We start from the raw sequence: 72,089 nt of genomic DNA on the forward strand, positions 1-72,089 counted from the left end.
AGTTGATTGTCAAAACACAACAAAACACAAGTGAAGAACGTTTTAGTATTCAATATAAATCAAAACACAAAGGTTATTTCTGATTAGTTTTTCGAATTATTTCGTTTAAGCGTTGAGAACCTTTGGTGACCCCACAGTTTAAATGTCTATAATAATTCGCGAGCAGTGGGCGTTACAGACGAACGTTCACATAATCTTTCCCAGTCAATGGGAGATTTTAGCGCGTCATTAAATGCATGGTTGTACCTATACTGTTACGAATTTCTTTCTTATGTTCTAATTTCACACGATATTGTAATTGCATGTGACTTTTGTTTATTGTATAGGCGCCAGATTCATTGAATGACATTCGTGTCCGTTCAGCCATTCTGTGTTAACATGAATTATCATTGATATGGTCATAACTGTAAATAAACTGTCTACAAAACTTTGAAAAATGAATGCTTTTCTACCTCAGGAATAGATTACCTTACATGTAGCTGGATTTGGCAAACTTATTAGAAATGTTGGGTCCTAAAACCATTCAACTTCTTACTTTATTTGGCCTTTTAAATTTTTTTAATTCGGGCGTCACTGGCGAGTCTTTTGTAGACGAAACGCGCGTCTGGTGCAAATACAAAACTTCAATCCTGGTAAATATAATGAGTTTATTTGCCATATAACTGTCCACCATAAATATAATGTTTGTGTATTTCTTTCAATTTAAATGTATCTTATATAAAAAAAAATCATAAGTTAAAAATTGAAAAAATAAACATAAAAAAGGAACAAGTATTTCTGGTCAAACACAAACTTTGAAAAAATTCATCATTTCTACACGCTTCCTTCTTGGTATTTAAATGAAGACGGAAGTATTTCTTACCCAATAGACGATTCAGCATCTGTTTTAAAATCGGAAAAGCGATTTCATAAATGTGAGATATAAGTTTGATTACTTTATCTGTCGTCACAAGTGGCGATGTCCGACTTCGTACACATTTCCATGTAATCTGAGGACGACAGTTAGTGTTTATTAAAACCATAATGGAGTTAATTCACATTTTCCTACATTTAAGCGTTCATTTTCTTTCTATTCTGCTGGCTTCTGGTGAGTAAATAAGCAAAAATGATGACTATCGGACGTTACATGGATTTTTTCAAAGCTTTATTCTAAAATACGTTTTTATGCATAAATCATGACAATATAAAATGCATATATCGTATTGTAAGTAATATAACATGTATATGTATTTCAAGATTATTTCAGAGAACGATAGAGGAACAATGGCATTTTTCGTTCAATATTTATAGACTATTAATGCATATGTTTAGATCATCAAGGCTTAATGTAATGCAAGTATTATTGTTTTGCCAAAATAATTAAATGATCCGTGCAAGAGGACATGCAAATTAATAAGATTTAAAATTTAAATAAACCCGTTGCAAAACTGAAGCAATTTTCGTGCGTTTGCAGTAGAAATATATATCTCTTTATTCTCATAAACCAAAGTACAATGGTATAGAGACATATACAAATAAATTAACATAGTATAAATTTTAAATACAAATGTAAATTAAAAACCAATTTTTCAGAGTTGTAACAATTGAAGGTCTTTCCACCTCGATAATAAGAACGAAATTTAAAAAACGATGTTAGAAAATGTCACTCCGTTTTGATGTTATGTGGTAAATCAAACTGATATAAAAAAAATAAGATTAATAGGTTTATCCAGAAGACTTTATTGATTTATAATGAACCAGAAAGAATTTTTAGCAAAGGTCAAAATCTAGAACCTCAAATTTTGAGGTCATAGGTCAGTGATCTCAAATCAATAGACCCCAGGTCAATCACTTGTAAGGTTGTGGAGAAATACTGATTTCAAATACAAAAAGGGAGAACACTCCTATAAGGGTTAACCAAAATTTTTCGACTTAAAAAGGTTGTAGTTGCGCCTTTTTGTAAAAAGTTAGTTTGCACACACATCATATTATTTACTGTCACAGTTCTTTGGAATAACGAAAACAAGCAAAATTCTAAATCTATTACATGACCTTTACCTTTGACCTTGACCTCAATTTCCTTCAAATGGACCAATGACTTCATATCAAAGGACTGTAGGCCTCTACGACTTATAACGTATGAATTTATCCAACAAATCGCCTATCTTAAATTTTCAAAGGGAAATAACTCCCATTAGATGACTTTTGATCACTCTAGTCAAAATTAACCAAATCATTTTTAAGAGTAGACAAACAATTTGGTGAAAACAGTTTGCTAAAATATTTTACGGTTTTAGAGATATAGCGATAACAAGAAAAGGGAACGCGGGGAGATAACTCCTATAAAAAGAAGTGATCGGTCACACAGGGTGAGTTTTGAGAACCCCATTACTGTACAACATCATTGGCCAAAAATCCATTCGATATGTTGTAAGACAAAAAAGTATCTCAGACGGCAGAAGAAAAAAATAATAATAATCAGAAGAAAAACAAAAGGTCTTTTCACGAAAAGTGGAAAGACATAAATAGAGACATACAATGATTACCCAGGAGATTCTAGGCATTTAATAATAATTCTGATAAACTTGCACAGATTGTTTAGTTCAGACGGGTTGCTATTATTCTTTAGACCTTGAAATTTTAAAATATTTGGTCTGTTTATAAAATTATGCTTTAGTAGCAGTTGTCTACTATCGTCTATTGCCAAGCATTCTAAAATATAATGGAAAACGTCGCCAATGTCACTGGAATTGCACAAAGTTCAAATACGATTTTCTCTATGATGTTTTGCCATCTACCAATTTCGATAGGAATTTTTGTGTTCAACGTTCTAAATCTACAAAAAGAACCAATATTTTTGTCATCTAAATTATCAAAGTAGGTTTCGAAATTTATACTGTTTTTGAATAATTTATAATTTAGAGCTTTTGGAGAATTCTGTACATTAGCATACCATGTCTGTCTGAACTGGTCAGTTAATCTTAATTTAACAGTATCATACAACCAGTTTTTACTTATAAAATATTTAGAGTTCCATATATTTGATAGCCCACAATTATCAAGCACAGATTTTACATTCTTACACCAAGCTATATTTCCATTATAACTACCAGTAACAAGATTGTATAGAATAACAGGAAGTTTCTTATTACCCAAGTAACAATCTTTTCCCAATAAGTAATAGTACGTATTTTAATAAAAAATATCCAGTGGGAATCGGCCAAGTTCTCTATATATCACATAATCATGCGTGTATTTTTAAAGATTAAGCAGTAATTTACAAAATTTTAAATGAAGACGTTCTATAACAGAGGTGTTACTTATTCCACAGACTTCACACCCGTATAATAATATAGGCTTAACTACTTTGTCAAATAATTCTAGTTGACATTTAATATTCAAATTATGTAATCCCCCCTTTTTTAGAATATCGTACATAGCCCTTGTTGATTTATCAGCCTGTGCCTGTATTGCTTTTGTGAAACTTCCTTTTCTAGAAAATAATACACCAAGATATGTAAGTTCTTCAACAATAACTCACACAATATCAGCATATTTAAAACTAACATTTTGTAGTGGTCTACCGTTAGAAAATTTTTTTTTTTTTTTTAGGGACATTGACTTTTAATTTCCATGTATCACAACATTCTTTTAAAGCGTCTAATTGTTTTTGTAGATCTGCTTGTGTTTCTGACATAAGTACGGTGTCGTCTGCGTACAATACAACAAACATTTTTGAATAAATACTTAGTTCGTTCTCTATTTGATCTGATAAAGATTTCAAACCATTTGTATTTTGCATGAACCTAGTTTATCAGATGCAAAACGTGCTACACGTGATTTTAAAAGGACACAAAGTATACGTTTACATATTTACAACTCTCTTCAACTTTGATTGATCATTGCTAGATCCTTGAATTTGCAAAAAACTTTTATGCATGTACATAACGCGAATCTCGGCATAAAATTGAAAATTGAAATAAAATTGAAAAGGGAAATAGTCGATATAATTAGGAAACCAAAAAAAAAAAGAAAAGGTTTCAAGATGAATTGATTTCACAAATAAGAAACCGGTTAATCATTTTAAAAAACTAAAGCTGATCGTTTAAAAAAGGCGTCGAGATTAAGTAGAATGAGCTTCTCTGTATCATGTCGAGCATACAACATCCCTTGTAAATTGACGTACACAGATAAGGGTAACTTGTGAATATTTCTTCGGAAGCGCATATTGCTATTTTTTCGTCAACATCATATTTGTTGCTGGTATTCAAAATGTCTCATCTGCACGAATGCTTCCCTCAACTAGTTGTACAGTTTCATAACTCTCTTTTTTTTTTTCAGGTAAGCCAGATCCACCTAAAGATATCCGAATAGATGTGGTCGGTAATACAGCTAAAATCTCGTGGATAATTCCTTCTAACCAAGATGTAACTTGGTCTCGAGTTTATGTTTACGATTCACAAAACAAAAGAGATAAATTTAAAGACGTAAAATTTCCGAAATCTACATTTGATAAAGTCGATCTAAAGATGTGTATGGAATATAATGTCAGCATACTATATCTTAGCACACGCTGGCTAGGAAATTCTGATATTACCACAAAAACATTTTGGATGACTGGTGAGTTTATTTTCTCAAATTTTACATACTGTGAATTCGTTTTTATTCATGGTATAATATGTTTTGTGAGTTTCGTCGGTCACAGCAAACGAAAAAGTTAGGAGTTCAACGAAGAATTATCCCGGAAACGTGTATTTTGTGGGATATGTATTTCGAGTTATGTAGCGCAATTTTTGTAAAGTGTTGACCTGAAATAAAATGGTATCATAAAACGTGCTTCTGAAAGAAATCAAAAAGTATTTTGAATAAATGAATTATAAAATCTGTAGAATATCAGCGAGAATTAATTTTTTTTAATTGATTAAAATAGTTCTTGGGAAATTACTGAAAGTTGTTAATTCCCGTGTCATCATTTGGTTTACTAGTGATTACAAATCAATAGGATTAAAAACGATACGGGACATTGTCCGTAGGTAATGATAAAACTTTGACTTATAAAGGTAAGACGTTACGCACGTTATTGCGGCAATACGTAATAATTATACTCCGAGGGAAAGGTGTGTCTGGATAAGTCACCCCGTCGCCCGGAGGCCGTAGGTGTTTCTTATCCAGACACGCCATATCCCGATGTGTATAACTAACTTACACACACTTCTAAAGTCTATATTGTAATCATTGATTATTAAATGAAAGAAAAACCTGATAGCATATATTTTATTGACAATATCAAACCATGATTTATAAGATTTTTGTATTACATGAAACCCCACTAGTAACCTTTTTTGGTTATCTTCGTTCAAACTTTGACAAGTGAGTATATTTTACGAATGTCAAGGTTGTTTTGCATATTCCAATTAAATCCTCAAGGGTTAATACGGATCATCAGGTCAAAGTTGACCGTATCGCGTATTCATATTACAAACAAAAAAAAAACGTCATGCTCCTTGTATGCAGTTGTCAATATGGAAGGGTATGAGACGGGCGACATTTTTTGGCAAGCGTTGGATTTGGTCATGTTGGTAGAAGAGACTAAAGATAGAGGCAATATTATAACCCAAAGTACTTACCTGTATCATTTAAATAAAGGTAATCATAACCATATTTTTTATCTTACGGTTTTATAGTAAAAAAAGACCCCCTCTTCTAGAGAATAAATAAACATTCATATTCGGATCTACAAAGGAATAAGTGTGTCTGCAATAGTAACCCGACTACCAGGCACACTCAGCATACAAAGATATAGATTTAATATTTTGTAACTCTCTCTTTTGGGGAGAGGGCCGGGCTGATCCAGCTGGGAGTTCTCAACTAACCAGAAAGGGGGTGGGGTTCCAATCAGTATATTGATCTTTTAAAACGGTTCCAACCCGCGGAACCCAGCTAACACATAATATTTTCATATTATTATTGACTGGTTATATATATAGTTATCAAAGGTACCACGATTATAATTAAGTACGCCAGACGCGCGTTTCGTACACATAAGACTCATCAGTGACGATCATATCAAAATATTTATAAAGCCAAACAAGTACAAAGTTGAAGAGCATTGAGGATCCAAAATTCCAAAAAATTGTGCCAAATACGGCTAAGGTAATCTATGCCTGGAATAAGAAATCCTTAGTTTTTCGAAAAATTCAAACTTTTGTTAACGGGAAATTTATAAAAATGACCACATTATTGATATTCATGTCAACACCGAAGTGTTGACTACTGGGCTGGTGATACCCTCGGGGACGATACGTCCACCAGCAATGGCATCGACCCAGTGGTGTAAATAGTTATCAAAGGTACCACGATTATAATTAAGTACGCCAGACGCGCGTTTCGTACACATAAGACTCATCAGTGACGATCATATCAAAATATTTATAAAGCCAAACAAGTACAAAGTTGAAGAGCATTGAGGATCCAAAATTCCAAAAATTGTGCCAAATACGGCTAAGGTAATCTATGCCTGGAATAAGAAATCCTTAGTTTTTCGAAAAATTCAAACTTTTGTTAACGGGAAATTTATAAAAATGACCACATTATTGATATTCATGTCAACACCGAAGTGTTGACTACTGGGCTGGTGATACCCTCGGGGACGATACGTCCACCAGCAATGGCATCGACCCAGTGGTGTAAATAGTTATCAAAGGTACCAGGATTATAATTTAGTACGCCAGGCGCGCGTTTCGTCTACATAAGACTCATCAGTGACGATCATATCAAAATATTTAGAAAGCAAAACAAGTACAAAATTGAAGAGCATTGAGGTATGTTTGTCAAAAATATTTACAAATGAATATTTTTTAGACATTTTTTAACATCAGAAATTATGCATGAATGATATTTTAACAATAATATTTTATCCCAAAGTCGTCCCCGAGGGTATCACCAGCCCAGTAGTCAGCACTTCGGTGTTGACATGAATATCAATTATATGGTCATTTTTATAAGTTTCCTGTTTACAAAACTTTGATTTTTTCGAAAAACTAAGGGTTTTCTTACCCCAAGGAGTAGATTACCTTAGCCGTATTTGGCATAACTTTTTGGAATTTTGGGTACTCAATGCTCTTCCACTTTGTATTTGTTTGGCTTTTTAACTGTTTTGATCTGAGCGTCACTGATGAGTCTTATGTTGACGAAACGCGCGTCTGGCGTATTAAGTTATAATCCTGGTACCTTTGATAACTATTTGATTACTAATTTAAAAACATTTTTGTAAATATTTTTTAGTAAGAAATAAATAAATATTCTTTGCTGATGTTTTTAAATCAAGGCAACAGTAGTATACCGCTGTTCAAAACTCATAAATCCATGGACAAAAAACAAAATCGGGGTAACAAACTAAAACTGAGGGAAGCGCATTAAATATAAGAGAACAACGACACAACATTAAAATGTAACACACACATAAACGGACTAAGCTTTAGACAAAATCCTATGAGAATAACAAATATAACATTAAAACCAAATACATGAATTTGGGATAGATAAGTACCGTGACACGTCTTATAGGTTGCACTTTGTAAATACAGCTGTTTCTGACAACACGCCTCTTTTGGGGAGAAATAGAATATTCATAGAAAATTAATTTTGTTTACATACTGGTTCCCAGTTATGCTCTCTGTGTTCCATATCGCAGAGACAGAACTGGGGAATGTTACCAGTAAATAAACACGTGCATATTGTTTACATTGAAATCTGTGGTAACCTTTCATTCGAGGTAGGGGTAGTTAAGAAAATAAGTGTAAGTTTCAACTCTGAGAAGTTCGGGGCATATAAACGTTGAAAATATGCCGCACAGCCCTATATTTTGACCTTTGAAAAAAATTGTGGTGCAAATGAACTTTCAATTCTAGGATAAGATTTTTTTCAAAACTTCATAGTAAAAGTGGTACAGTTTTAGCCGTAAAAGGAGTTCCTATGGGAAATTGCATTGTCAATATTTACAGAAATGCAACCTATATAGGGTGAAAAAGGGGAACATTCAGGATTTAACCAAATTTGCTTTATTTCACAGATTTTAAAGAAATTAACTCAAATATGAAGTTTTATAAATATTTAATGAAGATTGATAGAATCCTGGGCCTTAGATATGATGACTCAGCATAAATTCACAGATTACAGTATGCATAGTTTACTTAAAGTCCTGGATACAAAATTAATTCATAACATTTGCATATTTGTAAGTTAAATTGTTAAAAAGTGCTTATATTTACTCTTCGCAGTCATTGAAACTCATAGATCCTTCCTGAATATTATTTATGGAGTATTTGTGTCCTTTCGATAACCCAAATTAAGCCGCAACACCTAATTCTTCTTTTTTGTCACCACGGCATAACAAATACAAGCTAGAAAAACAAAAATATCTCAAGAAAACTTACAATAGTGTGTATTATCCTGAATATGTACTAAATATTTCAAATTGCTAGAAACAGCATAATGAGTTAGGAAATTTGAGGCCCCAGGGGCAAAAAACATAGAAAATTGCCTACCCCCTGGGTCATAAAACAAATAATTTAACTTGTAAATGCTATGATTTTCTGATTTTTAAGTTCTTGATATAGAAACAATAACTATGTTTGGAAGTTATGCAAAATTCAGATGTTAGCAGTCATCTCTACAACATTTTAAGTGAATTTATATCTCAGACTGGTGTGGCGAAATCAGTCTAACACGGAATCCTTTTATATCTTTAATCCAATAACTAACAGTTATTTACAGTATGTACAGTTTGTAAAAGTTGATAAATACCACATTGGAATAATCCGTCTTTTCTTTCTAGTTCAACTGATATTACTTCTTTACTTCTATTACTACTATTTTAACAATGATAATTATCCATAAATACCCTTAACTTATATACTAAAATCATAAGAACATTCCAAATCTAGAACAAACTATAATTAACTAGAGAAATGATAAATAATCTATTTTTAGTAACAGGGTAAATTCCGGAATTTGCCAACACTTTCTTGAACATAAATATACACAAGTACTCTCACTATCCATCTAGAATATTCTAGTATGATTCATTTACTATAATTAAAATAAAAATGTAATTTCATATACACAATGTCAAAATAAACATGATAAAAGTCCAATGTCTTTATAATTGCGTACTTTCGCAACACTCCAGAGGCCAAAGAAAGTCTATCATGATTCCAACTGTTCTTGTATCTTCTTCATTGCTGTTCGGGCTGCTTGTCTTTGTGTTCTCTCTCGTGTAGTACTAGTATTGTCATTTATCAACTCAGTATCCTTTTCCGTATCTGGGTTTTTAAGTCCTCATCTAACTCTTCACATTCTATAGGATAAAGCATATTCAGAGCTCTGTTTAATCTCTTTTTATTAGGTAGCATAACTTTTCCAAATCTTATTTGACCATCTCGACTAACTACTAATTGACATATACGGCCAATTTTCCAACTTCCTCGTGGAAGGTTTTCCTTAATTAACACTATGTCACCAACCTTAGCTGGAGTTTTGCTCTGAATTCTTCCACTCCTTAGTTTGTTGGCAGTTCTTTCACGTAGACTAAGGAGATACTCATCTCTCCATGTTTTCCAAAACATATTTAGATGTTTCTGTCCTTTGTTCCATGTCAATATCAATTTTTTAGCACTACTGGTTTGCGGTAAATATTCTGGATCTGTAGAATCTTCTTCGTTATGATCTGGAAATCCTGTTTTAGCATTCAGAGTAAGAAAGTGTGCTGGTGTAAGAATAATATTGGAATTTATGTCATCTCCTATATAAACAAGTGGTCTAGAATTCACCACTGCTTCAGATTCAGCTAAGAGAGTTCTAAATTGTTCATTTGTTAGACATAACTTTCCAATTGTTTTCCGTAAACATCGTTTCACAATACCAATTAATCTTTCATAAAATCCACCCATCCAAGGTGCCAACTCAACAATGAATTGCCACTGAATTCCTTCATTTGCCATGTATGTTTGCACATCTGAATCGACTGTTACACCATTCCATGCTTCTAAGGTTTTGCTAGCTAACTTGAACTGGGATCCGTTATCTGAAATTATTTGTTTTGAGTTACCCCAGCGAGCAATGAACCTTCGAAAGCCTAGTAAGAATTCCTCTGCTGACATGTCTTGCATTAATTCCATATGTATGGCTCGAACCACTAGACATGTATATAAGCAAACCCATACTTTTTTGCTTCCAGTGTCTGATTTCACAAAAATTGGTCCAAAATAGTCTACTCCTATATATGTAAATGGGGCTGACTCGTTCACTCGTTTCTTTGGTAGTGGAGGCATTAATGGCATTTTATATGGTCCGCCTTCACACCGTTTGCAGATTGTACATCTTCTCAAAACTCTTTTTACTTCTGAACGTCCTTGTGGTATCCAATACGTTTGACGCATCGCTGATAAAGTTTGTGAGACACCAACATGAAAGTTTTTTCTGTGCATGCTTTCAATTAACAGTTCAGTAACTTTGTTTTTCTTTGGAAGTAATATTGGTGTTTTTGCCCCTTCTGACAGTTGAGCAGCTCCTAATCTACCAACACACCTGATCACATTTTCCTGGTCTAAAATGAGCCCTAACTGACTTACTAAGTTGTGTCTTTTATTTTCTTTAATTGCTATCATCACTTCACCAAAACATTGTTTTTGAACAGATTTTATCCACAATAACTTTGCGTGTTCTAGCTCTGCATCTGTTAGAGGACCAGATATCGTCTCTTTATTTAATTGTTTAACAAATCTCAATACCCAAGCTGATACTCTGATCAAGCGGATAAATGAGGAAAATCTGCTACAATCAATGTCTAACAGATACCCAACACTAGATTTCGAATTTTCAACACTGTTTGTTTCTCCGTCAGGACCCTCTCCAGCAAGCAATTTTGCTTCATGTAATACTTTAGATACCTTGTATTCTGATTCAATCGAATTTTGATTGTCAACACTTATATTGTGAGGATCCCAACTAGGCCACTCAGTTCTGTGTTTAGTTAACCAAGAGGGACCATGCCACCATTGGCTGTTTTTCTTTAACAGTGATACTGTTGTGCCTCTGCTTGCAATATCAGCTGGATTTTCCTTCGTATAGACGTACTGAAATTGAATGTCTTGTTGCTGCCTAATCTCCTTTATTCTATTATCAACAAATGTTGCTAGAGGTTTTTTCGATCCTATCCAGTGTAAAACACATTGAGAATCTGTCCACAAAATCGTCTCACAGATAGGAAGTTTTAATTGCTTCTTAACAAAGTCAATGCAACGGACACCAATGACAACTGCTAATAACTCAAGTCGTGGTAAAGTTATTTTCTTATTTGGTACCAAGCGTGTCTTGGAAAACAGTAAATCATTTTTACATAAGTTGTCTTCCCTGAGTTGATGTAGATAAACAGCAGAAGCATAGGCTTTGGTTGAAGCATCGCAAAAGCATAGTAATCTGAACGTAACTGTACCTGGTAGCCCAATAGCTTTAGGAATATGATATTCCTGAATTTCATTTAAATCAAAAGAGATTTCTTTCCATTGCTGAATATCTTCCTCTGTCAGTTGTTCATCCCATTCCATTTTCTTGTTCCACAACATTTGGAGGAAAAGCTTGGTTCTTAAAGTCACAGGTGTAAAAAATCTAAGTGGATCAAACACAGAAGCCACTCTCTGTAATACTTCTCTTTTGGTGATTGGAGACATGTTATCATTTGTTGCACTGTATACTGTTAATGTATCATTTCTTGCACTGTTCACTGTTAATGTATCATCTTTTATTGTCCAAGTTAATCCAAGAACCTTTAATTTTTCTCTATTCGCCTGATCTTCCTTGGGAATGCATTCTAAAAATTTCTGTGAATTTGATGCCCATTCTCTTAAGTTCATTGATTCCTCCCTGAATATTTGTTTTGCCTCTTTATATAATGTAACTGCATTCTCTGTCGAATCTACTCCAGTAATTACATTATCCACATAAATGTTTTCTCTAATATTTGCTGCTGTTGCATTTTTGTATGTGTCAAGGTGGTAGTCCAAAGTTGCTGCAAGTAGGAAAGGACTTGATATAACTCCAAATGGCACTCTGCAAAATCTGTAAACTTGTACATTGTTTTCTACAGTTGGATGATTAATGTTTCTTAGCCAAAAAAATCTAGTTGCATCTCTGTCATTTTTTGTAGTTCAATTTGGAGAAATGCCTTTTCAATATCAGCAACTACTGCAATTTTGTTCATTCGAAAACGCAACAAGAGTCCACATAAATCTTGTAACATTACAGGTCCTCTGTGCAGGCAATCATTCAAACTTTTATTCTCTTGTTTTGATTTGGCAGACGCATCATAAACTATCCTTACTTTAGTTGTAGGTTTGGATGGGTCAACTACTGCATGATGTGGTATGTAATGCTTGATTCCGGTATCCTTACTACATTGGTTTGACACCTTTTCTATGATGCCTTTTTTGCACTGGTCTTGAATAATCTCATCATACTTGTTTAATAGGTCAGCATTGTTCTTCATTTTCTGAAAAAGTGACTTAATCTTCCGTATGCAAGTTCCCTATTTTCAGGAAGTTCCGGTAATTTTTCTTTCCATGGCCAGGCTACTTGATATCTTCCATTTTCCATTTTGAGTGAGGTGACAAAGTTACTCAAAGTATTTTCGTCGTCTGATGTATATGGACAATCTTGTATTCCAATAGTTTCCAATTTCCAGAAATCTTCAATGGAAGGCTTGATTTGTAGACATGTGTCAATTGTAGAGTGAAGACAGCATTCTGTTATAGATAATAAGCCATTTACTGTCATGGTCATTTTGTTCTCTCTTTCTTCATCACTTAATTGTGACCTTCCTGTAAGGATCCATCCTAGCTTAGAGCCAAGTAGATAAAGCCCTTGTTGAATTTCTATTTTCTGTGGCAATATGATATCCAAATAATAATCATTTCCGATAAGAATCTCTATTGTTGAACTTTCTAAGCAACTGGGCAGTGTGTCAGCAAGTTGCAGAGTGTTACATAAGTATTTCACATTTTCACATACATCCATTTGTAAAGGTCTTCTTAGTATTGATCCTGTTATCTTAGGAACAACATTAGCATCAATAAGCATACAAACTCCATCTTTTAGTCTGATCTTTAATGACACCTTTTGCGTTCTTAATGTTTTTGGCTTATCTGCACCAAATGTTACAAGAGTTATCTCCTCCGTAGCTTTCTTCTTCAAGTTTAATCTCTTGGCCAAATTTTCTGTTATATATGTTCGCTGAGATCCGGAGTCCATTAATAGTCTTACTACTTCTGTTTCATTAACTTCTGTATTTGACACAGTTGTTTGAGCTGTCTGCATCAAAACTATATCTCCGGAGGACAACAAGCTGTTCTCTGGTACGTTCTCTTCACTTGAAGCTATTTCACACATTTCATCAGCTAGATGTGAAACTTCTTTCTGTTGAGAGGGAATTTTCTTTGGGCATAGACTTCTATGGTGACCCTTTTTCTGTTTGCAATGATAGCATACTTTTTCAAATTTACAGTCTCTAATAACATGTCCTGGTTTCAAGCATGTATAACAACTACCCTTGATTTTCTGCTTCCTGTCTTCAATTGTACTGAACTTTCTGCACTCATCACTCCAATGGTGTCCATCACAATATCGGCAAACCATTGAATTTCCACTGCCTAAGTTTTTTCCAAATGGCTTTATTGTCATCAGAGCTTCTGCAGATAAGTGTTTTCTTGGTTGAAAATTACTGCTGTTTGACTGGATTTTAGACTGCTGTTTTTCTTCAGAACTGGGACCAGTATGTGTTTCCTTAGACTGACTTTCTGCAGCTTCCCTAGCAGTTATGTAAGTATTGAAAAACTGTCTTAACTTCCCTACTGTCCATCTTTCATTGTTACCTTTCTGTATTTCAAGTTGAATAAGGACTTCCTTTGGTAGCTTAGATGTTATCATCGAGATGAATACATCTTGGGTTACATCTTGATGCATTGCGTCCAAACTACGTAAGTGTCGTTCCAAGTCATCATAAAGTCTACGTAAATGTGTAGTTTGATTTGAAGCTGACTGAAGGTTTATTAAATCTGAATAGTGCTTGTTGACAACAGATTGAACATTTCCAAATCTTTCCTTTAGTATTGAAATTGCTACATCGTAATTTTCATGGGAGAGCGTTAAGCCAGATATAGCAGAATTAGCTGTTCCAAAAAGTTTGCTTTTCAAGTAATTTAATTTCTCTATTTTTGTCAAGCTCTGATTTGTGTGCACTGCTGCTTCAAATGAATCCCAAAATTCTGTCCATTTTAACTTATCTCCATTGTACGAAACTAGGTCTAATTTAGGAAGTTTAACTGCACTTACTGTTGAAGGTTGACTTTTCCTCTGTAATTCTTGGAGTTGTAACTGTTGAAACTGTAATATCTGTTCTTGCATTTGTGTCTGTAATTGTAATAAATGCTCCACCTTGTGGTCCGTGGCCGATTCTGTTTTCGTAGTATCTGTAATTTTATCCTGAATTTCTTCCTCGAATATTTTTAATTCGTCTAAGCGCTGTGTTACACCGTCAAGCAATTTAAAATATATTTCACTTGCCTTTGTAAATTTTACAATTTCACCTTCTTTATCTTCTTTTTCCTCTAATATGAGTGAAATTTCTTTCATACTATCTTCAAGTTTTGCTGCAAAATCCTTTAATCGTCTCTCTGCTGATAAAACTTGCCTTAATTGTGTTGTCACACTTTCATCTTGAATCCCTTGTGCTATTATATCTCCACTTTTATCTAATTCTTTAGCTAACAAATTATTGTACCTTGTACAGAGTCCTTTCAAATATGAGACTGCCATCTTTTCTGTGGTTACTTCTTTTCCGTGTTCTTTATAAATTTCTTTTTCTGTAACTCCCGGGTTCCGGCACCATACAATGTGGCGAAATCAGTCTAACACGGAATCCTTTTATATCTTTAATCCAATAACTAACAGTTATTTACAGTATGTACAGTTTGTAAAAGTTGATAAATACCACATTGGAATAATCCGTCTTTTCTTTCTAGTTCAACTGATATTACTTCTTTACTTCTATTACTACTATTTTAACAATGATAATTATCCATAAAAACCCTTAACTTATATACTAAAATCATAAGAACATTCCAAATCTAGAACAAACTATAATTAACTAGAGAAATGATAAATAATCTATTTTTAGTAACAGGGTAAATTCCGGAATTTGCCAACACTTTCTTGAACATAAATATACACAAGTACTTTCACTATCCATCTAGAATGTTCTAGTATGATTCATTTACTATAATTAAAATAAAAATGTAATTTCATATACACAATGTCAAAATAAACATGATAAAAGTCCAATGTCTTTATAATTGCGTACTTTCGCAACAACTGGTATCTGCATACATACAACTATTGCAAATATGGCTTTGTTTGAACACTTCTAGTATATATAGTAGCTAAATTGTGTCAGATATATGGTTACAGATGATACTGTTGTGACAAGCATTCTAAATTGACCATTTGAGGCAGAAAATGTGTTCTTTAATTGACAAATAGGCATACAGTAAGATGTGGACTGGAGACAGAGGCTGGATTGGATACTTTATATAATCTTGAATGTTGTGATGATTGACTGCTAAACATTACATTTATAATATTCTGATATGCTTTCAATATGTTATCAAAACAGTTTTTAACAGGTTCTAGGCATTTTTTATCAGAAAATATGTAAATAGGGTAAGCTGGCAATAATTAAAGTCTTGTTTTCAAATTCTTTAAAAAATTGCAACAGGGAAGGGGGTATAAAATGTATAGTATAGAAAAACTTAGAGTATACACAGTGATTTCTTTAAGACTATAATTCTGATAAATGAGTCATAATGTGAGAAAAACTGATTTTAGAGAGTTTTCTATTTGAATAAATGTCTGTATAGGTTGCACTTTGTAAATACAGCTGTTTCTGACAACACGCCTCTTTTGGGGAGAAATAGAATATTCATAGAAAATTAATTTTGTTTACATACTGGTTCCCAGTTATGCTCTCTGTGTTCCATATCGCAGAGACAGAACTGGGGAATGTTACCAGTAAATAAACACGTGCATATTGTTTACATTGAAATCTGTGGTAACCTTTCATTCGAGGTAGGGGTAGTTAAGAAAATAAGTGTAAGTTTCAACTCTGAGAAGTTCGGGGCATATAAACGTTGAAAATATGCCGCACAGTCCTATATTTTGACCTTTGAAAAAAATTGTGGTGCAAATGAACTTTCAATTCTAGGATAAGATTTTTTTCAAAACTTCATAGTAAAAGTGGTACAGTTTTAGCCGTAAAAGGAGTTCCTATGGGAAATTGCATTGTCAATATTTACAGAAATGCAACCTATAGTAATGTGAATTCACACTCAAAAATAAGAGAAAACAAACGACACAACGGAAACACAACGTTAAAATGTAACACACACATAAACGAACTATAATATAACAATGACCATATTCCTGACTTGGTAAAGGACATTTTTAAAGGAAAAAATGGTGGGTTGAACCTGGTCTTGTGGCATGCCAAACCTCCCTCTGTTATGGCCATGTGAAATATAACATGAAAATGACAACAGAACATTACAGGACTACAATATAAATAAATAGGAGAACATAATTGACAAAGAAACACACGAATAATAGCTAACAAAAGGCAACAAGTTTAAAATTTTAATACGCCAGAAGTGCATTTTGTCCACACAAGACTTAAATACTAGTGACGCCCAGATACAAAAGTTTGAAAGCCGAAACAAGTACAAAGTTGAACAGCATCGAGGACCAACAGTTCAAAAAAGTTGTGCCAAAAACGACCAGGGTTTTCTGTTAGGTACCAGAACATCCCTATTATTTAGAATAATTTATACTTTTGCAAACAGTAAATTTTATAAAATGACTATACAAAAGATATATGAAAAAACTGAAGTATTAACTAATTACAGGAAACAACCGAAATACACTACATAACCCGACGAAATGCAGCACATCCGAATAAGTTTAAATCTCAACGCCAAGTAACGTCATATTTGAAATTGTAAAAAATGACAAAAAATTACGTCACATTAGAATTTGTAAAACAGATCATCAAAAAATGAAAAATGACGTCACATTTGAATGAATAAGATAGAATAAGGATTGATTTAAGATTATATTTGAACTAAATACTGATATTACATTTAATATCAATGCACATTTCAATACTTTTTAATAGCAAACTAAGGTAGCAATTAACTATATTATATGTCCGGTTTGTTTTGAATCTAACTTCAAACGTAAACCATCGTACAGATTACGTTGAACAAAATGAAATCTAATTAATGAAGGCGGTGATTAATTTTCTTTACACATGAATATAATAGAAAAGACGTGAACACATTTGACAAAATCCGATGAGAATTACAAATATAACATTAAACATTTAAACTAAATGCATGACTTTGGGATAGATAAGTACCGTAAAACGTCTTATAGTAATGCGAATTCACACTCAGCTAAACAGTCACAATCGGTAATAAGTCACGTTTGGTAATTAAAAGATTAGACGACGTAATGCCAAACCACAATCTACCATGTAGTAAAAATGTCCTTAGTTTGGTCAAAGACACATCGTATGGATCCACCAATTCGTGATGGTGTCCATAAAATTTACGGAGTGTCAATTTTAATCTTTCCTCCTCATAACTTTGTTGGAGCAGTTTCTGCGTAAGGAGCACACTCCTGTATATAAAGTCCGTATAGTGTGAACAAGCACGAGAATAACGTATCAATTGTGATATGTAAACACCATACGAAGGGGCAGAAGGTATGTTACTGCTGAGAAATAGGAAATTGATAATTGGGAAGTTGAAATCGTCCCGTTTATCATAGATTTTCGTGTGAAGTCGTCAATCTGCGGTAATATTGAGGAAAAGATCAAGGTTTGAAGCAGTCCTTCTAGACAAATTTATAAATGAGAACAATTGTGCATGTCCAGGAGAAATTCCTTTGAAATATTCAATCAATACTAGAACACACCCGTGAACTCGCCCGTGAAATCGCTGGTTCGTGACTGAATTAAAGTATATAACTATGTGCATGTAAGCCTTATTTTAGCCTGGATATTTAGTATTGATATCATTGTCATCTGATAAAGTCATGCTGATTATAAGATGCACAGTTTTCACTACTTTCAAAATCTTTCTGTTTGAAACCGTCGACCTGGAACTTATCAATTATTGGTAATATTAATTATTTGAAAAACATTAGGGCCTGGAATGGAGTAATTTTTTATCAACAGCATTGTCCAATTTTAGTTATAAATAAGGTTGAATTCTTTGTTTCTCTGTTTTGCGAGTTGGAAACTGTACCTATACGCCTTACTTAAGTCTAGATTTTTAGTATTCGTATTGTCATCTTTTAAAGTCATACTGATTAAAATACTACAATAGGAAACAATGTGACAATGATAAAATTTAGTAATGTCATCCATGTGATTATGACCCGTGTATATAGCAAATCCTAAATACACCGTTTGGTGGTGCGCCTGTCAGATGCGGAACGTACAGATAAGGTATAGGTAACATGTGAATATACTATTGGGATCGGTATCGGATTCGACCCGGAACTTGTTAATTATTGGCAATAGTAATTATGGGGAAAACAAAAGGGTCTGAAGTGGTGTAATTTTTAATCAACACCATTGTCCTATATTAGCTATACATAAAGTTGAATTCTTTAAATTGTCGTTTTTACCCCATGACGGCTGACAAATTGGACCTCATCATTTTAGTATTATAGATATGATGGACATTTGTATATTACATTTAATATATATATTTGTAAAATGTGTAAAAGAAATATATATAACACATTTTTGATTGATATCTGTGTAAAGCATAGTTTTGATGTATAATAAAATATCTTTCTGAAGTAACATCAATTTAATTTTCTTGTCAGTTTACCTGAATCCACAGACCAAAATGGGTTAACTTACGGAACTTTTTTAATTGAGGTCCAAAGTTAGGGAAGAGTGACCTTACCATCCCCATTCCGTCCTTAATAAAAAAAAATCCCACCGGAAAAGCTTGCTTGCCCACTAGGTACAACTGAGAGGCACTAGCCCAAGGTTACCTGGGCCTCAAGACCCAAGTGGTGTAAGTTACGGAACTTTTTTTTATTAAGGTCCAAAGTTTTGGGTAGGAAGAGCCTACCGTCCCCCTCCTGTTCTTCATAAGATTATTCCTACGGCAAAGCTTTTTTGCCCCCTAGGAAAAAATGATAGGCACTTGCCCAAGGTTGTCTGGGCTCAAAGACCCAGGTGGGTTAAGTTACAGAACTTTTATAATTGAGGTCCAAAGTTGGGGTAAGGTGACTCTACCATCCCCCTTCTTTGCTTCATACAATATCCCCTACGGCAAAGCTAGTTTGCCCCCTAGGTACAAATTATAGCCACTGGCTCAAGTTTACCTGAATCCACAGACCCAAATGGGTTAAGTTACGGAACTTTTTTAATTGAGGTCCAAAGTTAGGGAAGGGTGACCTTACCATCCCCATTCTGTCCTTAATATAATTTTTTTACCGGAAAAGCTTGCTTGCCCACTAGGTACAACTGAGAAGCACTTGCCCAAGATTACCTGGGCCTCAAGACCCAAGTGGATAAAGTTACGGAACTTTTTTAATTAAGGTCCAAAGTTTTGGGTAGGAAGACCCTACCATACCCCTCCTGTTCTTCATAAGATTATCCCTACGGCAAAGTTTATTTGCCCACTAGGTACAAATAATAGGCAGGTGCCCAAGGCTGCCTGCGGCCAAAGACACAGGTTGATTAAGTTACGGAACATTTTAAATTGAAATCAAAAGTTGGTGTAGGGTGACCCTACCATCCCCCTTTTTTCCTTCATAAAATTTTCCATACAGCAAAGCTTTTTGCCTAAAAGGTACAAATGATAGGCACTTGCCTAAGGTTGCCTGGACCCAAAGACCCAGGCGGGTAATGCTACGGAACATTTTTAATTGAGTTCAAAAGTTGGGGCACGGTGACCCTTATATTCTCTTTTTTTAAATCATAAAAAAACAACTGCAATACTTTTGTCCCCACTAGGAACAATTGAAAGGCACTTGCCTCAAGTTGCCTGGACCCAAAGACCCAGGTGGGTAAAGTAACAAACTATTTATAATTGAGGTCAAAAGTTGGGGCAGGGTGGCCCTTCCTTCCGCCTTTTTTTAATTCATAAAAAAAATCCCTACGGTAAAGCTTTTGCTCACAAGGTAGAAATAATAGGCACTTGCCCAAGGTTGCCTGGGCCCAAATACTTTTCTAATTGAGGTCCAAAGTTAGGGTAAGGTGACACTACCATCCCTCTCCTTTTCTTTGTAAAATTTTCCCTTCGGCAAAACTTATTTGTCCACTAGAAACAGATGATACGAACTTGCTCTAGGTTGCCTTGGCCCTAAGACCCAGGTGGGTAAAGTTACGGAACTTTTATAGTTGAGGTCCTAAATTTAAGTAGGGTGACCCTACCATCACCCTTCCCTCCTTCATAAAATTTCCCTTACGGCAAAGCTTTTTTGCTCCCTAGGTACAAGTCTGAGGCTCTTGACCAAGGTTGCCTTGGCCCAAAGACCTAAGTGGGTAAAATTACGGAACTTTTTAAATTGAGGTCCAAAGTTGGGGTAGGGTGACCCCACCACCCCCTTCTTTAATTCATAGCAAATTCCCTACGGAAAAGCTTTTGTCCACACTAGTGAAACTCGATAGGCAATTTCCTAAGGTTGCCTGGACCCAAAGACCCAGGTGGGTAAAGTTACGAACTTTTTTTCGGGGGGGGGGGGGTCTAAAGTTTGGGTCGGGTGACCCTTAAAGCTAAAAGCTCGCATACACCTTGTTTCCTAGCCTCGTACAAATACAGCTGATATTTAAAGACACTAAACAGTTATTGTCTATATATTTTCAACTGCAACCAATTTAAGAAAGCTTTAACATTGCAAGCAGTTCAATGTGAAATAAAATCTTTATACAGCACAGAAAAATTAATTGCTGTTAAAAATAAAAGAGAAGATATGTTTGACAAGAGCTGAAATGCTTTTGCCATCTATTCAGCGAATGATCAGCTATTATTTACATAATATATGTGTACATAAAATAGTAGAAATAGAATTGTCCTTAATGTATTTCCTCTTATATGAGAAAGAACTACATATTTCAAGTGTGCAAATAAATAACCAAAACAAACAAAACAATTTTTAATTTCTTTGAAATTCATCTGATTATTTATCTTTTAATAAATGTTATCTTATTTTTCTAATTTTTTTTATTATCTGAATTAAAAAATGTACAAAATTACTTAAAACATATTATATCTTTATACTTTACTACTAAAACAACACAATTGCAAATTATATATTTTTCGTAACCTGTGCATTTGTTATATAAGTTAATTATATGTTTGATAATCTTCCTGGTAAGCTTCTTTTTGATAATACTGACATGGTTAATAATTTTTTTTAGGTATGTATAATACTTACAAAATCTTACAGCTGTATAAATATTTTATTTGCTAATGTTATCAAGGCCGGGATAAGGTACCGGTACTTGATGTTTCCAACTAACAAATGTAAAGATTTCAATAAAATATGATAAATCGGAAAAAAAAACTGTCAGACGACTTCTTATAGGAGTTTGCCCTTAAATGACAAATTTTACCATTTTTTCATTTTTGCCTATTATCATGAAAACTGTACTGGATGCAGACGAACATTAAGTTGCAAAAATTATCATCAAGACAAGTTCTACAAATTAGTTTGATTGTCAAAATAGTCAGGCTACTGCTTATGAGAGTTTAATGATGGTTTTTACAAAATTTTGCGTTTTTGCCTTATTTCCTAAAATTTATAATAGAAAGGTAAACACTTAAATAGATAAAAATATTCAACAAGACAAGATCTACAATTAAGAAAATAAAGAGGAAATCGTCCGATCTTATAATAAGTCACATTTTGCTGATAAAGGTGGTAGGCTGTCATTCTTTATGGGATTGATTGCCCAGACCCTTAAATAAGGATTTTGTTACCATCATTTGTGTTTTGAGCAAAAACTAAAGAAGATAGAGAAAAAAAAACTGACTAAATAATCAGCATTACAAGATCAACAAAACAAGCTGACCGACACATGCTCTTTGGAGCCTATAGTTATTCGTGCAATCCTTTACTCTTATATACGTTTTGTTTTCATTATGTTATGACTACGAGTGTCGGCCTCTTTTCGATAGTGGGAGTACAGATACAACAATAAGAACAAATATTGGTGTGTCTGATTAACATACAATGCATTCATTTACATTTGATAATCATATGAGATTTAAGTTCACTTTTTACCCATTTCTCTTTTTGCAAGAGACATCTTATGGTTGTCTTAAATCTTATGATAACAGAATAGTCATCTCATTCTTTATTTGCTGCTTCAGCCATATTTATTTCGTTACACTTTTACTGGGTTCGGATTCGCATTGCGGGTGACTAATGCATGTACATTGTAAGAAGATGTTATTTCTTTGATATCAAATTAAATAAAAACTGGGTTTTGTCGCAATAGCTCATTTTAATCAATCAACTTGGCTACACAAAAAGGCAACGTAATGTGATGAAAATGAAAAACCCCTGTTACATGATTGTATATCTCGACAGCATATCAATATCAAAGGTGACCGATAATATAATGGTTAACTATTCCGGATTATAGCGTCTACATACAAAATATAAGATTTGATGGTAAACACATCACCAGCGTAAATATCCAACTTTATTCAAAATGATGATTATAGAAATAAATTTCATCATGGCTCTAGGTTTTATAATTTTTTGTAACATTAATGTTTAATAGGTAGGTTCCAGATGTTCCCAGATCCGCTGATAATGTTTATTTGAGATTTAATTATTTATATATTATATTTACAGATAAAACGTTTACTGCTGACATCAATCAAAATGTTACTTTATCATGGACGACCAGTTTAACCGAGTTTTTTAATGTCCATCCACCCTTCAATTCGACGATTATATACAACGTTCATATCGGCGGTACTATCATACTTAATTCTAAAGGCGGCAAATATATATTTGAAGACAAACCAAAGGATGTGAAAGCCATAAACATTACAGTTATCCATGTGAATAAAATTGATGCTGGGCTATACAGCGCAAAAGACGATTCAACTGGAAATGTGAACGGGTGCTGTTTGTTAATTGTAGCAAGTAAGATATTAACATTATCATATTCATTATATGATAAATTCCGTTCCTAAAAATGGGAAAACTTACTTCTCCGATATGGATAGATATCGGAAGATGTGGTATGAGTGCCAAATGAGACAACTATCCATCCAAGTAACAATTTATAAAAGTAAACAATTATAGGTCAAGGTTCGGCTTTCAACACGGAGCCTTCGTTCACAACGAACAGCAAGCTATAAAGGGCCCCAAAAATTACTAGACAAGTGTAAAACCATTCAAACGGAAACACCAACGGTCTAATCTATACAAAAAACGAGAAACACGTATAAATACATAAACAGACGACAACTACTGTACATCATATTCCTGACTTAGGACAGGTGCACACATTTGCAGCGGGATTAAACGTTTTAATGGTACCAAACCTTCTCCTTTTTCTGAAACAATAGTATAACATCACAACATACAAAAACACACTATAAAATATCAATTGGAAGGCTTAACTCAATCAAAAAACGCTAATTAACACACAATGAACGAATTTTGATCTCCGATATCTGAATGCAAATAAATAGTTAATAAAAATTATAAGGGTTAAATGATTAAGGTCAAAAATAAATCATCACTTTTGAAAAAACCTGCGTCATATCATACACAGGTAAATGAAAATAATTGTGTTGTTAAGTATACTTCTTCTACGTCTGTGTGTATTAAATCTTCCGTTTAGGAATACCAATACATTTCTTTAATATCAATAAAACTAATCTAACACTAGGTACATATGGGGTGAATATCAACAATAAAGCTATACAATTAGTGCTTGATAAAACTTCCTAGATTATGGATTTGGGGTTCACGTTTGAGGCAACTAATTGTTACCATCAAATGAATTTTATATGTTCTTTTAAATAAAATCAGTTTCCTCAATGAAAGTTTAATTAAGTTCTTTATAAATGATAACCGCCATAATGAGAATAACAATTTGAAAATTTCGTGCGTCTGAAGTGCTTTTCAAGTGGTACCTTTTTCAAAATCAGTTGAAAGCCAGGTGTATAGATACGTAAATATTTTGGAGCCATATGGCCAACGAAAACTAAAATTTATAGCTTAATTAATATAAGGTAAACTTTGCCTGGGGAGTAGCATTTGTTAATTTTTAATTTGACAATGATGAATTTTACACTGTCACAGTTTAAGATTAAAAATCATGACAGTACCACATTTCATTTTGTTTTATATATTCCATAAGTGTTAAATATCACATATCCTGTCCGTTTGTGTATTGATGATCCATTTAGGAACCTTTCTGAATAAATACAAAAACATGCAAAATATATGCAAATTAAATTCAGAACATGATAAAAATATTTGAAAACTATTTATTCAAGAAATTTAAGAAAAACTTGCATATCAAAAGTATACTACAGCTTGGTTTTTGCACCGAGATAGTAAATTTATATTATTGTTTTATCACTCTTTTGTTCTACTCTAAAAATAAAATGATTCCTTTAAGTAAAAGAATTTTATAGTTACTTGGAATCGATGAACTGAAATAATTAATTATAGAAATTAGAAACAACAGGGGAAAAAATAGTAAATGTATCATAACCAAGAATTTTGCATTAACCCTTATTTATAAATGCATAGTTTAAAGATGTTTTTTAATGCACACTTAAAAAACAATTTAAAACTAACATTCAAAGAAAAGCCATTAATCTAATATTTATTGATTATTATTTATATCTAAACTAAATAAATGTAGTATTTTCATTTAACTTCAGCATTTATTATCGTTCAACAGTATGAAGTTGATTTTTCTTTTTTAATGCTATTTGTCTTTTGATTTTGTTCATCTTCGTCGGTCTCATAGTTGAGTGTTGGTAGGGATTTGAATCAATTTATTATCGGGTCAAACAAATATATTACCATGGAAATCATAAATAAAAATCCCTTGAACAGCTGTCAGAAAAAAAAGAACGAATATTGCATAGCCTGTATAAATTCGTTTATGTTTCATGTTAAGTCTTCATATAAAAAGTTCTCTTGATTTGCACAGGTTGCTTATTTTGTTTACCACAGTGGAATTGAAAAGTCCCTCATATTTATAATGTATGTGATTTTATTGCATATGTATTTTCTTGTACTTAGACCCAATATGTATTTTGGTTAAATGGTGAAAGGAATTAGTTCACTGAATAAAATTAACAATATTATTTATTAAGCATGTTAACGGTTATTTGTAATATGTATGCAAAAAGCAAAAAAAAAAAAAGAGAGAAGAAAAAAAGGCCATTGCCATTTCATTAACTATCCATTATGAGAAAATGCATTAAAAGAAGACGTGCGAATTTTAAGTCCATGAATAATGAATAAGCATTTAAAGTTGCCAATTCTAAAAAAAAAATACAATTGATTTTAGAGTAATCTAACTCATTTCCGACCTATATACTATGCCACATATTTTGATATGACTTTTGATAAACTTGTGAAATATAGTTGGCATAGAACAAATAATAATAAAAAATGTGAAGTTCATATATCCAGTAGAAATTAATCACATTGAAGTAAAGTCAATGTAATAGAAAGAAAAAACTTTATAGAAAATAGTTAGAATATTTTACAACATGAATTTATTACATAAAACTTTATCAATGAATTGATATTTAATTGAAATTTTTCTTACATAAACATTTTAGCAAAACCAATTAAACCAACATTAACCATTCAACCCAAGCATCCATTTGTCGGTGATAGCATTACCTTTACCTGTTATTCAATGGCTCAACGTTGGCCTGGAAATATACCATCACACCTGTTATATCAGTTTGTTGGGAAAAGAAAAGGAGACCCCAACAGCAATAGATTAATAATGAACAATCTTACGAAGTTGGATAAAGGAACGATCATATCATGTCAGGCAACTGATGACCTTGGAAAAGTGTCGAATATGAGTAATTCTGTTACCTTAGATCCATTTTGTAAGTATGATCGCATAGAGTGTTGATGAAAGCTGCAGTGTGCTACACTAGTAGTTTGCAAGTATACTTATTTGAGTGGCATATATGACATAGTTTAAAAAAAATATAAATGGTAACAATAAAACCCCTACCATGGTTTAATTGTTTAGTTCCGTTATCTATAGCCTATTGATTTATAAAAGTTTTCTAATATATATAAAGCTTACTTTGCGGTTTTGGTTTTGTTCATTGTTGTGGGGTTTTTATTCGCATTTATATGTTCGAGGTGTCGTCTCTTATTATCGCTTAGTAGTGTTTACTCGTTAAAATCATCTTTTATCATGTTTGCGTCAGTTGAAATTGTTTTTGTTAATAATATGTTACTACACGTAGCACTTCGATGTTGACATGAATATCAATTATATGGTATTTTTTTTTTTATAACTTTACTGTTTGCAAAAGTATATATGTCATATATACGTCGAAATACTAAGGTTTTTCTTATCCCAGGCATAGATTACCTTAGCCGTATTTGGCACAACTTTTTCGTAATTTGGGTCCTCAATGCTCTTCAACTTTATACTTGTTTGGCTTTCTAACATTTTAGATCTGAGCGTCACTGATGAGTCTTATGTAGAAGAAACGCGCTTCTGGCGTATGGAATTATAAGCCCGGTACCTTTGATAACTTATTTCTAGAAAAGTGTGTATGTTTTCTAATGTTGCAGATGGTCCTGAAAATGTTGTAGTAGAACCTGCGATCGGAAATATAAATGTAACAGAAGGAACTGCACTAGGTCCTATACATTGTAATGCAAGCTGCTATCCTGAATGTAAATACATTTGGAAACAAAAGATGACAGGTCAATTCAAACCCGTCACAAATGAATTCATTTCAAACAACAACCGGAGTGTACAAGTTCCAACAATAACGCGGAATCAAGCCGGAACCTACCGTTGCCGGGTAGATCATCCTGTAGCAAACGGCAGAACAAAAAGAAAAGATATATCAGTGAATGTACAATGTAAGTACTAACAGTGAATATGTGAGTCATTATACGCTACAAATGGTTACACACATACACAAAAGAAATGAACGATTTCATTCTTCAACATTATTATATGTAAAGTAATAAAACCTGGTATGTTTATCTTTTGTTTTACATCAACATCCTGGTTTCATCATTGCTTATAACTTTCGTTTGATTTTTTTTTTGTAGTCCGTGTTAATAATGATCTCATATTAGGCAAATACAAAAGAAACAAACACTTTAGTTTGCAATAAGACTTAATAATTTATATTTGAAAATAAACATACATTTTGTATCAATATTTCCACATATAGATCAAGCTCATAACTGTAGGGATAAATGTGACATATATGCTTTACCTAAGAGAATTTGATACGTTATCTAACAATGTTGAGAGAGACAACTAGTATACAGATTTTTCGTAGAAATAATATCCTTTCATGCAATTTATATTAAGTCAGGTTTGTAACACTTTCTACAGTTATTTTACATGCCGCTGGTAGTGCTATGTTTAATGAAACAATGTCATTTGTATCTACATGTAATTAATTACATTTGAAATGAAAAATAGAAATATCTATATATATATTATATAGTATGTATCCAACTTCGATGTGTAGTTTTGAACATGTTTTAATAGATTTAAGCCCATGCACCCGGGATTATATGCATATCATTTAAGAACTAAATGTTACGGCATTCCTACCTAGAGCACCAAATATCATGACCAGATTAAAATAAATTTGAAAATTTAAGACCGCAATCCAAAAAACACAGAAACACATATACCAATATAACTGTTATTTAAATACGCAGTTTTAAACAATATACAGATGGTTATACAGGATACCAAGCTCTTCAAAATTAACTGTTCTCATTTTTTAAGCTCCACCAACAAAACCAACAATAACCCTGCGACCTAATAATCCATTTGTCGGTGATAACATTTCCTTGACATGTAAATCAACGGCTCAACGTTGGCCTGGAAATATACCTGCACACCTGTCATATCAATTTATTGGGAATAAAAGAGGAGAATCCATCAACAATAGATTAATAATGAACAATCTTACGAAGTTAGATAAAGGAACAAACATTACATGTCAGGCAACTGATGACCTTGGAAAAGTGTCCAACATGAGTAAAACTGTTATATTAGACCCGTATTGTAAGTATCATAGTTTAAAGTGTTGATACAAGATACAGTGTACTACATTAGTATTTTGCCAGTATCCTTATTTTAGAGGAATTGATGATGTAGTTTTTAAAAAGGTATATATGGTAACCATAAAATCCCTGTCCTTGTTTAATTGCTTATTTCCGTTATCTATAGAATAAAGCTTACTTTGCGGTTTTTGGTTTTGTTCATTGTTGACTGTCGTTTGGTGACCTACATTTGCTAATTTGTACGCCATATTGGCTCTGTTGACGAATTGTTTCGTTGAATTGGATATCATGACATATCTTCTCATTTTCATATTATAAAAAGCTTGTTATTTAGAAAAAGAGCATCAAATACCTTCAATCAATTAAAGAGTCAAATTAATTAATCATCAACAAACAATGGCGTGTATTCATTGTCAAATCAAGAACACCAGACTTTACTGTCGGTTATGGCTACTTTTTTGTCGCTCACACGGTTGTTATTTTTTCAAAACAAGGGCGGAAGATACTAAGGGGAAATCCAGAGCTCATAAACGGAGATAAATTGTCAACCCAAGGTAGACATCTTTAAAGTGAATATTGTTTGGGTATATTTTCGCATTTATATGTTCGAGGTGTCGTCTCTTCTTATCCCTTAGTGTTCATTCGTTTAAATCATCTTTTTATTATGATTGCGTCAGTTGAAATTGTTTTTGTTAATAATATATGACTAGCACTTCGAAGGTGACATGAATATCAATTATATGGAATTTTTTTATATTAATTTACTGTTTGCAAAACATATATATAAGTCGAAATACTAAGGTTTTTCTTATCCCATGCATAGATTACCTAAGCCGTATTTGCCACAATTTTTTTGGAAAATTGGGTCCTCATAGCTCTTACATTTGTAAACCTTATACTTATTTGGCTTTCTAAATTTTTAGATCTGAGCGTCACTGATGAGTCTTATGTAGACGAAACGTGCTTATTGCGTATGGAATTGTAAGCCTGGTAACTTTAATAAATTATTTCCAGAAAAGTATGTATGTTTTCTAATGTTGCAGATGGTCCTGAAAATGTTGTCGTAGAACCTGAAATCCGATATATAAATGTTACAGAAGGAACTACACTAGGCCCTATACATTGTATTGCAAAATGCAATCCTGAATGTCGATACAATTGGAATCAAAATATTAGTGGTAACTTCGAACCCGTCAAAAATGAATTCATTTCAAAGAACAACCAGAGTGTACATATGCATGTTCCAACAATAACCAGGAATCAAGCCGGAACCTACCGTTGCCGGGTAGATCATCCTGCAGTAAAGGGCAGATCAAAGATAAAATATATAATAGTGAATGTACAATGTAAGTACTAACAGTGAATATGTGAGTCATTATACGCTACAAACGGTTGCACACCAAAAAAAACAGAAATGAACACTTTCATTCTTCAACATTATTATATGTGAAGTAATAAAACCTGGCATGTTTATCTTTTGTTTTACATCAACATCCTGGTTTCATCATTGCTTATAACTTGCGTTTGATGGAAGTTTGTGTAGTCAGAGTTAATAAAGATCTCATATTAGGAAAATACAAGAAAAACAAACACTTTAGTTCACAATAAGACTTGATAATTTATATTTGAAAACAAACGTATATTGTGTATTAATGTTTCCACATAAGGATCAAGCTCATAATTGTAGATATAAACGTTACATAATATGTTTTACTTACGAGAATTTTATTGATAAATGTTGAATGAGACTACTAGTATACATAATTTTCTTAGAAAAAATATCCTTTCATGCAAATATATTAAGTCAGGTTTGTAACACTTTTTACAGCTTATTCAACATGCCGCTGGTAATGCTATATTCAACGAAAAATTGTCATTTGTATCTACATGTAATTAACTACATTTGAAATGGAAATGAAAATATCTATATATATGATATAGTATGTATTCAGCTTTAACGTGTAACTTTGAACATGTTTTAATAGATTTAACCCCATGCAACCGGACTTATAAGCATATCATTTATAAACTAAGTGTTACGGAATTCCAACCAAGAGCACCAAATATCATGACCGGATCAAAATAAATTTCAAAAGTTAAAACCGCAATCCAACAACCAATAAACACATATACCAATATTACTTAGTTAGATGTGCAGTATTAAACAATATGCAGAGGGTTATATAGGATATCAAGCTCTTTAATATTAACTTTCTCTTCTTTTTAAGCTCCACCAACAAAACCAACAATAACCCTGCGACCTAATAATCCATTTGTCGGTGATAACATTTCCTTGACATGTAAATCAACGGCTCACCGTTGGCCTGGAAACATACCTGCACACCTGTCATCTCAATTTATTGGGAATAAAAGAGGAGAATCCATCAACAATAGATTAATAATGAACAATCTTACGAAGTTAGATAAAGGAACAAACATTAGATGTCAGGCAACTGATGACCTTGGAAAAGTGTCGAACATGAGTAAAACTGTTATATTAGACCCGTATTGTAAGTATCATAGTTTAAAGTGTTGATACAAGATGCAGTGTGCTACATTAGTATTTTACCAGTATCCTTATTTGAGAGTAATATATAATATAGTTTTTTAAATGTATAAATGGTAACAGTAAAATTCCTGTCATGGTTTAATTGCTTAGTTCCGTTGTTTATAAAATATTTATTTATAACAGTTTTCTAATATATATAAAAAATTGCTTTTCGGTATGGTTTTTTTTTTTAATAATTATTCAGTTTATTGCACTATTGGTTGTTAACAAATACCCTAAAAGGTACAACTATCCCAGATAGGTTTATCCCTGTGTGTGACTTATCAAATGAACCAGGGGATTCACAAGATAAACTTATTATAAGTTTTAAAAGTGGTTAATAAATTATTACAATCTATATAGTTTACAAAATCTGCATAGCAATAAAATCCGGAAAACATACGTTCTCTCTGTTTACGTTTTTCTACTTATTTTAATTGTATATCACGTGGTATAGATGTTTATTATGTATCTTGAACACGTGTATTTTTTCATTCTTGTATGTTGGACTATTCATAACTTATTTGGTAAGTTTTAAATTTAATGAAATAACTGTTTTGTTTTCTTTAACGATAACTTGAATGCGCTGCAGAATACTGAGAAACTTGATGCATTAGCCTGTTATGAGTATCAAACATTGAAGGCATTCTGATGGTATAACATGGTCAAAACATGGATAAAGAATGAGACTTTTTTGATACTTTGTTTAAATTATTGACAATCGTTTCGTGTAAACAGAGAAACAGTATACATAAAACATAAATGAAAAACATAATATTGCTCTGCGAGTACATGGTATGTATGGTATGGGTTTTGTTCATTGTTGAATGTCATTTGATGCCCTACATTTGTTAATATATACGTCATGTGGGCTCTGCTGTCGAGCTAAATTGGAAATCATGACAAATCTTCTTATTTTCATACTATAAAAAAGCTTGTTATTTAGAAAAATAAGACCAAATACCTTCAATCAATTAAAGAGCCAAAGTATTTAATATCAACAAGAATAGCGAATATAGCGTAAACTGATTATCAAATCTAGAGCACCAGGGTTTACTGTCTTTGAATTGAATATCGTTTTATTTTTTTTTCCGCATAAGTTCGAGGTGTCGTCTTTTGTGATGTCTTTGTGTTTAGTCGTTAAAATTATCTTTTATCATGTTTGCATCAGTTGAAATTGTATTTTTACTAATATGTTACTAGAAAATATATATGTTTTCTCATGTTGCAGATGGTCCTGAAAATGTTGTAGTAAAGCCTGCGATCAGAAGTTTAAATGTTACAGAAGGTACTGCACTAGGTCCCATACATTGTATTGCAAACTGCAATCCTGAATGTAAATACATTTGGAAACAACAAATGACAGGTAACTTCCATCCTGTCAAAAATGAGTTCATTTCAAACAACAGTGTTCATGTTCCAACAATAACAAGGAATCAATCCGGAACCTACCGTTGCCTGGTAGATCATCCTGAAGCAAACAACAGAACAAAGATAAAAAATATATCTGTGAATGTACAATGTAAGTACTAACAGTGAGTATGTGAGTTAGAATACATTACAAATGGTTACACACATAAACAAAAGAAATGAACAACTTAATGCTTCAACATTATTATTTGTGAAGTAACAAAACCTGGTATGTTTATCTTTTCTTTTACATCAACATCGTGGTTTAATCATTGGTTCTAAGGAAAATAGTTGATACAAATTTACATTATATTTGGTCATCTACTGTAAAATATTTTCCATATATCCAAAAAATTAAGCGTGCATTAATTAATCAAGGGTTTTTCGAATTTGAACGTTTGAATATCAGAATTTGTTTCAAATGAACTACATGTACTTATGCTTCATGTACATCATTTCCCAGCTAAACATAATATGCAATTACAATACAATTACTAAAAAAATAAAAACTTACTGTGTTTTGTATATTTAGCTTTGTAAATATATATGATCTATGATATCTTGAAGTGTTTCAAAAGAAAAATAAATTCATGTTAAAATGTTGGAATAAGCTACTGTATAACAATAATACTTAATCAAATGATTTACCTGGTCATGAGCATATGCAAGTACAATTACTAGATAGATATGTAGTGTAAAAACATGATCAACTTAACTACAAAAAATGTATTCACAATTATTGCATGTAAAGCAAAACTGCCATTAACATAAATAGTTTATTTACAGTATGATAAGGACTTGATAAGTAACTTTGAAGATTGATTTCAGCAATAACTGATAGGTTCGAAGGATCCATACTCACATATTTATTTGTAATGATTCATAATGACGTATGATTCGTACTCAGTTAGCAAAGGGTACTCTTTGATCGTTACTAATAAAATCTAAACAGTTCTGCCGACCCTATAAGCATTAACATGGCGCTGATTATTATCATTGACGCTACAGATCACAAGTTCCATTGCCTTACTAGTTTTCCGATTAAGAATCTGTGATCACGAATAAGGGAGCTATCATTTTATTTTTAATGGGGAAGGGGGGTGGGGTCTAGGATGTAATTTGAAAAAATAGGCAGGACAGGAGTTTGGGTAAAAACAAAGACAGGATGAGAGTCTTTGCAAAACAAATGGCAGGATGACAATTTAATAAAAAAAAAAAGGCAGAACGGAATATAGAGAAAATTGATGAGACAGGACAGAGATTACAATTAAAAAAAAATTCAGGACAAAATTTTCATCCAAGCCCCCCATAAAAATAAAATGGTAGCTCCCTAAATAAGTCTCGTCCCAATTTTTTTTTTTTATCTTATTTGGAAATATCGATTTCAACAATTAGTACAACAGATATCAGCCGAATAAATTATTTCAAAGTCAATATTTCACCACATTTACTATAAAAAAAAATGTACAGTCATAATATGCTTATTCGTCACCAAACCCGTTGAGATAAAATGTAGACCATTTACATGGCTGACTTACTCGAACCATGCTAAGCAAAGAATGAAATTAGGATTTGATTGATTTGGTTAAGTATGACAAGATCGTCCCAAAAAAAGGGAGAAAAATGAATCGTCCAACAGTGAAATATAAACTTATAAACTTTAATACGATTCCCTTCTAAAAAAAATGATCAAGATGTTGATGAATGATATGATGATACAATTGCGAACAAGTATTTCATTTTACGTATATTGAAGAAAAAATAATCCTGAGTTAGTATAAAGAAGTAGGTTCAGTAAGACCCCTTTTTGGCCCCAAAATATAGCAGTTTTACAAAATTGTAAAAATGTAACAGTTTAGTTATTTATTGGACAGTAGAATGCTTCTGCTATATAAATATGGGCTGTTTTTGACAATACAATGCACATATATCGGGTACTAGCACCATTAAGTCATGCTAAAATACTGAAATCTTCACAATTCTAGCATTTTAGTTAAATTTTAGACGGTTTTCGTGTAAAACGAAAATGGCCGCATTCGTGTTCATCCTTAATATTGAAATGTAAGTTGTATTTTATGATAATACATAACATATATAAAGATTGAGGATGAACACGGATGCGGCCACTTTCATTTTTGACAAAAACCATCTGAAAATTGTCATTTTTGGCATATTTGGTAGATTTTTCATATTTGAGCTTGAATCGGATCGTTTTTTATGACTAAATAAGTTAAAAATTGTCACATAAACTAATTGATTCAAATGAAATAGACACTTATAAGTGTTTAAAAAGTGGTCAAAATCTTTCGTCTGATGAACCTGAAATTTGAGGCCAAAATCGATCCTTATCGGACCTACTCCTTTGATAGTTTAGCAGAATAATATTAGCAAGATTGAATACACTATACGAAAGTATACTGCACAAAAATAACAGTAGACGAATTTCAAATTATTTTCAATGACAAAATTGCATCGAAAAATCACACCCTTAACCGCCACTTTTTAAAGAGATGTTCAATTTACGTGTAGTTCAAGAAAAGAACACACAATTTCAAATAAGCATATGTGACTTTTCTTCAACATAATTGTTTTTCAGTTGGGTGAAAGATTTGAAGTCGGTATTTTAAACGATACACTCTGTATACGTACTATCATCCCTGCTTGCAGCTTATAATATTACCGATCGCGTCAGGTTCTAGTCTTTAAATATATTTTAGACACAAACATACCTAATAATTTAAACTTAGAAAAAAAAATGTGACGTGCACATAGCAATTTTTCTTCTGTTTCTTTGTATTATTTTTATTCTGCTAGATATGAATTATTGAAGGGATAATTGATTATCATTGGAAAGATCGTTCTTAGTGAATATGAATACAACCGTGCCTTTACAATAAATGAATGCATAGTTGATTAGTTGATCAACTGTCATATTATCTTGTGATCAAATTTGATAATGCTTCTCAAAACCAAATGTACAGTCATGTAATTTGAATTACATTCGTCATATTCGCTTGAGGTAACCAGTTCCGAAATCAAAATGCTTAAAGCATTTAACAGAAACGAAACAAAATCAGATGGTTAACTTTGTCTTAGGGAGTTTCTTCTTTAGTGTAAGATTATTTTTAACGTAGAATTTACAAAGAAATTTATTTATTTAAGTAGTCAGCACTTGACATGAATATCAATTATATGGTCATTTTTATAATTTAACTGTTTGCAAAAGTATGAATTCTTCGAAATACTAAGGATTTTATTATTCCAGACATAGATTACCTTAGCCGTATTTGGCACAAGTTTTGGGAATTTTTGGTCCTCAATACTCTTCATTCTTCGTTCTTTGATCTGAGAGTCACTGATGAGTCTTATGAAGACGAAACGCGCGTCTGGTGTATCAAATTATAAGCTTGGTACCTTTGATAACTAATTGACCATGTCAGAACCCAGGTGAAATATGATTTTAGTACAGTGATATTATTTTGAAGTATTGCATAATCTATTTCAGATTCTCCTAAAATAACAGAAATCTGGCTTAGTTCTAACAATGAGAGTTATGGATTAAGTACTCCTACAACTTATAACTTCAATGAAGACGTAATTGTGAAAATGACACTGCGTATGGAAAGTAATCCCGATCCGCAAATATTGTTTAACTCTTCCTTGTTAAAATTTAAAATCATCAATATAAAGATCAATGGGTATATTGATTACATATCTAACCTACCTTCTCTTAAATGTGAAGATTCCGGAAATTATCAAATACTGGCTCGCAATGGCATACCATATGCAGATACCAGAACTGTCAACTTAAAAATATGTTGTGAGTATAGTTACAGTAGTAGTAATATCTTCAGCATCAACATATAAGTTTGAATTACATCATTCCCGATGTAACAATTTGATTAGATAACAAGTCTTAATAAAAGAATCAAATGATATTATATTAAACAATTTTATTTGCAAGTAACATAAGAGTAAACGGAATAATACTAAAAAAACAAATAGGACATACTAACCGTAATAAGTCATAATTTGAAATCGGAAGATACAAGGGTACGGAGACAACTGTGTTGCAAATGTAAACATTGAAAATATATGCGACAATGCAATTAAACATTTTTTTTAAATACAAAGGATATTAGGAAAAGTCAATGTTATTGAACAATACAACAAACCAAACCAACACACCCAAGAAAGTATACGCGCAATTTGCTTATGTAGACGAAACCAATAGGAACAAATACATCATGGTCAATGGTGATATTGAGCCAGTTTTTTTTTAAACAGCCCCCACTTTGCCTATATAGAACATGCTTTTTAAAGTAAAATTCATGATAAAATCAGGGATAGTGAAGAAATTAAAACTATGATCCCTTACGTTTTTGGTGTCATAAATGTTCTTTTTTAATTGATTAAATTGGACTGCATGCTATCTTATATGCCTCAGCATGAAACCTAAAAGTTTATTTTCTCGCTGTGTTGAAGACCAGTTGGTGACCTTATATTGTATTTATGCTCTTTTGTCGGGTTGTTGTCTCTTTGACACATTCCCCATTTCAATTCTTAATTTAAATCTTTTAGTTGAGATTATAGAAATTTCAACCATATTTCACAAGGTCGTGTTTTTCTCTGACTGCTAATGACGTCCTAACACTAAACTGATTGGACTTTGGATGTGTACTGATTGATATGCTAATCTGTGATACATGATTTTTGTAGTTGTTATTGGCTTTGAACTAGCTGTAGCTACGAGTACTCTTATATTTGTATTAAGTGTCATTTTTTTTGTAAGCGATACATGATGGAAAAATACCGTGCCGCATCCGGTCTGTGTTTATGTTTGATGTATTTCTTCTTTGTGTCGATGTGGTGAGTTAAGCGTTTTGGAACTGATTTTTATAGTCTGTTTTTATGGTGTGCTTTTACACCACTGTATCGGGTGAGGGGGATGAGCGAATACAAACATGTTTAACCCCGCCACATTCTTTACGTGCCTGTCCCAAGTCAAGAGCCTGAAGTTCAGTAGTTGGCGTTGGTTCGTGTCTGTTATATTTTTCGTTAATTGTTTTGTTACAGATTATGCCCTTAGTTATTACAATCGAATTGTTTCATAATTTTCCTGTCGGGGACTTTAATAGCCGTCTATACTGTATATGTTTTTCATTGTTGAAGCAGTTCAGTAGCTTATAATTGCTTACATCTACTTTGTTTGAACTTTTGTAGATAGTTGTCTTTTTAGCAATCATACTTTATCTCCTTATCTTTATATTAAATGTTCTTTGTAATACATAGAATAGGAGAGGCATGCACACACATGTTTGCGAAATCATTTTCGTCAACAGGTCAAAGTAAATATTTTTGAGAAAACTTTGTGAAAATTAAACGATCAAGTTTCTATTCAATCAAAGTATTGGGTGCCCCTTAAACAGACTATTGTTGAAGAAATGTATTGTAAATATTGTTTCTTTATTAGATAGTCCGAAAACAAAAATTAAAATTTTTAAAAGCTTTTTAATGATGAATAATAAACTCATCGTAGATACAAAGACTGACGTTTTGTATTTGCGCCAGACGCGCGTTTCGTCTACAAAAGACTCATCAGTGACGCTCGAATTTTTTTTTTTTTAAAAAGCCAAAAAATAAAAAAATACGAAGTTCAAGAGTATTGATCACCAAACATTCCTAAAAGTTTTGCCAAATACAGCGAAGGTAATCTATTCCTGAGGTAAAAATCCTTAGTATTTAAAAACTTTCAAGCTTCGTTGCTGATCATTCATGTTTTGTTTTTTTAACGTTCTTTGGTGTCTCATGTCCAATCATCTTTCTTCATGACAAGAGTACCTTGTATTTAATCAAATCAAAAGCACTAGCAAAACTGGCGAAAAGTCAAATGAAAATCCCTATTACCACCGACTTTAAATATGATAATACAATGTAATACGTTAATAAATATTTTAAAGATGTACCTGTCATAATAATCAGATAGATAAAAAGAATAAAAACAAAATTCTAAAGTTTAGCCTTTCTAACGATTGCTCGACTTTGAAAATTTAAACTTCTAATTTAAATTACCATTTTGAGAGACAATCTATCGCTCAGTTATTGTGTTTACATTTTATAAAGCGTGTTGCAGGTAAACCTAGGAATGCGACAGCAGAATCAGGAACAATAGGAACAAAAGTTGGTACAGAAGAAAGTATAGTACTGAATTTTATATCATTTCCGACGCCAAATGTAACATGGTTACGTGTGACTAACTTCAAATGGACTATTCTGAAAGAAAGATATGATTACAAACATAAAATTAATTCCAAAATACATATTAGAACGGAAGAGGATTTTGGTGTGTATGGAATCAAAATATGTAACCAATTAGGATGTATTGTGGAAAATATTACTTTGAAACCGCAAGGTAATTACATTTTTATGTATCAATGCAATTATTATATTTGATTAGATGCATACAGTGGTTCACTGATGTTTAAATACCGGAATCTGTTTGAAGATATAATTTAAGGTACCAAACAATAATTGAGGGATTCTTATGAACTATAAAAGAAGTCAGACCAAATCATTCAACTGGGTAAGCGTCTCCTGCTTTCAATGCATTTCAATACAAATTCACACTTAGCCAAAATGTCACAAGCAAACAAACAACTGCGTCTACTTTTACTGTTGTGACTACTACTAATACTACTTTCCATACTAATTTCAGATAAACCAGAAACACCGAAAAATTTCTCTGTCGAAACAGCAACGTTTCGATCATTAAATATATCCTGGATAGCTGGATTCAATGGTGGACACGAGCAAACCTTTTCGGTTCATTATAAAGCTACAGATGATTTCAAATGGGACAAGAGGAATGTGCAAACTAGTAATATTAGAACGGGGAGTACGGTATACTACACATTAGATCAGCTAAAACCAGACACATCATATCAAGTAACTGTTGTGTCAAAGAACATACATGGACAAAGAAATGCATCACTTGAATTTAAAACAGAAGGTAAGGTCACCAACCAGATTAATAATTTTTATTTTTCTTAGGTTTCATATATTCTTTATGCGGTGTTTTACCTTTTCTTTTATGATTTGTCTAGTATCATTTTGATATTCGATACTCGGTACTACCAATTGGTACTCGAATATTCGAGTACTTAATGACACCCATACTGTATACTTCTGAAATAAGAACTTTCCATATCAGACAGTTTACTTAAAAACAAAAACACATGCTCCGTACATGAGAGGAATAGTCAGTGACCAATCAACACCAACATGACACCACGACATCCCAAAAAAAAAAGTTTCATTTAGTACAGATGGTTAGCTGTTAAATACTCTCAACATGCTCAATGAGATTTATTTTATTCTGTTTTTTTTAATCTCAATAAGAAAACGGCAATATATCTAAACATATTTAATTTTGAGGTTTTTGTCAATTATGATAAAAATTATTAAATAGAAGCTTCTCCCTAGATACAAAAAAATAAATATCAAGTCAAGTGTAATATAATTTAGTTGTCTCAACTAATACTGTTATCATTAGAAATAACATGTTTATAATTTGTACTAGTTATCTGTTTTGAAATATATGAAATTTAATAACAAAAATAACGAACATATCAATTGCTAACTCAGCATTGCATTTATGTTTGGACATTACACAAATAAATATGCTTCAAACACAGAATTATATGCCACCACTTTAGATTACTTAATATATGAATATCAGGATGATATTAATATTCATGTAGGTTGATATATATAGCAAATAATCAATTTTATTTTTGTAAAATGTAAACTAAATCCGTTAGATGTGTACAGATTGATAAATAAGTCAGGGATAACTTTTATTAGTTTAATCATAAGTTGTAATTTGCTTTCGACAAGATTTCAGTAACTGTGAGTTCACTTAGATCCGTTCAATACTGTCACAAGTTAAGGTGGAACTCCAACATGATTAAACCGGTGTCTTACGAAGTCAGGAGCATGTAAATATTTAAATGGTTGTCGTTTGATGTTGTCTGTCCAATTGTTTTGCATTTGTTAAACTCTTGTTTAAATGTTTTGAAATTTTGTCATGTCTGGGTCTACAGAATGGATTTAGATCATTGTCGAAGGTCTATGGTGACATATAGTTGCTCGAATCTATTTCATTTGGACTATGGTTGATAATTGTTTCGTTGCCAATAATCCTTTTTGTACACATTTCTTTTTTTTAATATCGTAACGTTATGGGTTGAATGTTATGATTTCAGGGAATTATTTCATAGGAGATACGCGTTTATTTGTGTTATTATAGTGCTAATCAACAAAGCATACATTCAGTTAGATATTTTATTATGACATTGATACAGTAATAGAATAATCATGTTTTGTAACTTTTTTATTCCCTTTTCCGTCTATATTTCAGTGGAACCTACCGTTAAATCACCATCAAAATCAGCCTCCATGACCCCGATATTTATTGGTATTGGGTGTGGTAGTGCAGTTATTCTTATGATAGTTATTTCTGTATATATGTTTTTCAACAGAAGAAATAGAGGCAGCACAAGTGGTATGTTACTAGAATATACAATATTTAATTTATAAGTGATTGTTCTGGGATTATCACCACCCACTGAATATTGTTAAACGGACAATAACAAGCATAGAAATACAAAAAAAAGATATTGAGGAGGCTTTTAACTTGTATGAGGCATACGCAATGTAGCAGTTTAATTAAGAAATAATTCATGGCAGCCGTAGATTTGTTTTCATTAAACCATTGGTTGGGAATTTATATTCGATTATTTTACCCTGAGCGTTAGCAAGGGGTAAAATACGAATATAAATGCCTAACCCATGGTTAAATGAAAACAAATCTACGGCTGCCATGAATTATTTCGATTCTAATAGGACAAATTCGGTATGTTTGTTAACCGCGAAAGCCTTATACATACGATACTGTTTTGGCTGTTCCGTTTTATCCAATTTTGAAAAAAAACAGTAATAATATATAACTCAATGATTATTTTTTTTCAATCGCATTGTTCACTTATATATTTTCTTCCAATGTTATTTTATTCGTTCTGAGGCGTACAAGAAGCTTTAAAACGCCCGGTATTTACATTTGATTTTTTGTTTACGGAAACATACTTGTGACGTCACCTTGTTTCGTTGCCATGCCAAGACAATAACATCATTTCGCGGAATTTTCGTTTAATGAAATTTTACCATGAACAATAAATTGAAGTGAACTGATTTGTTTATTTTGCTGTAGAATAAAGATAAATACATATTGTATCTGGATCTTGGCCTGCGTAAACTGGGGGTTTTGATGTCGAAAAAGGAGAATATCTGGTAGTTTAAATAAGTTGGTCGTAACGCGAAACAGCCGTTTTTGTGTATTACTGCGTTTGCGCTAAAGGTAGATATATTATGATTATACTGGTCGACGATAATAGGTCGTCATATTAGTATTTGTTTTTTTAGTGATCATTTTTTTTTAATCGATCAGAAAAATAGATAATATGCAATTGTTAAATAAAAATCAGATACTACATTGTACTAGTAAGAAAATGTTTGCATCTATTTTGAGCTAATTTATTCCAATGGTTGTTTACAACACAGTTCATGTTGTTGACCTATGGGTGGTCCATGTCAAAACAAGGTCGATTACAACCAAATATCTTGGAATTATACAACTTAACATTTTTACATGAAAGGATAAAAGATTACATGTACTAGTATTTAAGTATAGGGTAATATAAGATATGTTTTGTCTCCTAGAACATTGTAGAAACAAACGAAATGCTCGCAAAGCTTAGATAGCCATCTTATTATTAATTGGTCACCATAATGGGACGACCAATTAATTTTCTTGGTTGCATACGAAAATAGGTCAAAACAAATATCCCTTGAATTTGACAGTTGTAGGTTTTTCATCCTACATTTCATTGCAGTAAAGCATTGCTGGTTCATATATCTTAGGTATTTCAAAGCACCATTATTTATTTATTTGGGGTTTCTATAGAATATTTTGGAAACCTGAGGTTACATGGTTACTAAAGCTTGTACACTGTTAAAAAAGAGGTGCATTTGATTGGTTAACTTTCAGTGATGGTTATTTTCTTATATACAATGAAATTTATGTGAAATTTTTTCAATAGTACTGGACATGATAAAACTTTACTCATGCCAAGTATTTTTTAATATGAAACAAAGATAAAGTTTGCACAATTTTGCGAAAAATGCAAATTTAACATAGACTCATATGGGAAAATCAATGGTGTGTAACACCTAATATGGGAAGCTACACATACACCTTTGACCTTGGGAGTACTTTCAGTTGTTAACATTTCTTGCTTAAAGTGAAATATTACAAAAAAATGATATATTCTGAGTGGATTGTGTCTCCGAAACACATTTTATGAGAACATTTCTTTGAAATTGGACTCTACCATGAAAATTAGTAAACGGAACAAGCCACACTCAGTGTTTTAGATCTTTTTCTCCTAATTTCTAATATTCTGCTATAATAGAAGATTTTTCCTAAGTAATACTTCAATAAATATATAGTTATAAGTAAATGAAATTAATTTAAAAGCAGTAAGAACAAATAATTCACTAAGAGTACTAGCTTTCTGTGTCCCTCTCTGGAATGGGGCGTAAATTTAAATTTTACGGATGGACTTATTGAAACCTTCTTTGAGACATTTCACTTTATATGGATAGTTCATTCAACTTGAATACTTCAATTACTCATTTATGGTTACATTTCTATCATACATAAGTCTAAGTAACCCCAAAATTTTTATTTATTGGCCTAAAAAGTTGAAATTTTGAAGAAATAAGAGGTATAAATGGACCATAAGAGTCTTATAAGGAAGACAAAGAGATCCATCAGTGATATTTAATATCATATAGTCATCTTTTGTATCCTATTCAACTGTTTGTAGGCAGATGAGATAAATATTTGATCATTTATTGGTCCACACTATATTCTATCATGATGATTAGATTTTTCGAAGAAATTTTGGTCGAATCGCTGTAATTGTCGTCTTACATTACTCTAAAGTTTTCTCAACTGTTGAACTGATTATGACAAAACTTGACAGGAATGCTTGAAATAACCAGAATTACAAAGGAAAAAAGTCACATTCAGTTATTAAAAAAATAAGTTCTATAAACATAGGAATATGTGGTATGATTGCATATGAGACAAATCACCTCTTGAGACCAAATGACACAGAAATAAACAAATAAAGATCACCGTACGGCCTTCGACAATAAGCAAAACCCACACAGTATAGTCAGCTATAAAAAAAACAATTCGACAAATGTAAAACAATTCAAACGAGAAACGAACGGTCTTATTTATGTACAAAATATTGAACAAAAAAAAACAAATATGATATGCAGCAACCAACGACAACAACTGAATTACAGGCTTCTGACTTTGGAAAGGCACACACAGAATGTGGCTAACCTGGGACAGTGGTGTCATAGTACAAAACCTATGTGAAGGCACCAACCTTCCCCTTTACCTTAAACAGCATGCATTAGGCCTTTTTTGTTTTCAGTGAATACATTTGTACCATGCCAGATTATAGATTGCCAAAATCCTCTTTTCACTTCAAATTACAAGATGGAATTGCAAAGTTAAGATGGTGCAATTCTCGTCTAGCCTGTCAACTAACTACAATATCCTCTAGTTCCGTTCATTTACTGTGTTTATGTTTGCTGCGTACTTGTATGTCTACAATATAATTACAGTAAAAAGTATGAAAACTAATTACTTAAATTTTGTTTTAGAATTTACAGAAAGCAATGTGTTGTATGCAGCAGTTGATAAGGTACAACAGAAATTCAAACGGCGTAACTCAGGTAAATATCAAAGTGAAATATTGGAAATTTTATATTGTGAAATTTTCAAACAGCACTAGTATACTGCAGTTGTGCATACAGTCCTGCTTATATACTTATTTATATCGATTAACTCTAGTGGTGTTGTCGGATCGTAGTGATTTATTTACATGGTTTTAGACGTGAACTTGAAATAATATAAGCATACGTACCAAACCCAAAAGACAAATCTGAGTAGTGCCGGGGTGCTAAAAATGTTGTATGTTGACATGAAATGACAGTTTTACGTGATTAAATTTCTTCAAGACAAACATAGCATGGTGGAGTTGTGAGGCAATTGAAAAGTCCTTTCTTTCTAAACAAAGTCATTGCGAAAGACAAGGAAAGGGATATATATATTAAAATCAAATAAAAATCCAGGTTAATGTTGAATACTAGTAATTGAACAGGTTGAAGTAAAGCATGTGTCCTACTACTATTAAATACTTTTGTCTTTACAAACTAAATACATATGATAATATGTAAAATTTAGCAAATTGATAAAGAGTATGCTATAGATTTTGTTGTATTCATAAAAAACGAGAGAGAAAAATATCAAACCATTTGGTCTTAATTAGATCATCAGCTGTCCGAGCATTTTAAGCTATATTTTCCATAAGGTACAGACGAATCCTTTGTTATTAATATGAAATTGTATTGCTAAAAATTTGAACAGGCAATGCAGACTTAAAATTCTACAGAGGTTTTTTTTTAAAACAGAGAAAATATGAAGCTTGTAAGAGTAAACGATTGAAAAACACAGCAATTAAATATGTAGGCGTGTAATAGTTATTTCTAGAGATAGCCGTTAGTCCTTATCTCTGAAATAGTGGATCCTACCTGTATGCATTGCATATTTTTATGTTATTTAAGGTGAGAAACATTCTATTTTTATTCTTATTCCTCATGTAGGACACGAAGATTCTAACTTGTCTAATGAACCTGCGAATGCCGAATATGCTTCTGTTGTTAAACCCAAATCCAAATCTAAAAAGGTACATTACAAAGGTAAGTAACTTTCATAAATATTCTGTTTTTAGTTGCGTTCAAACTGTTTTGATTCGATCGTCACTGGTGAGTCTTATGTAAGTCTTATGTATAAGAAAAGCGCGTCAGGCGTACAAAACCTAGTATGTTTGAAGGGGTTTTTTTTCATAATTTTTCCAATATTCAGTGCTATGGAAAGTGTATAATGCAATGTGTACGATGGTTTTCTCGGATTGTCTTAATGATTTGTTCCTTATTTCAACATCATTGTATTATCAGGTATTAAATAACAGTACTTCAAAGACGATCTTAGTTTATTAAATACCACCATGAAAACATTGAATAACTATTGTGAGTGCAAAGGAGTTCCGTTAGGAAAAGACTATGGTAGTCTTTTAAAGTATAATGTCTAACGTGTAAATGATGTGGTACACATTTTTGGGAAAAGTTTCAATCAATCATTTTATCAATTACATTTTTGACATAAAGAACCTTGACGAATGACAAAACGAGGACTATCGGATAATACAAATATTTAATTAGAAATTAAAAAAAAATCACTGTCAAAAAAGTTTCATTTCATCAAGCTGAACAGGAAACAATTATCAATATCTTTAGTTTTAACATTAGGTTAAAAATTGGAAATAGCTCCAATGTCGTCTTTGGGTTCATGTCCGAACACTAAATAAAAGGAAATCTAAGGTGTAGCAATGAGACAGCAACCCAACGACAAGATATTATCGAGACTTCTAAAGGGTAATACACTTTTATCATGAATAGATTGCTGTCTATACAATATAACAAGTCATGAATCGTCCCGAGTCAATAAAAACTGTGAATGAATTTGGCAGAAACAATCGAATATCTGCCATCAACTATTAGTTTTCAAGATAGCATTTAGATATGACATAAGATAACTATTGAATCAGACGAGATGCAGGACTTGTGACAGGAATATGAATATGTGCCGGAATAAACTAATATAATATCAAACCCCCTTTTTTAAATCTTTGCCAGTTGACAAACAATCGCACATAAGCAAAAAATATATGGTTTGGATTCAGAATTGGGATCATTCGTCTTTAATTTGTACCTCGTTTTCTGTGATAAATTGTTGGGAATCACTTTTACCAACTTTCAATGGCTACTTTCATTCCTTGTTTACTTTACCCCTGTTTTATATAAAGATAACCTTGCGCAAATTAAATAATTAGTTTTACATTTTTTTAACAATAGAAATAAACATAGAAATGCATACAATATAAAAATAAGGCGATGTGGTATGATATTTAATGAAACAACTATCCTTAAACTGTAAGACCAAACGGACATAGAGGAGTATTACATCTTATTTTTATAACTTCATTAAAAACCCTCATCATTTTTTTTTCTGGAAACCAAACAGTTAATACTGTCTAAACAAGTACATCACAAATTTCATGTCGATTTTCTTTCTCCTTTTTTATTTCTTATTTTTGTTTGGGGGAGAGGTAGGCATATTTCTTCAATTTACTATTCTATTGTATTTCAGAAGACGAAATTGAAACAGCAAATGATGAATATGCAGTTGTAGACAAATCAAATAAAAGTAAGCTATTTATTGTTCATGTTGATTTAAATCAAATAAAAAAAAAACTATAGCCAATGTTTCTTCACCCTAATTTTGACGATGATTAATCTTTCGAACTAGTACGCTAATCGATAGGATCAATAAAAGTTATGGAACAGTTAGCTACGTAAGCTCAGAAATTGAAATATAAAGATGATTTATCTTGTAGTATTGATGTGTAGAATTGTGAACGATCACAATCGATAGTGGGGTCAATTGTCATTTTCTTAAAATACAAATTGAACGGGGAATGTGTTAAAGAGACAAAAACCCGACCAAAGAGCAGAAAACAGCCCATGACTACCAAAAACACACAAGACAAACACAGGCTAGAGGTTCCAGACTTGGGAAAGCTGCAAAACTGTGGCGGGGTTAAACATGATGTTTTACTTTGACCGAGTGTGTCTCCTCACAACTTGTGCTTTTATCAGTTTTTAGAATGCTATGATTGAAATTGGATGAAGTATCATCTTGATAAACATTTTGGTTAGTTGAAAAAGAACCTCAAACAATAAAAGAGAGGCGAAAGGAATCAAAGGGACATTCAAACTCAAAAGTCGAATATAAACTGACAACGCAATGGCAAAAAAAAATACCAAAAGACCAACAACAGTATACAAAACACAACAAAGAAAACTAAAGACCAAGCAACACGAACCCCATCACAAACCGGGGGTGCTCTAGAAGGGTAAGCAGATCCTGCTCCACATGTGGCAGCGGCGTGACTGCGACCGAGTGTTTCTACTCATGATGTGCTTCTATCAGTTTTGAGAAGGCTATGTCTGGCAAATATAAAGTATCTGATAAAGTATCATCTTGATCAACATTTTGATTCGTCAAAATGGACCCTAACCATAGCCTTCTTTCGATAACCTTTTATTGTTAGGTTGCTTTCTCAAACATATTAATTAAGATTTATATTTTTTTTAATTATATTTTTTAGAGATAGATTACACAGAGAACGACAATGTATATGCAAATCAAGGCGATGCAGATTTGCTGATACATCAACCGTTGAAAACAAAGCCATCTGGACGGGTTTGTTTCACTTTATCTATGTTTTTTCTATGCAGTTTTTCTTTATTGTGTAAAAACAAATCCAATATCACGTGTAGAAAATGATAATACTTTTACAATGGTTTATATCATACATGTAAGCTAAAAATAAAATAAGAAAATTGTATAGCCATATTTTGATGAGACAACTACGATTTGTACATGTTATATAAAAAAGAAGATGTGGTATGATTGCCAATGAAACAACTGTCCACAAGAGACCAAAATGACACAGACATTAGCAACTATAGGTCACCGTAGCACGACGTTAACATGCGTTCAAAATTATCTCTGTGTCATTTGGTCTTTTCTAGAGAGTTGGCAATAAAACCACATCTTCTCTTTTCTATATTTACAGCTACTGTTTTGGTAGTGACAAGTTGTAATAAGTACTTATCCAAGTTTGTCAAATCCTAATTAGATCATGTTTTAATACATGATTGATTGATTGTTAATTTTTGGAATAAATAATTTCTGTCAGAAGGAAGGTGAATAGAAAATTAGGGATAAAAACAAATACGATATTGAGTTACAAAATAAAATCTTGTTCCTGTATGTTATCAATAATAAAAATGTGTAGTCAATAGAATCGTAAAAAATATTCAAAGAAAATAGATTACTCAATTTGATATACTATTATTAACATAAACCATCAGTCCCAATAACATTGTTATGAATTAGAAAAGCATTTCATTCAAATGCTGAAATTAATTATTAGTAATTCAATCCTATGTGATGGGAGTCATTCGTGCACTCAAACGCTATCCTTCATAACTCTATGTCTTTTTTCTGAGCATCCCTTCTGGTCATGTTACAAAAACACTTTTGGGGTTTCAAAATATTTGACAAAGTATCATTCAATGTACTACAGAAACTTTAAAAATTTAAAATTTAAAGATTAAAATATCAAAAATAAGTGCAGTTAAGTGTATTTTATATTTTCAGAAAGAAAGAAAAAGAAAATCAAGGGCAGATATTTATATTGAATTTGATAGGACAAATTGTGTTTTTTTCTTCTTCAGAAAAATTAGGCCCGTGACCCCTTATTTTTATTTAATATTTATGAAGTATTTATGAAAAGTAATATTTTCTTATTGAATTTTAACCAATTCTATCGTTTAATGTTTCCTCAATAAGGAAAAATGTAAATTTCTCCTATACAACCCATATCAAATAACTGTGATTCGTTAATTTCAATGTATTTTAACGACAAAACAAGATCCGTGACCCCTAGTTTTTATATAGAATTATGAAAGTACATTGACCCAGAAGTCTTTTACAGAAGTTAACGGAAAATATATCGTCAAATATTTAGACACCTCAGCTACCTTACTGCCATTTCATATAGTATAATATATTTTATGCATTTTTTTCTATTAAAATGAGATATAATTTTAACTAATAAAAACGGAAGTGTTATTTTAAGTACGCACTCATGACTTTGACAAATGCAGTAGAATATTTAACAACTTCTAAGTATCAACATCATCAAGGACCTAATTTAAGCATTGATCTTATGAGTGTTTTTTTTTTATTTTTAAGAGCAAAAATAAGGATGGTTTAACATACATAGAAGTATCCTTCACCAGGGAGCCAAAAAATCGACATGTTATCATTGGAGCTGAAAACAGGACCAACTATGTCGATATAGATTTCACTAGGAAGGCTGATCCTTTACCAGAAACTGAAAATGAATAACATCTTTAAAACTGATGTTTTTGTTTACTCCAGTTTTGTTTTAAACTTGTTTAGATGTAGAAATATTACCAGTCCAGTTTAAAGTGTATGATTTTTACATTCGCAAAATTCAAAGAAGATCTGGATGTGGTTAACAGAAAAGAGTATAATAGAGAACTAACATTTAAAAGTTAGATAACACTTGACAGCAATAATAAAGGAATAGAGATTAATGGCCTTAAAACTGAAGAAAATATAAATGAATACACCCCCATCGAAGCCCCAATGCTAAGTATTTCAAAAATTCATATCAATCTGACTCTAAATACACGATCGAAGTTCTTCTTTTAGATAAGAAGGTTGCTTTTATGTCAGTCACGCCGTAACTATAAAAAAAAAACCAGGGTCATTTTTTATTTCAAATATTTTCTTAAGTCATACACACACTTATTACAGTGTTTGTTGTGTGTGAGAGAGAGAGAGAGAGAGAGAGAGAGAGAGAGAGAGAGAGAGTTTAATCTAAAGAGTGTTAAAGTGCACATCTTGGTCATTTTGTTATCAAGAGATAAAAAGAGTGTACTACTGTCATATATAAAATGTTTTGCTTGTTTCAGTTTTGCACGATACAGCTTTTTGATATTTATCTTTATTTCCATGGTGATTTTATTTTATTGTTGTTATCAACTATTGAAATGTCTTACTTTATTGTATATATACATGTAGCTGTCCAGCCCTGATTATGAATCGTTTATTACATTGTATCTTGCATAGTTTTAGGACTTCTGCGAAAGGAAAAATCAAAAGTTCAAATTCTATTCATGTCAAAATTCGAAATAAGTTAATGAACTAAAAGTAAACTGGAACTCAATCAATAAAATTTACCCTCGGATCAATTCACAAACTTTTTCAATACAAAGAATGTCAACTACTTAAACTTTTATTAAAATAACTAAGGATATGTGTTTATTTTCCTTTTCAAGTCGATGACCTGGAACGAATCTAGATATAATAAATAATAATTGCTTATTATTTATAAAATATTCTTTTAAATCGTTAAAACAGAAGTGTTATATAACAAAATACTCCTTATTTATTTACATCTGTTAAAAGTTTACGAATATTTCCCATGATACATTTACATTCTAATCATGGTTGCGTTCAAAATCGTAGCGGTTACTTAGTGCTACGTAGATTTGTGTCTACTGAACGAGTAGCTAGCATAGCTGCTATCAATATCTATGTAGCAGCTAGGCTAGCTACACGTTCAATAGTCATAAATCTACGTAGCCCTAAGTAGCCGCTACGATATTGAATATACGATACACCACTTTAATTCAAAATCCGTCACGCCATTTTTTTTCATTGTCCTTCATTGTAATATTATATTTGTTTGTAGCAATTTAAATTAAAATATTATTGCATATTAAACTGATAGTATCATACACAACTGCCTGTTCAATAGTAAATACCTTATACTCGGTGACTGAACGATTGACTCATTATTGTATGTTGTTTTGTTTTGTTTTTTTATTCGCTTTGCATGCAAAATCTTTATTTTTGTTTGTTTTATGTTTTTTTAGAATGTTGTATGTCTTTGTTTTTATAGGTTTTTTTCTTTTGTTTCGCCATAATGGTGTAGATTATATCTAACTTATGTGTTTTATTATCCCCTCGCCTCGTTTGAATAAAAAAAAGCGAATGAAACACCACCGTCAAGAAACAAAATTAAAAGAGAAGAGTATAAAAGTTGTCCCGTTTATCATATATTTAGACTTAAAGGTTACTATGGAAATGATAAGAGACTTTCCGTTTTGAATTTATCTTGGAGTTCGGTATTTTTGTTTTTTACTTTTTACTTACATCCGTGTAATTTGGTCTGTGGTGGATAATTGTTTTATTGACAAACATACTACATCTCTTTATCGTTATATACTCGTGCATGATCAAAACCCTCGAATGGTATTTTTTTAGTGAGCATGGCGAGTACTTTGATTGATTGACGTCCAGTGGCAAATTTTTCATGCATATTCAGGACAAGACCATATTAATAATAAATATAATAGGTAGGTCCTGTAGGTAGACGCCGTCCGGGATGATTTTTGGTGGGGAATTTTAAATGCCATTAGAAAATGAGGGTATATTGAATAGGGGCAGACATTATGCCTTGCAACAGTTCACCTACTGACCCCTCAAACAGTTGTTGCAAGGGTTCTTAACATACAAAGAGCGTGTCACTCTCTCTTGACGAGGCATCGGATTTAACGTTCCCATTTTGACCGGACTTCAGATGCGAGTACTTTGAGCCAAAACCCATTCAGTTCATTGGTCTTTGATAGCGTAAAGCACTCGTTGCTTTATGATAAGCGTAAATTTTAAAGAATACACTTTGAAGTGTAGTATTATCGTACATGCATGTACATTTAATTTTCAAATTTGTCAACGATTAATTCTTTTTTATAACGCGTTGATCGATTGTTTTCAGCTTTTCAGATCGTGGTAGAAACCTATTTATTAAGTGGTGTTACTAACTTCTTTGTACTTGTGGCGCAATGCAAACATGTATAACCATGCTTAATGAGATTTTAAGTACTTAGTAAAAAAAAACATCATTTCATTTACTATATACTGCCAAATTTTGTGGAAAATTACTTCAAACGATCTTGATAGGAACAACTGTTGGTACATCAGCGTGTTTTCATTGAACATATTTGTAAATACATTCTTCTTTTATTATATTGTTCAGTATATTTAAAGTCAAATATCTGGAAAACGATCCGTATAATTACTAGTTGTGATCCAATTCATGTTGACACGCGTAAAAAGGAAGTAGATTTTATTGAAAGAAAATATCAATTTCCGGAAATAAGCTGAAGATGAGAGATTAGTAGATACGTAAGTGCTTGGTATAATAAGTTGTCAAATTTCCGTTTGTTAAGTGTTTTGTCATCATCGTTTCCTTTTCAACTTTAAATGCCACTATCGTGCAATCGCGGAACACCACTAGATATGAAACGATTTCTATTTTTAAAAAGCCTACTTTCATCAACATGGTACGCTATTGCACAAACGATATATATTTTAGGAAAGATTAAATACTCGATCTAGTCGATGAAATCAAATAAAATGTGTAAAAAGTATATCATTTTTTGAAATATATATGTTTCAGATTTTGCTTATTTTAAAAGCATTTCTGGTTAGAAAAGAAACATAAATAAGCTGCATGCTTGACCTATATGTACAGGTACTGCATTATGTTTCAATATTTTCTAATATGATTAAGTTTTGATAACTTACTATTAAACAGCATTCAGTATAAATTCTGCAGATTTAACCGCTATTCACACCTTTTTGATATTGTGTATAAAGAGCATTGTGGATATTGACTTTTTTGTTTTTTTATATTTGAGCAAAAAACTAGATTTGTTTGCTCTGGTATCACTTAAGGTTTATTGTTGACGTGCTCATTTTGTATAGTAACATTGGTACTGTTAATGTTATTACTTACTTCCACTTGGTCGATACCTCCGTTAGTGGACTGTCATATCGCAAGCCAGTATTCAGTAATTTGGTCCTGGCATGAAAATACGGATTACTTCTTACAGGTTTTTATTAAAATAGATTAAACACACTATCCGTAATCAATAAACAACCTACAATTTGAATTCTCTTGAGGAAAACTACTTTTCCTCTGATGAAATTGTTGAAAAAAGGGGCATAACTTTTTCAAAAGTGGTGCTAGAGCAAAAAAATTTAGGACAAATATCAGGGAACCAATACCAACCAAGTTATCAACTTCATTTTGACTTAACTCCAAAAATTTAGGGTGACAACGTTTGCACTCAGCTGAATTGCAAACTTGTCCCGGAGACTGTTATATAATTAGATTATAACATCAATAAATCATGGCGAGAAACAAATTGCGGAGGAACCCAAAGAGAGAATCAAAACTTATAACTTAGTCGAAGAGAGACTTATAAAATCATGGCAAAGAAGAAAAGCGCCCAAAGAACAAACATTCTACTAATACTACAGTCAAACAAAACATTTTGGTTTATCCCAGGTGCTTTGAAAGGGTAATCAAACCTGTTCCGCATGTAACACCCGTCGTATTGCTCATGGTGTGTACAAATTCGGTGTTACGTCTTATTCCGTGATCTTACAATTGTGGAAATTAAACTACGGTACTAGTTATCAGACACTATAAAAATAAGGAGATGTGGTATGATTGCCAATGAGACAACTATCCACCAAAGTTATAATGAAGTGGATGTAAACAAACTGTGTCAATTTCCATACGATTTTTTTTATATTGTTAAAGACCGGATGTTGACCTCTAGATATCGTTTGGTTTGTGTTGTGGTGCACGGCTGCTGTTTCATTTTTGTGTACCCCACATCTGGTTTTATTAACATGATTAAAGCCATGAACAACACGGACGGTAACTTTTAAACACATATAGTTGAACTACATGTAGCTAAAATGCATAATTAAGTATTCCAATTGATAAAACAAAGTGAGTCATCTTAATATTTTTAATGGACCAAAGGCTGGATAGCTTTTAAAATATGTACTTTTTATGATTTTCTGAAAATATTTTTCACTAGATTATCTCCCTTGTAATAAATGTATGTACTGATGCGTTTCTAAAGCTTTAACACTTGATTGATCAATAAATCAACATTCTCTATCTCGTTATTTTTCGCATTTATAAGTTTCAGGGTGTTGAAATTGGTCAATTTCATAGAAAAATACTGCCTCAAACATGGGAAAACTGGTTCCCGGTACATTACAGTATCTCCAAGCTGAAAGACATGGGAACCAGATGAAATATTTTTAATATGAAGTTCTTTCATAATCATGATGTTTAAGCACACAAAGTTTCAATCGAATCTGATGACCCCCTTGTGGACTGTTTTGCATGGTTTTATGGGAGACTGGGTGTTTTAAAAGATCTTTTCAAGTTGAATCTAATAGAAACTGTCAAAGAAGTACTTGTTTCATGAATAATAATTCATCGTGTGAAATTATAACACATTTATGTAAGTGAAAGAGAACTTTTACAAAATTACTGGCTTACATATATGTAAATAGTTGACTTATATGAACATACTAAATCATGACAGCTCACTCGGGTACTGAAATATCGTCAACTGCAAAAAAATAAATGTTTATAGGGTGTAACACAGACGAATCCGTGAGTTCTAATCATAGTGCAATCTATAATACATTGTCTAGTCTAGAAAATGACTTGTGTTGTTGTTTATATAAATATGTATAAATTGATTTGAGAAAAAAAAAAACTATTGTTAACAGTTTTCCACAGTAAGATTAGAGAATTTGAGATGATCTTACGGTCATAATTATTTGCGAGCTAGTTTTACTTGTTGTTTGTTGTGTATTAAATTATGCACGCTGGAAGTTCGAACTAAAAATTATAACTAGTATTCATTATTCAAAGTTTTAATTGTGTTATTCAGATACATTTATCTTTTCGTAAAACTATTAAAGTCTTATATAAGAAAGACTGATGATTACTTATCTCAATGCTTATCTGTTACATTTAAAGTTTTTACCTAGCAAGATTTGGATTGTTTATTAGGAATGTACATGTATGTTTTGCCATACATCATAAAAAAGAAGGTAAAGTAGAAGATAGGATATATATGATTAGACCACTTATGTCACTCAGGGAATTTAAATTAAAACTATTATGAATCTACCAAATGACATCCTTCATGTTAACAACACATTAGTCAGACATTACTTTTTATATTTTATGATGAAGTCTAGAAAACATACACTCGTTTTAATAACTTTTCGTTAATATGTATTTTGATTTCAACCAAGGCTTTACTCAAAAATATATTTTGTAACTGGATGGATTCTTTAAAGATCTTAGTATTTACTGTGTCTATACTATGTATAAACTAGACATTTTTTTGTCAAATTTGTAAATTAAGACATGTGTATGATCATATATTCCAAGTTATATATGGGTACCAAATGTTACATTTAACCTGTTCGTGTTTTCAATAAAATATAACTCAATTTTGAAACACCTGAGAGCTTTCATTATTGAGATAAATATCTGATTTGAATAAACATAAAAATATAAGATCCGGTATGTATAAAATGACGAGAAACAAATATTAAAATCATGGTTACATATATTTTAATTCATATGAACTTTTTATCGGTAATTGTTCATCTCTTTGTTTAATATAAACAATAGCGTGAAACAAAATTTTGACTTCCTTTTAACAGGGTGTTTAAATTGTATTTAAGATACTGTTATTATTCAGATGAAATATATCCGCTCATGTAATTTCTCTGATGTCAAATATTATATTCCACTAAAAGATATTACATTATCTTAAATAATAACTACAAAAATGCAGATGGATATATGGTGACGGAAAACATGACATGAACATTTCAGTCGGTATATTATACATTTGAATGATGAAGTATGGATCGTTGCTCCAATGAAATAAATTACTTGCCTTATTAGTTCTTTTTACATTTGGCAAATGCTCTATAGTATTCCTCTGTTTACATATCCATTTTTTGAAGATTTGTTTCGCCTGATTATCTGTACAATAGTTATTGATACACAAACTATAGCTCTATTTAAAGCAAAACAAAACAATTTAAAAGTATGCATAATCTATGAGATATTGACCACAAAATAAAAAAAAATTGTTTTGTGAAATATTTAGGAAACATCATATGTAACAGTTTTCAGTTGCCAAAATTTATCTAATGCTATATGAAATCTGTTAATTCAGTTTCTACGACATAATTACAAAACAATTAAAAGCAAATGCTATTTTGAAGTATTTGTTTCTTTAGATCTGAGGGATATATAGAGGTGCAGAGAAGCAATCCGGTATTTACAGAACCATATTCTACGCTGCAGTCTCAGCCGGGTATGTATATTTAAGAAAACAGAATCATGGAGGAATATTAAGTTCACAACATAACAGATTAAAAGAAGAGTTCACCAGTTCATTTATGTGTAAATTAAGTATACAGGCAAAATCATTATTCAGTTTGAAACTGCTTGTTGATTGAACATTTGCAACACGCCTGGCATTGGCCCCATCAGGAGAGGATTAGTTTTAAAATCTCTTATTCAATTTGCAACAAACCTTAACTACATTGACATGCAGTAATTACTAATCCGTACATGGCTTATTATTTTAAGTTTCCTGCAAATTCCAGCATTCACTTATGGAAAAGGTTATACTTACTTACTTAATCCTTTTCGTGCTTCGATGCACATAAGGCCGACTTTACTAGTGCGGTTTCCGTAGCGTAGGTTTTTTACATCATAGGGGTGCTAGCCCTATGCATAATTCTCCTCCCTTTCTCATCCGTGCTTGAGACCGGCAAAGGCGGAGGACCTGTGGCGTCTCTGTAGGGGGTTCCATCCCTTAGACAATTGCTGTTACTAACGAGTTCCATCTACCCGGATTTTCTGTCTGAATTTACTTCCATAGCCTTTGATTCAAATATCCTATCACAAGGCAGTGATACTATTTAACCCATAGCTGGCCTACATACTGCATTTCTATGGCTTATAAGGTTATACAGTAATACATAACAGCATCAATTAGACTTCAATTTAAAGTGAAGTGTATAATTCATCTACTACATTTGTTTTGCAAGTCTAAACAATTGGCGTTATTCATTTCAACACAATATGAAAACATATATATATATAAACAATATTTTAAAACATGTATGCAATAAACGGTTTTCAATTTACAGAATTAGGACTTCTTCAAGAGCCAAGGTAATTATGAAACTGTTCACATTTCTCCACACCTTGATATGATGACTTTTAGTAACATGTATCAAATAAATAAATACATTTTTCATATTCATGCTGACAATTTCAATCTACTTAAAGATATTTTCATAATTTGATCAAACTTATTTGAATGCATTGACATATATATCATAAACTTTGGGTAAATAGAATAAAATTGATTTGGAATGCTAGAAATACTAAGAATTTCATGGTCCTGGAATAAATATCCTTGGCTCTTTTTAGCAAAACCTTCTAGAATTCGGATCCTCAATGTTCTTCAACTTTGTATTTTATTTTGTCATGAAACGTTTTTGGTTCGAGCGCTAATGATTGTTGTGTAGACGAAACGCGCGTTCAGCGTAAGAAATATTAAGCCAGATTTCTATCAATAGTTTCTTTTGAAATTTAAGTGCAAACGTGTCATTGTTCTAAAAAATAGGTTTCAACAGGTTGACAACAAAATCAGAAGTATTTAAAAACAAAAAAATAAAACAAGTTCTAGAACATACAGGTAGATTTTTCTACTAAATGAAATTTTTTGAATTGAAATTGATTTGATACTTGATGGAATGCTGTACATTAAGTAATTTGTTAAAACAGCAAAGAGTGCAATAAAGAATTTATGAATGTTAAAAAAAAAAAAAAAAAAAATCTTTGAAATAAAATATAGAATGGAAACGGGGAATGCGTAAAGCGACAACAACCCGACCAAAGAGCAGAGTAGTGTATCATACATAATTTTTTAATCATATAATGAAATGTACAACGTGCATGTGGACACTTTAGATAAAATGAAATCCAAAACCTCAAGGATTAAGGACATCAATTTACAATGCTTTAAGTAACTATGAGGGATTGGAGTTAAACAAATCCCACACCATATCGTCAGTCATAAAAAGCCATGATATGAGAGAGTGTAAAACTAACAATCAATAGGCCTTTTGTATAACAAACAATAATAGAAAACAATACGATAGACAGCTACCATTAAAAACTACTGATTAACAGGCTTCTTTCATGGGTTTTGGACATGTTTTGAACTCTTTACGCTCACTTTAACCTCAGACAGTGCACGTGAATGGGATACCAACAGAGCATAGTACCCACTAGAGATGTAATTTATTTTCAATACATAAAATCTAATTTTGAATTTTTTGACACAGAATCTAATCTGTTGATTCTCGTGTTATCTTTTTACAATTCGAATATTTTTCTTCACTATTGAAACGCATTTATTATATCTGAATATTTACAGTACTGATACATATGACGAATGTGGAATAGCACCTGATGTGGATATTTACCAAAGTATTGAAGAGGGGTAAGGAATTCTTTGCTTTTAAATCATTGATATTTAAGAGACTTTCATCTACATCCAAAACTGTTCTTTGACCTATCTCGCCTACATGTTTATAAAATGCATTCTTTATGGTTTACATTTTATTTTAATTACAATGTTATATGGTCACTATGAGATGGCCCAAAACAAGTTATGTCTTACAAGAAAAAATTAAAGAACGTATGATAGGATGTAAGCGATATAATTGTCTAATTATTGATATCCAGTTAATGAGCAGCTGTATAAGCCGTTAGAGCGTCTTATATTTCAAAATACAAGTAATCTCTATCATTAATTCCAAATAAACGTATTTTATTTTGCCATCCCATAAAAATAACGCCTTATCAATTTTATGCGGCCAACTGATTTAATAATCTTTGATGAGTTTGGTGGTGACGGAAGCGAATCCTGCTTAGAAATGTATAAGCCTGGTATATGTAATTGCTGAAGCAATATATTCAAACAATAATACGAGTCCGACGAAAAAAGACATAGTCACAAAACTCGAATTGTCGAATAAAAATTGATTTTCTAACAAAAGACAAGCATCGACCAATGCATGGGCCAGATATCCTGTCTTGGTATAGAGAAAAATCTAATCGGGAAACACTAGTTTTACCTGCGATTCACCACCCTGTATCAAGCAAAGCCGTTTACAGTTAAATTATAAAAAAAAACAATAACAAAACCGGTACAATTCGTTTACCGACAAGAAAACCATTAATTCGCACAAAGAAATAAACAATGGCATATGGGTTCTCACCCCCGGTCAAAATATGCTATCTTATATAAAGACCAATAACCTTAAATAACATATCATAGTTAAAGTTGTGTAATCCATTACATATATATGTGTATATAGAAATCACATGTGGTCCGAGACCACAATTATTTCGTAGTGCATTTCTTTTAGAACATAAATGAAAATAAAAAAAATCCCACCTGCGCTTTCTCAAAGAAACTTTTACAGTGTGTTGTACTACTTTTGGGACAAATTATATCAAAATTATAGAAAACTTCATCGTCTCTAACTCAAAATATGGACAATTTTATCTTTAGGGCGTCTTGAAATCTTTTGACAGCTTCCGAAGTGCTATTTTTCAACCTTTTTCGCCTGGACCAAATCACTACTTTCCTTTCAAATTCTGGACCCAATTTTTTTTTACAGTGTAGTTTCACTCCCCTGCTTGCAATTTGAGGCATTAAACATGGAGAAATAAATTTGGAAGGGGTATAAAAATTAATGGCAAGTAACCCACTGTCAACACTAGGGACTATATTTGAACAACGAAAATCAAGGGACGACAATTGTGGTCTCGGACCATGTAACGGATTGCAGAGAATCTATTAAGCCATTATTTTGAACTGATTTTTTATCGGAATTAGAATATATTTTTAGGTCATGAAAAGAGGAGCCAATGGAGGTATGCTGATAGGAAGATTAATTCGTATGCTGGATTCTTTTATTTCTAATTCTATGAATCTCTCTGTTATCTTTTAAGCCTTTCATGTGAATGAATCATAACGTTATGATATGTTTATGTGTATTACATTATGATATGTTAGGCACATAGCATGATCCCATACAAAACTCATTTCTTAAAAGTTTAGCCAATACTTATTTGAAAACAACTACTGAAATAATATTGTTTTGTATACCTGTTGTTCACAAAATATAAATTGTTAAATAATGGTGGTAAAGAATTACTTGAAAGCTAACATTCTATTGGTTAACCTGTTTTTTACTTTGTAAAATTCTATCAATGTTTAAGGAATGATACATTTAATTTAAATAGTATGAACAAGAAAAAAGCAAGTATTCATAAGATTGTCAGTGAAATTGCTATAGAAAATTAGATTACAAACTTGTATCTTCAAACACAAGTATCCAGGATTCCAAATATTAATGTCAAAATTGAAAAGGTCAATACAATGTCCTATTGATGTTTGGATATCTAAGTGTTGTTTTAGTGTGTAGACGGTCACAAAAAAAACATAGTTTATAATTGTCAAGAGCATCACAATGGAAACGCGTGTATGTGTTTACATAAATTAAGATGATACATGTATATTGTAAAAGTGAGACGAACTTATAATGCCGTTTCTTTAAATGTACAAAGTACATAGTGTCACCATGATGCATAGATTTGGTTAGTATAACCATTGGAAGCTCATTACTTTTGCTGATGTGATCGAAATAATGTACCATACCTAACACTATAAAGATATAACAATTAAATATGACCATTGTTTTAGTTGACAGTAAACACTGTGTTTACTGTCAACTAAAACAATGGTCAGATTTATTTGTTTGTTTGTTATTGAATTTTTAAGTCAGTTGAGTAGTATGTTTGTGATATATGTGTCAAAGTTTTTGGTAACTGTATCCACATTTATGTCACGTTAACCAATTATTTACGTTTTCAATATTTTGTTTCGAAAATGACTGCAACAGAAAAAGAAACTATACAAAGATGCATTTAAAAAAAAAGACAAATTAAATTTCTGACTTCATGTAGGTAACACATATGGGGTAACTTTTCAAATATTTGGAATATGTTCTTACATGTACATGAACAACTAGTAGACCTAGATTTTCCCACCTTTCCAGAACAACTATAAAACCATCCCTAGTTTTATTTAAAAATCGGGTTCATGTTGTTTCTGTTTTAGTTTTAAGTATTGTTCTTTGCTTTGTTTTCAATGTCTGTGTTGTTTATTCCAGTCTCATATTTCGTTTGTCACGTAAAACATGTTTCTATATCAAATGTTCAAGGTCTCTCCAGTTTAAAGGTTAGAACATTTACCTGACCAATGGTTTATAAATTTGGGGATGTTTAAGGGTAAGTTCAGAGTAAGGGGTTCGTGTTGCTCACATCTTTGGTTTTTTATGTTGCGTTGTGTTTATTATTGTTATTTTTTGTCGTTTTTTCTTCTTTTTTTTTTGCCATGGCATTGTCAGTTCGTTTTTGACTTATTGGTTTGATTATTCCTTTTGTATCCTTCTATTCTCTGAACGTTATGTTAACGATATGTTTTGCTATAAAAGATTAGAGATCACAACACTTATGTACCAAGACTTCTTAAATTACACAAATGCTCACTCTGATAAAGGATTAATGGACAAATTTTCCAAGAAAACAATAGAATAAACAATTGAATTTAATATATTTAAAAATATTGTATTTGATGGAAATATTAGTTTATGTAAATTTAAAACAATAAACCCCATACTCAAAATAGGACCATGATGAAAAGATTGATAAAAAATAATTGAAGACGAATTTCATTATTTGCATTTGTTAAGCAACTGTAGGAAATTATACGCGGATAAATGCTTCGTGTATACATATATTATAAAATACGCGTGCCAGGACTTTCATGGTTGAAAAATAACTAGTATTGAAATCACTCTATAGGTATTGTATATAGATGTATGTTATTTTAGCCCAATTTATGTTAATATGTTTTTCACATTCTCTTTTTTGTATCTTTCATTGAAATGATAATACAAATGCTTGTGCAGTTACATAATGCTTTACAAATTAAATAATTAACTTCACAAACACTGATTTCGTTCTTATTTGAATTCTATAAAATTAAAAAGGAATATTAACACCACAGAAAAAAAAAGAAAAAAGAAAAATAACAAGAAATTGAAGATACATGTACATATATACATTATAGCTAACTATGCGGTATGGGTTTTGCTCATTGTTGAATGCCATAAAATGACCTTTAGGTGGTTATTTCAAAGATAGATCAAAACAAAATCTTGCTAAGTACACCAAGTCATTCAAATATGTTGAGTTTTGTGCTTCCAGCATCAAATCCACTGTGGTTTGTGCGATACTGGAAAATATTTTAGAACGTACGGCAGCCATCTTGAAATAAGCCGCCATATTAAATTTTGAGAGTGGGTCCATAGCTAATATTGCTAAGTACACAAAAATGTACCATCATGCAAAAATTGGTGCTTTCCTCATTATTTGAGCAATTTTTTCACCGATCGGCCGGACTATGAGTCATTTTGGTCTCTTGTGAAGGGTTCAACTTGTCTCATTGGCAATCAAACGACATCTTCCTTTTCTTCTATTGTATGCATGTTTGTGTGATATTGAATCGAAGCTGCTATTCAAAAACTGATGATAGACACATAAAGGATTTAACAAAGAAACTTATCTCCCGGTGACATCCCATTAGTCCGACAACCATTATTCCGACAGCCCATTACGCCGACAACCCACTATTCTGACAGCTCATTACTCCGATAACCCACTATTCAGACAGCCCATTATTCCGACAGCTCATAATTCCGTCAATGCGGCATCTGTCTTTAGTGTATGGGTACATTTTTCTCTGATCCCGGATCCCACTTATTGTTTTTAGTGAGACTCTCGTATCCCGCTTCTCGTTGCCATAGAAGTGCATTTAATATTCGTGTCCCGCCGGACTTTGTAACCCATTTTCACGCTTAATTATTCGACTTCCATGTGTCACGCTTAAAAAAATCGGCCAATCCCGCGTCACGCTTAGACCTCAACGAAAACCACTTGGATAATACTACCCGCTCTCTTTGGTCGCAACACTGTCTATCCCTTGTATCTCTCATCTGAGTTTTATGTAAACTAATGGTATTGTTGAAAGTATCGACTAATATAGCGTCAGTCAAAAAGATAAAAAAAAAAAACCAAAGGTCCTAAATACAAATAGGACGAAATATGTTTCTCACTACATGTTGGTTACAGAAATGGGGTAACTTCGCAAATATTTGAAATATATACCTACATGTACATGAGCAACTTGTAAAGGTAAATTTGCTACCTTTCCAGAACAACTAAAACCATCCCTAGTTTTGTTTAAAAATCGGGTGCATGCTGTTCGTGTTTTAGTTTTAAGTATTGTTCTTTTCTTTTTTCAATGTCTGTGTAGTCTAATTTTTCGTTTTTTACGTAAAACATGTTTCTATATCAAATGTTCAAGGTCTGTCAAGTTTAAAGGTTAGAACATTTACCTGACCAATGGTTTATAAATTTGGGGATGTTTAAGGGTAAGTTCAGAGTTAAGGGTTCGTGTTGCACAGATCTTTGGTTTTTTATGTTGCGTTGTGTTTACTTTTGTTATTTTTTGTCGGTTTTTTTCTTTTTTTGTTTGTCATGCCCTTGTCAGTTCGTTTTTTACTTGTTGGTTCGATCAATCCTTATTTATCCTTCAGTAATCTACTCTCTTGGCGTTATGTTAACGATATTTTTTGCTATAAAAGATTAGAGATAACAAGACGAATGTACCAAGACTACTCAAATACACAAATGCACACTCTGGTAAAGCATTAATGGACAAATTTTATAAAACAAACCAATTGAATTTAATATATTTAAAAATATTGTATTTGATGGAAATATTAGTTTAATATGTAAATATAAAACAATATACCCCAAACTCAATATAGGATCATGATGAAAAGAATGATAAAAATGATTGAAGACGATTTTTACATCAGAGGCCCCTGAGGGGCCTCGGGTGTATTGCCATCGCCTACTTTTCAAAGATCTTCAAAGATCAAAGAGATGCATATATAATTAGTGTTGGGATTATAACCGACATTATGAACCCGCGGACATTATAGTGCAGAATAAAATTCCTTGTCTCTTCTTTTATATTCATGTTTTCAACTTGATGGATACTCAGATTTTTTTAAATGCAAATTAATAATATGAAAATGTTTTGTCGTTAGAAATATTCGTATATCAATCAAACGATCTTCAATATCAATGATATACCGAAAAATTATTGTCGCGGATGAATACCACCTATGCATATTCATCAAGTGAGCAAGAGCGAGAAGATAAACGAGAGAAAATCAATTCACGCAATTACACACAGAAAGGTAATTATATTTCAATTATTTGATTTAGAGTAACATCTTTAAACCGTTTGTAGCATATTTGTCTATAATATTAACGAAGCAAAATCAGGAATATTTAATCTGACACAATATTAAAATAATTTTTCAGGCCGCGTCCCCCGCAGCCATTTTGAAAATACCAGCAGATTGGGTAGGAGTAACAAGAACCTGCAAGGCCCTTAAAGATAAGGTTACTTTCTTTGTATTCTTTAATGGAATCAATTTTTTTTTTTTAAAGATCTCAACAATTTTTGAAGTTAAATTTCTTTTCTTCGTTAATAACAAGTAGATTGATCACTTGGACACACACGTGGAACTATTTTCTGTTTTTTAATTAAGGTGCTGTTTCGGATTTTCGCTCCTTCTCCGACTTAGTTACTTGCATTAGTATATTTGAATAATTATGTCCCTTGACTAGAAAAAAAGCGGATTTTGTTAATGAATTTGTAAGTAATTCTTATATAGAATTATTGGTTGAAATAATTGTATTTTTTGTAATATTCAGAGAATTCGACTTCTTATTCTTCCAATAGAGATGGACTATTTTTGAGTGTGAATTATGACTCTTGCTCGTAAAAGCAAGAGTCTTATTTTACACTGAAAGTGAAAGTGAAATGTCAGAATTTACTAGCCACTAGATATATTTGGAGAATCCTTACAGTTTTAGAGGTATATATAAATATAGATTAACTGTTCTGTTTTTTAAGTCTTCCTTGTAGTATTGTATAATTTTGACCATACATGTCACTAGTCCAAATAATTATGACGTCTTGAAAGGCTATTATATTTTTTTTCTTTGACGACCTTACTTCGACGTCGAAGTAAGGCGTCAAAGAAAAAAAATATAATAGCCTTTCAAGACGTCATAATTATTTGGACTAACATGTCACATGTACATGTATTGCCAAAATTATTAAGTTGTGTAACCGTATCCATGTAAAATTTTAGGTATTTGAATTAGACATTTGTTCACGCATACATGAGTACTTGAGCAAATACAATCAGTTAAATTTCACTACGAGCACCCATGAGATCTTAAATTGAGCAAATATGATCACTTACATTTATGAGTAAAATTTTAGCTAGATCTACTCAATTGAGTTAGATATATAAATTTTGAGACTAATCTAAATGGTTATTTGAGCACACATGTGGCTATTTATACTAATAAGAGCGATATTGGGATTCTACATGTCAGTAAACTTAGCAAATCTTTATTGAGTCAAACCTATGAGCCCTATACCCTGCATATGACTGCAAGAGATATTTTAAATGTTTTCCAGAACCCTAGATTAAAAGTTGAACTGCAACATTGCAAAGGGTTAGTGTATTTTATTTTATCAAAATGTTAAAATTGAGAATGAAAATGGGGAATGTGTCACAGAGACAACAACCTGACCAAAGAAAAAAAAACAACAGCAGAAGGTCACCAACAGGTCTTCAATGTAGCGAGAAATTCCCGCATCCGGAGGCGTCCTTCAGCTGGCCCCTAAACAAATATATACTAGTTCAGTGATAATGAACGCCATACTAATTTTCAAATTGTACACAAGAAACCAAAATTAAAATAATACAAGACTAACAAAGGCCAGAGGCTCCTGACTTGGGACAGGCGCAAAAATGCGGCGGGGTTAAACATGTTTGTGAGATCTCAACCCTCCCCCTATACCTCTAGCCAATGTAGAAAAGTAAACTCATAACAATACGCACATTAAAATTCAGTTCAAGAGATATCCGAGTCTGATGTCAGAAGATGTACATGTAACCATAGTTTAGAAAATAAACAAAATGACAATAATACATAAATAACAAACTGACTACTAGCAGTTAACTGACATGCCAGCTCCAGACTTCAATAAAACTGACTGAAAGATTATGATTTCATCATATGAATATCAAGCACAATCCTTCCCGTTAGGGGTTTAGTATCATACCATCATAACATATATGAGAAGAACATAACCAGTGTCATGCCAACAACTGTTTTTTAAATGAATGTGTTTAGTTCCGATGCAAAGACCCTATAAGTGAATTAATATTAACGCCAAAATATGCAATCTTTAATGACCTGACAACAGTATCGTTACTAAATCCCTTCTTAATAAGTCTATTCAAAGGTTTTGTTAGTTTCTGAGGTGAATACTGACACCTTTGTGCTTTATAAAGAATATTTCCATAAAAAATTGGATGTGAAATACCTGAACGTATAAGAAGTCTGCATGTTGAGCTATATTTACGAATAATGTCCTTATACTGCTGATAAGATTTAGTAAATGTTTTGACTAGTTTGTGATATGGAAAACCCTGGTGTAATAATTTTTCAGTAATACATAAATTTCTCTCGTTAAAATCTAAAACATTGTTACATACATGAGAGAATCGTACAAGTTGAGATACAGTGTATATAAACACCGTAAGATGGTGACAAGGGAACGTCACCATCTAAAAATGGATAGTTAACGATAGGAAATGAAAAATCATCTCTTTTATCATAAATTTTAGTATGTTAAATGTTTAAAATGTTTAATGTTTTTGTTTATTTATTATTCTGTGGAAATTTAAATCTCAAGAATCTTTCTGTGAGTTTGCATGAATAATTCCATGTTTTAATTTGTACCAGAAGCCCAAGTCACGCATAAGTTAACATGGATTTAAAATGTCCATGATTAAAACCACATGTACATGTATATTCTAGATTATTCAAACAAAATGTTCAGCAACATTTAAAGGAACCTTTCTTTTTTTAATTCCCAAACATAATCATGATAATTGTTATTACTTAAACAACTTTGTTTTAAAACAGTTTAGATTTCTATCAAATTGGATGAGAATCCAGAAGTTTTAAAGGGGAGGGGTCTAGCAAGTCAACATTTTGGATAAAACTATATAAAAAATGGACTACGCATTTACCATACATGGAGCTCCTCAAAAAGGGCAAGCCTTCAGTTCTTTCCTCCCCCCAAAAGTCTGCCTTAGCAATTTTAAACACTCTTACGCTGTCTATTCATGTAGCTGTAAATTGGAGCCTATGAGACTACAATCTGAGTAGACATCTGAATCACAGAAAATCAACCTATAGATATTTTCATGTATAAATTGATAATTAAATTTTAACCAATTTATACATTTTTTTTAATTTGTTTTTGACAATTTTTTGTTCATTTAAAAATATAGGGACAACAGAGTTGGTGTATGTGGGTTCGATTCCCACCCTAGGCATTCATTTATATTGGATGGTGCAAAGCGGGCAGTTTAGCTTAGTGGCCCCACACTGACTCTGTTGTTCATATGTCACTTGAAAAAATCAGGCGGCCTTCTTCATGTCTTGCTATCTTTATTTTTATTTTTGTAAATCATACACAACAAAACTATTGAATAATTGTGAAAATTATACCACAGATAACTATGGTAAAACTTTAATTGTTGTTGGAATAATTAAACTTGGCTGCCATCCAAGATCCAAAAAGTTTTTATATTGATGAATTATATATATATCAGATTTGGATTCTTTTGGTCACAAAACATTTTGGATGGTAGGTGGTGGCTAAATCTTAATTCTTAATTGCTTAAAGCTTTCGGGTCTGAAAATTGCCCAAAATCATCATATTTTGACAAAATTTGGAACATAAAATGTACTTTTATGAAAAGAACTGATTTATTGAGCATTATGACTTTAGAAATATACCCATTTGAGAAACCAAATTGTGAACTTTTTGGAGCTTTATGTTTAAGTTTATATTTTAGGCCATTTTGGACAAGAAGTGAAACTTGTCCTTTGAATCAGTGGTTTCACACTAATAACCATACTATATACTAAGTATCTCTTAGAAGATAGCTCTTTCACAGTACATTGTTAAACTAAAAGATAAATTTATACCAACAATGACCAATATTAATGATGGAATGAGATTATACATGTATATATACTGTTTTATATTGTTACATGTACAGTAGTTACTGTACATACATAAATGAAAATTAACACCAAACTGTTGTCATAATTCATAAAAAAAAAAGAAATGAAAAGGGTGGTATGATTGGTAATCTGGTAATCAGACACCAGCCCTATACAAAATGACAAAAAAGAAATAAAGCTTACCATACAACACTTTTACAATCAAAAAAACTATACATACATCAGTAAGAAATAGCCATGAAATGACAAATGTTAAACAATACATACAAGAAAACTAATGGCCACATCAATGTACAAACGAAAAATCAAGATATACACCAAAAAATTACAAGCCCTGTTTTACATGCTTCTTACTAAGGACCAACACATTCATATGGTAGTTGTGTTCTATATGTGTGGTGCAAAATTTTCTCAATCTCATTGCTTAAACCAGTGGTATTCAAAGTATTAAATCCAGAACAAAGTTAAAAAAGACTTACAGTTGAAAAACTATCCAGATGTTGTGAGATTCAATTAACAAAAATACCATCATTAGCGAAAGGTTATCTACATATCATATATTGTAATATTTACAATGAATCATTTAATAATTAGAAAACAGAACCTACAATGTACATGTATAGCTGCAGATTCTTATTTTTTTTTTTTAAATATAATGGATAAATGATTGACTGTGTTGCAATAAAACCAAGATAACTCAGTGAAGCTATTTATGAACATTAAAAAAGTTTTTGTTGACTGCAACAAATATCTAGAATAAGGGATAGTAATATTGCTGTGTTAACATCCACCCCATTAGTGATTGATCCAAAAGCTAAATGTTCCAGAAAGTAGAAGACCTGGCCATGGATACTACATGAACAAACATTGTTAATAAATGTCATTTGTAGAGCAGGATCTGCTTACCCATCCGGAGCACCTGAGATCACCCCCAAATTTTGTGAGGTTCGTATTGCTCAGTCTTTAGTTTTCTATGTTGTTTTTAGTGTACTTTTATTTGTCTGCATGTCTTTTTTAGATTTAGTCATGGAATTGTAAGTTTATTTTCGGTTTATGAGTTTGCTGTTCATCTGGTATCTTTAGCTCCAATATTACAATTTGTCTGTTTTAATATGATTGTCTTGAACCTTCTTAATATCATAGTTCAGTGAGCATTGGTGAGTGACTATATAGCTACTCGAAGATATGTTTGCTATGTTAATTCTCTATTATAAGTTATATGCTAACTATTTTTGTATGTGTGCAACTATATGGTCATAATGCAAATCTAACAGTTCTCATTTGACCACATAATCATTGATAATTCACAAAGTTAAGTATCCTAGTTCAAGTCAGTATCTCAGATATAGCATAGTAAATTATATTATTTGTACTATATTGTAAGGTGAACATATCTGTCCGGCAGGTATAATATAAACACATGTCATTTATCAATAATTCAACACAACTTGAGGTCCTCTGATGTTCAGTACTTCAGTACTTTGATTATTATTTGCATTTTTTTAAGCCACTGTAGGAAATTATACTCGGATAAATGCTTCGTGTATACAAATATTATAAAATACGCGTGCCAGGACTTTCATGGTTGAAAGATAACTAGTATTGAAATCACTGTATATGTATTGTATATTAATGTATGTTATTTTATCCCAATTCATGTTAATATGTTTTTCACTTTCTCTTTTTTGTATCTTTCATTGAAATGAAAATCAATGCTTGTAAAGTTAAATAATGCTTTACAAATTAAATAATTAATTTCACAAATACTGATTTTGTTCTTATTTATTTTTTTGAAATTAAAAAGGAATATTAACACCCCAGAAAAAAATTTAAAAAAGAAACATTACAAGAAATTGAAGATGCATATGTCATTATAGCTGACTATGCGGTATGGGTTTTGCTCATTGTTGAAGGCCATAAAATGACCTATAATTGTTATTTTAGGTGTTATTTTGAAGGATTCAACTTGTCTCATTGACAATCATCTTCCTTTTCTTTAATTGTATGCATGTTTGTGTGATATTTGTGTGATATTGAATCGAAGCTGCTATTCAAAAACTAAGGATAGGCACATGCAGGATTTAACAAAGAAACCTTATCTCCCAATGTGACTAAATGTACATGACTCTCGGACCAAACTTTAGATGATATCAGTTCCTACAACTTCTTTCGTTTGTACATAAATGATAATTTGCGGAAGGATGAAGAATGTAAACAAATTTGAAATTCAATGAAGATATAATCCAGGCATTTATATTATTGCTATAAAAAGTTATTCGATTCCTTAAAAAAGACGACGTGCGAAACATACCAAAGAGATATTCAAACTAATAGATCGAAAACAAACTGACAACGCCATGGCTAAAATGAAAAAGACAACAGATAAATAATAGTACACGAGACACAATTTTTTGTATAAAAACACAGATTTGTATAAACTAATGATTTAGCCCCGACCCCAATTAAAATAAACAAGGTGAAATATGCACCAAGTGTTGATGATATCTAGTTTACAACACTGAATATGCATTTTTTTTTTTTGTTATTTAAGACCAGAAATATATACTCTTCGTATTTCAATTTGAAGAACTGTGATATTACAATGTTTCTTTTACCTGTCCAATTATCGGTCTAACACACCTTGCGTACGAAAATTGACAAATACATTATTTATCAATAATAGTGTGTGTAGTGCCAGAGGCCGGTTAGGTCGATAACACTGAAGGTGGAGTTATAATTCCCCGAGGGTATCACCAGCCCAGAAGTCAGCACTTCTGTACTGAAATGAATTATCATTGATATGGCCTTATTTATACAAAACTTTTTAATTTTTGAAATACTAAGGCTTTTCTGCCTCAAGAAATAGATTACCTTAGCTGTATTTAGCAAAACTTTTAGGAAATTTTGTCCTCAATGATCTTCCACTTTTTACTTTTTTCGTATTTGGCCTATTTAACTTTTTTGGATTTTAGCGTCACCGGTGAGTCTTTTGTAGACGAAACGCGCGTCTGACGTAAATACAATATTTAATCCTGGTATCTATGATGAGTTTATTTAGGTGTGCCCCAGAAACCCCCTCCACCCTATCTATTAATTTACAGGAATTTTTGTCAAAATATGGTCCGGGCCCCATTTATCAAACTGTTTAAAGAGCCACAAAATTAAGCCTCCCCTTTTTTTTCAAAAATTCTGGATCCGCCACTTATTGCTACAGATTTCAGTTATATTTATTGCGTCATGGCCACATTTTACATCTAAATTATTTCTTGTATGTTTTTTTTTTTTGGAAATACCAGCTACCGAAGTCTCACTACACAAGAATATGGATTGGGGGATGAAGGCTATTTCGATTTCTGTATTCTTTATCTTTAAAAATAATGACTATTCTGTAACTGCATCATTTCAAGTAAAATGAAAATATATGAAATCATAAATCAACACCTTACACTTCACTTATAAGGGTAAGAAGATTTTTTTGCGGAGCTCTCTCCTATCAAAAAATAATTATCTGTTAAGAGCATTTAAAA

General features: G+C 32.0%; 1 protein-coding gene across 1 annotated transcript; it reads left to right on the forward strand.

Moving 5' to 3' along the window:
- The first annotated feature begins 963 nt into the window (after positions 1-963).
- On the forward strand, positions 964-51,185 carry LOC143080060 (nephrin-like). Its single transcript, XM_076255718.1, has 18 exons — positions 964-1,087; positions 4,321-4,599; positions 22,978-23,274; positions 25,950-26,231; positions 26,938-27,234; positions 28,127-28,408; positions 29,451-29,753; positions 30,636-30,917; positions 32,187-32,477; positions 35,871-36,185; positions 38,499-38,777; positions 39,081-39,374; positions 40,785-40,928; positions 44,168-44,239; positions 45,170-45,265; positions 46,776-46,832; positions 47,797-47,891; positions 49,452-51,185. The coding sequence occupies exons 1-18, from the start codon at positions 1,024-1,026 to the stop codon at positions 49,605-49,607; spliced, it is 3,885 nt and encodes a 1,294-aa protein (XP_076111833.1). The 5' UTR covers positions 964-1,023; the 3' UTR covers positions 49,608-51,185.
- The last annotated feature ends 20,904 nt before the right edge of the window (positions 51,186-72,089 follow it).

Source organism: Mytilus galloprovincialis, chromosome 6 (genome assembly GCF_965363235.1).
Source record: "Mytilus galloprovincialis chromosome 6, xbMytGall1.hap1.1, whole genome shotgun sequence".
NCBI classification, from domain to species: domain Eukaryota; kingdom Metazoa; phylum Mollusca; class Bivalvia; order Mytilida; family Mytilidae; genus Mytilus; species Mytilus galloprovincialis.

Coding starts and splice junctions, on each gene's coding strand:
- LOC143080060 (XM_076255718.1), top strand. CDS start 1,024: ATGGAGTTAATTCACATTTTCCTACATTTAAGCGTTCATTTTCTTTCT. Junction 23,275..25,949: donor CTGTTTGTTAATTGTAGCAA/GTAAGATATTAA, acceptor TAAACATTTTAG/CAAAACCAATTAAACCAACA. Junction 40,929..44,167: donor AAATAGAGGCAGCACAAGTG/GTATGTTACTAG, acceptor ATTTTGTTTTAG/AATTTACAGAAAGCAATGTG.